The sequence below is a fragment of the Apium graveolens genome, chromosome 3 (assembly GCF_009905375.1).
Source record: "Apium graveolens cultivar Ventura chromosome 3, ASM990537v1, whole genome shotgun sequence".
Classification (NCBI taxonomy): domain Eukaryota; kingdom Viridiplantae; phylum Streptophyta; class Magnoliopsida; order Apiales; family Apiaceae; genus Apium; species Apium graveolens.
Window position 1 is genome coordinate 72,208,194 of NC_133649.1, and position 72,089 is coordinate 72,280,282.

The 72,089-nt window shown below is 34.8% G+C and overlaps 4 protein-coding genes and 1 non-coding gene across 5 annotated transcripts; 1 reads left to right on the forward strand and 4 right to left on the reverse strand.

Annotated features, from left to right (window-relative positions):
- Window positions 1-8,087: 8,087 nt before the first annotated feature.
- On the forward strand, window positions 8,088-12,684 carry LOC141712422 (uncharacterized). The gene is made up of 5 exons (XM_074515358.1): window positions 8,088-8,807; window positions 9,488-9,955; window positions 10,265-10,642; window positions 11,319-11,386; window positions 12,073-12,684. The coding sequence occupies exons 1-5, from the start codon at window positions 8,316-8,318 to the stop codon at window positions 12,278-12,280; spliced, it is 1,614 nt and encodes a 537-aa protein (XP_074371459.1). The 5' UTR covers window positions 8,088-8,315; the 3' UTR covers window positions 12,281-12,684.
- Window positions 12,685-13,283: 599 nt separating this feature from the next.
- Window positions 13,284-32,386, reverse strand: LOC141712423 (DEAD-box ATP-dependent RNA helicase FANCM-like). The gene is given in 24 exon segments (XM_074515359.1): window positions 13,284-14,180; window positions 15,070-15,113; window positions 15,116-15,215; window positions 15,368-15,419; window positions 15,643-16,104; window positions 16,184-16,831; window positions 17,803-17,869; window positions 17,978-18,310; window positions 18,397-18,524; window positions 18,698-18,863; window positions 18,931-18,980; window positions 19,538-19,608; window positions 19,729-19,789; window positions 20,687-20,817; window positions 21,726-21,922; window positions 22,652-22,765; window positions 22,849-22,970; window positions 23,056-23,110; window positions 24,908-24,999; window positions 29,264-29,378; window positions 29,474-29,556; window positions 30,917-31,060; window positions 31,870-32,140; window positions 32,237-32,386. Coding segments are annotated over 24 exon segments (4,125 nt in total). The 5' UTR covers window positions 32,279-32,386; the 3' UTR covers window positions 13,284-13,603.
- A 1,250-nt stretch (window positions 32,387-33,636) lies between these two features.
- LOC141712424 (uncharacterized) lies at window positions 33,637-36,358 on the reverse strand. Its single transcript, XM_074515360.1, has 2 exons — window positions 36,200-36,358; window positions 33,637-34,065 (listed from the first exon to the last, which is right to left on the reverse strand). Exons 1-2 carry the CDS (start codon window positions 36,273-36,275, stop codon window positions 33,854-33,856), a joined length of 288 nt encoding a protein of 95 aa, XP_074371461.1. The 5' UTR covers window positions 36,276-36,358; the 3' UTR covers window positions 33,637-33,853.
- Window positions 34,793-34,952, reverse strand: LOC141716111 (small nucleolar RNA snoR127). The gene has a single exon (XR_012572836.1). It is a non-coding gene; the product is annotated as a small nucleolar RNA snoR127 (small nucleolar RNA).
- A 15,065-nt stretch (window positions 36,359-51,423) lies between the features above and the next one.
- On the reverse strand, window positions 51,424-52,788 carry LOC141714329 (uncharacterized). Its single transcript, XM_074517854.1, has one exon. It carries the CDS (start codon window positions 52,786-52,788, stop codon window positions 51,424-51,426), a length of 1,365 nt encoding a protein of 454 aa, XP_074373955.1.
- Between the last annotated feature and the right edge of the window lie 19,301 nt (window positions 52,789-72,089).

The window sequence follows — 72,089 nt, forward strand, 5'->3', positions numbered from 1 at the left end:
ACTTGCAAATTATCTCATAAAGATTCAAGAGTAATTTAGCATACCTAACTCACTTACCAACCTTGAAAAGGTGGATTCATCCAGTGGCTTGGTAAATATATCTGCAAGCTGCTTTTCAATTGGAACAAAATGTAGTTCCAAAGTACCATTCATCACATGTTCCCTTATGAAGTAGTACTTGATGTCTATGTGCTTTGTTCTTGAATGTTGCACTGGATTTTCAGTGATGGCAATTGCACTTGTGTTATCTCAGAAAATGGGAATTCTTTCCACTTCCAGACCATAGTCTAGCAATTGGTTTTTCATCCACAAAATCAATGCACAGCAACTGCCAGTAACAATATATTCAGCTTCAGCTGTTGAGGTAGAAACTGAATTTTGCTTTTTACTGAACCAGGACACAAGCTTGTTTCCTAGAAATTGACAGGTTCCTGTTGTACTTTTTCTATCAATTCTACAACCTGCATAATCTGCATCTAAATAACCAGTTAGATCAAAACCAGAATCTCTAGGGTACCAAATCCTAAGTTTTGGTGTTCCCTTGAGATATCTGAAAATTCTCTTAATAGCTACTAAGTGAGATTCTCTAGGATCAGTCTGAAATCTAGCACACAAACATGTAGCAAACATTATATCTGGCCTACTAGCTATTAAGTACAGAAGTGAGCCAACCATGCCCCTATAACTTGAAATATCCACAGACGTTTCAGTAGTGTTTAATTCAAGCTTAGTTATAGTGGCCATGGGAGTTTATGCAGATGTGCAATCCATTAGATCAAACTTCTTTAAAAGATCATAAATATATTTAGTTTGACTAATGAATATTCTATCACTAACTTGCTTAACTTAAGAAAGTAAGTTAGTTCTCCTATCATACTCATTTCATACTTACTTTGCATCAATTTGGCAAACTTTTTGTAAAGTTTTTCATCTGTAGAGCCAAAAATAATGTCATCTACATAAATTTGAACAAGTATACTAGAGCCATTAACATTTCTAATTAAAAGAGTTTTGTCTACAGTACCTCTAGTGAAGTGATTCTCTAAAAGAAACTTTGACAAAGTGTCATACCAGTATCTAGGTGCTTGCTTCAGTCCATAAAGTGCTTTCAAAAGATAGTAAACATATTCTGGAAAATTTGGATCTTCAAAACCAGGAGGTTGACTGACATAGACTTCCTCCTCCAAATCTCCATTCAGAAAGGCACTTTTGACATCCATTTGATAGACCTTGAAATTGGCATAGGCTGCATAGGCTAAGAAGATTCTGATGGCTTCAAGTCTTGCAACAGGAGCAAATGTTTTATCAAAATCTATTCCTTCTTGTTGACAATAGCCCTTAGCAACCAATCTGGCTTTGTTCCTGACTACTATGCCATTTTCATCCATCTTGTTTCTAAATACCCATTTGGTGTCTATTGGATCCTTTCCTCTAGGTTTGGGCACCAGCTTCCATACCTTATTCCTCTCAAATTGGTTTAGCTCCTCCTGCATAGCTAAAATCCAATCAGGATCCAACAATGCTTCTTCTACCTTCTTTGATTCTTCCTTAGAAAGAAAGCTGATGTATAGACATTCTTCTTGAGTTGCTCTCCTTAGTTTGAACTCTAGAAGATACATCACCAATGATAAGCTCAAAGGGGTGATCCTTTGTCCATTTCCTTTGTTGAGGTAGATTAGCTCTAGATGAAGAGGCCTCATTGTTGTCTTGATGTGTGATTGAGTTTTGATTATTAGAAACTCCCCCTGAGTTAATGGATCTTTAATTTGAGAAAGGGGAGCTTTCTGTAAGTGATCTATTCTGACTCCCGGCTTATTTTTAAAATCCCAACGGATGGTGAATTTTGAGTACTGACGGATGAGGCTGGTTCTCTCCCGACGGATAAGGCAGATTGTCTCCCGACGGATGAAGCATTTTGCAACTCGACAGATGTTGAATTTTGTGCTTCATTGGTAGTGGATTTTTCTGCATTATCCTTTGATACTGTTTCTTGATCACTTTCATCATCACTGTCATCACTAACCATCTCCACATTGTCAAATTTGAGGCTCTCATGGTAATCTCCATCTTGCAGTCCTTCAATCTTTTTATCATCAAACACAACATGTATTGATTCCACAACAATGTTGGTTCTTTAGACATGTCATTTATGGAATCATTACACTCATCTTAAAAACAAATTGTTCCTCTCACATTATTCCTCTCACTTAAAAACAAATTGTTTCCTTTGATTTTAGCATTTTCCTTAGTAAGAGACTTAAGTGTAACACGCAAATGATATAATTCTGTAGACATGTCATTTATGGCATCATTACACTCAGCTTTAGATACATGTGCAAAATTGGTGGTGATTACCTGATTACTTGAAGAACTTGTCTCTGTTTCATCAGACTTGGTCATTAGGGCTAGATTGACATAGCTGACATCTTCATCTTCATCCAGACCATCTGTTGCCCAGTCATTTTCTTGTGTAATGAAAGCCCTTTCCTTTTGTTTGAGCAACTCAAAGTATTTCTGTTTATAATCCACAGGCTCAAACTTTTTCTTGCTGGAATCTGACTTTCTACACTCACTGGCAAAGTGCCCTGCCAAGCCACATTTGAAACATTTGAATTTTGATTAATCCACCATGTTTCTATTTGGCTTGGCTGCTCTAAAGTTTTTCTTAAACTTGAGCTTGGCAAATCTTCTGGAAAGAAATGCTAGATGTTCATCAATATCTTCCATGTCATTTTGTCTCAAAGAATCTTCATTTTCTGCTACCAGCCCCTTGCCCTTGTTTTCACAGACCTTTGAAGTTGACTCAACAGCTTCCATCTTCATCTCCTTCTCTTTCTCTAACTCAGCAAGTAGTGCAATGGATCCTCCTTTCTTCTTTCCTCTCTCCATCCTCTCATCTTGCTTTATTTCAAGCTCATAAGTTTTCAGGATGCCATACAGTCTCTCCAGAGTAAACTCCTTGTAATCTTGAGAGTTTCTCAATTAGACTGTCATTGGTTTCCATTCCTTTGGAAGAGATCAAAGGAACTTAAGATTGGAGTCTTTTGTCTGATAAACCCTTCCATACAACTTCAGAGCATTTAATAGTTTTTGAAACCTACTAAAGATGTCAGTGAGAGACTCACTTTCTTCACTATGAAAATGCTCATATTGCTGAATAAGTAGCCGCATCTTATTTTCCCTTACTTGCTCAGTGCCATCACAGATAATCTGTATAGTATCCCAAACTTCCTTGGCAGTTTTGCAATTGATGATGTTGTCAAACATGTCACCATCAACTCCATTAAACAAGATATTCATGGCCTTCTTATCTTTCCTGACTTGTTCAATATCAGGATCAGACCATTCATGCCTAGGCTTGGGGACAGATGGCTCATTTCCAGTTGCAGCTCTCATTGCTACATGAGGGCCTCTTTCTATGAAATCCACATAGGCCTCATCTTGAGAAAGTAAATGAAGATGCATCTTTACCTTCCAGTGATGGTAATTGTCTTTGTCCAGAAAAGGAATCTTGACTCCAACATCCTTCTTGTTCATCTTGTTGTTTTGTTGTGATCTTTAAACTCTTTGTTTATCAAGAGCTTGCTCTGATACCAATTGTTAGTCCCTAACAATGCAACAAGAATTACAGAAGGGGGTTGAATGGAATTCTTGAAACTTTTTCAAAAAGATATAAGATGTTCTATCTTAATAATATATAACTGTGTGAATTGATTTGAAAATATCTTGGAATGAATCAAGACACAAGTAATTAAAAACACAAGTCTTTAAAAACTTTCTGGTGGATTTGAATGTATCCACCAGAGATATATATTTTATCAAGAGAACTCTGTGTAGCAATTAGCTCGCAGCTGCTTACAAATTTGAACAACTAAGTTTACTAGAGAAATGCTAAAAATCCAGCTTACAAATGTTTCTCTAAGAATAATTATCTTGTTCAGTTGCTTGTTTTTCTATTTGCTACTTCTTGGTTTATATAACACCAATATTACAAAGTAATAAGACAAGATAATAAAATAAAAACTATCAAGTCTAATACTGTGCTACTTTATTACTCTATTCCAACATCTTTGAATATCTTCAAAATAGCATGGAAATGGCAATGCTTCTTTGTTCTCTAAAACCCAGTTGAATAGGCTTCCACATTCCATTTGCATACACTCGACGCATGTGACTGTGTTGTCACTGTCAACAGATATTTGAATTCTTTATCTGTCGGGTTCATGATCATTCGTCGGGTTGCCTTATTGATCATCCGTCGAGTGACATTGTTGTTTATCCGTCGGGTAGCTATCTGGCACTTGATTTCATTTCATTTATGCAGAATTACAAGACATCATCTATGTACAATTAATCAACCTATTCTGCATATCTAGTTAAAGTCAACATGACTTGAGTACTACTACATAATCTAAACAATGTGCTACAGACTTATTATTACACAAGCTATTCACTCGATGGATAATAATTCATCATCCGTCGGGACTATATTGAGTCATCCGTCGGGACTATAATCCTTATCCGTCGAGGGCTACATTTTTCACTAAGTAAAATCTACCAAGGTGTTTTATTAATGAAATCATCAAGTTCACAACATATCCACAACAACTTTCATATACACTCTCCAAATACATGTGAACTTGCTTGGACAAACGTCAACATATACCTCAATATAATTCGTAATGTCCTTGATGATCATTCATACATGAATCCAGCACACAAGTCATTATTTGTAATACCTATAATCTAGAGTATTCAAATTGATACATCTGGGAATATCACCTTATTTCATACAAGCTATTATCAGTACTTTCTTGTTAAAAGATTATGTGCTTTCGTTGATGACCCTTTTTATGTCTATTTCATGATAAAACTGGAATAATAATAGGTTGACATCCATTTCCTTGATGTAAATTCCATTCCCTGACGCCCATAATACTACTAAAGTCTGTTGCATAGATGGAAAATCCATCCACCACTTCTTCAAATATAAATCGACCAACGAAGCAGAATTTTGCATCGAACTCATTGAATAATTTTGTATTTTCAATTCCTTCAATCTCCTTTATTGCCAACCCTCCTTTATTCAATGTAATATTACTCGTCGCTTGAATTATGATGCTTCTTGAGCCAATGAACGAACTTGGCGCCTTGACAGAGTGACAACTTTTGAAAATACTGACTGACTTGAACAAACTTTGTTTCGTTTCTAGGTTTATGAGGGAGACTAACTCACAATATCAAAATACAAGACTTTTACTCTGGGTTCGTGGAAGATAGTTATTTATTAAATAGAAACTAGCTCTATAACCCATGCGAGGCACGGGCATGATCTAACATCAACTATTATAAAGTTGGTATACATACTTGTGGAATAATATATATTACATATTACATGGAATTATTTATGTACAGTAACATTTGATGCACGAATGAATTTCTCCAATCTTTGTATTTTAGAGCCGGTTCGAGATACAAACACTTTATAAACTCAAATGTTAAAGATGTGTACATTTTAAATAATTGAAAAATATGTTACAGTGTGAGATGCACTTTTTTAAATTTTGTATTGGACAACTAATAGATGATATTCGTAAAAGATGTACTTGAAATTGTTTAAAAATTTTAAATTTTATAATTGTTGCCTTATAGCCTGAAAATTCATTATTTGATAAGATCATATTGATCGATTACGAAGAAATTGAGTTCATTTGTATTAGTTGCCTTAGTTTCTTATATGTATGTATGTACGTACGAATGCAACTGTGGATCTATGTAGGGCCAGTGGGGACACGTGCCCCCCTAGAAAATAAAAACTACCAATTTTTTAATAAATTTGCATGGTATAAATATGTATATTCTATGAAGTGTCCCTACTAAGAAAATGTGTAAATGCCCCTATAATGTAATTAATTTTCATAATTTGACTTATATTTTATTTATATGTTAAATGAACCAAATATTATCTTTTTAGCATTTAAATATCAAAATTTAGAAAAGTCTTAGTGAAAATAAAAAAATATTGAATGTGTACCAACCACTCATGACATTCATTTAAATACGTAGTGCCCCATGGAAGCCACCCTCTCGATCCGCCATTGTATGTATGTATGCGTCATGTTGATCGATTACGAAGAAATTGAGTTCATTTATCTTAGTTGTATTACTTTCATGTATGCGTGTATGGGTATGTATGTATGTATGTATTTTAATGTTAAATATGCTAAAATATGTGATACAATTATTAATTTGATATAAATATATGTTGTGAATTTATAATCCAAGTGTATACATATATTAATAAATAAGAATACAATATTTATTTTTTGTTCCAATTTAAGTTTTTTATGATAATTAAAATGTGACATATGACGTATTAAATGTGATAATGATAGATTTATTAAATTATAATAAAGTTAGAATTTTAGTCCGTACTAACAAAATATAACTAAAAAACATGATGTAATTATAAGTTGTTAATATACAATAATGGAGTAGTAATAAATATAGAATTATTAATAATTAATGAGTTAGATGTAATTAATATATGTTATTAAATTTGATATTTATTAATGCATATTTATGTGGGGTAATTCAGTAATTTCAAATGATTAAATTGTCTCAAGGAACCCCCTAGTTGCTATATTATATATATAATAAATAATAAAGCAGCCAGGGGGTTTGTAAGATACTCTCACTATCCCATTTTAGTTTAAACACTAGTTTTATATAATTTCAAAAAACTAAAAATTATATATTAAAGTAGATTAAATCTACTTTCAGGTGATATTTTTTTTTTGTTCAATTATAAAATATTAATAAACTGTAAAGTCAAATGTGACAATTAAAATGAGATGGAGGGAGTAATTTATTCATATTAAAATTACTGATTTGCTCATCATAATTGTAGGTTAATAAATCATTTCATTTAATATGCATTATATATTAATTATATATAATTTAATATGCATGTATTAAGTACTTTAATTCATTATTACGTATATTTATCACTACTCCATTATTTAATACTAACAATTTATAACTATATACGGATAAATTAAATACATTTTTAAGAGAAAAAGAAGAAAACTGGTTTATGAAGATTGAAGCACCAATATTAGAAATTATTATTGATTCTAATAATACGGGGAACTATTATAAAAAAAGAATAACTTTCATAAAATGGTTAAAATTATAAGTAGACAAAGATTAGATTAAATTATTTAAAGTTATATGTTAGCAATCATGTACCACTACATACCTCACTTATATAATTTTGTATCATTAATATTATAACATATATAATTTTGTCAAGATCAGAAATCATGTACCTCATTTTTAGCATTAAAATACATTAGTTATTTAAAAATAATATTTATTTATATTTTAAAAATATTCGTACCTTGCATGGGGTAAGAATATCACTACATACCTCTATTTTTTTTTTTTTTTTTGACAAAATGCTTTTTATAAATTGCATCAACCAAAATTACAACTTAATTTCAATACGTTATACTAATGAACTTAAACAAATACGTTAATATTATCAATTCACCGAAAAATAGCATAAAAATATTTTCAACAATATTTAAGAAATATGTAATTTAAAACATTTTGGTTGCATAGTTGTTATACATAAACATGCAAATGGGTAAAGAGAGTAAAGTAGAATATCAAAAGTAATAATGTTTAAAGATTAGGTAATTTGAAATATATTTTTGTTTAAATATTTTTGCTATTATTTAAAAATTAAATATTAGAGTACGAGTTTTATTTTAACAACAAAATTCATATTCAGCTACGCTAAGTTAAATATACTATTTGACCATGAGACTTACTTCAATAAAAGCTCGAACCCCACAATAACAACCGAAAAATATTTCATGAAAAATCAATGAAATGATTCTGTTCATGTTGAATTCGATTTTATTTGATAATTTAGTTCGGGATCAAATAATTAATACTTACATGTAAATTAAAGTAAGTATAAATTTTGTTAATAATTTTTCTATTTAGGAAAAATGATTTGAGTTTAAAAATATATAAACAGAAAGCGGTATATAAAGAAAACAAACAGAGAAGAAGAAGACGACAAAGAAGCCAAATATCCGTTCTAATCACTCCTCTTCTCCATTAACCCTAAAACCCTATTTTCCCAAATTCATCTCTCTCTCTCTCTCTCTCTCTCTGCACTTAAACCCCTCTACCTCCCTTCCCGCCCCCCTCTCTCTGTTGCGCACATATAATTACAGATACTCTGACCCCCAAATGTGAAACAACAACAACAAGTTGTCTAATGCTAATACTACTCGACAATGACAATGCACAAACTTATGCGTATAAACCCTACTTCCACTACTTCTCTCTCTAAAACTACCAGCTTCCTCTCTCTAAACTTCATGTCCACCGCTCGCTCCTACCTTACTCAATCCTCGCCACTTCCACTCAAAACGACGTCGGTTAGCAACAATTGCAGAATTTGCAACTGTTCTATGAAGAGTACTAGTTTTTCAGTGGTGCCAATTAGGGCTTGGACCGGCTCCAAGTCGGCCTGGTATTGTACGGACGCGACCGAGAAGTTTTCGGTTGCGGCGAAGAGCGGGGAGAATGAGAGTGTGGTGAAGGAATTGGTTGAGAAGGCTAGTAGTAGGTTTAGTAGGAGGCAGAGAGGGAGTGGCGTGGCGGAGATGATTGCGGCTAGTCCTGATTTGTTGGCGATTCCCGGAGTTGGACCCAGGAATTTGAAGAAGCTTGTTCAGAAAGGGATTGGTGGCGTTGCCCAACTTAAACAGATTTATAAAGATAAGGTTGATCGTTGTTTCGTGTTTTCGAATTGTTTGTTTTTGCTGAATTTAATTATTGGATAATGTTTGCGTTTAATTAGGTTGTGTTTGAATATTTAGGAATTGAATTTGATTGATAATGTTTGAGTTAATAGCTGAGATGAGGCGGTGATGTCCCTCTTTGTCGAATTTATAAACATGAAGTTTGTGTGCGTGTTGGTAGGACTATGTGTTTGTTATTGCTTGAGTAATTGAATTTAAGAGGGGCCTGGAAGAATAGGCCTTAGATCGGACAGAGTTGGCTAATGGAATTAATTTTGACGACTGTTGTTGATTCTTGTGCTTTTGTAATGTATTGGAATACTTGTTTCTTGTTGAGTAATGTGGGAGTAGAATGTTACTTTAACAGAGATTGGGCAAAGACATGAACTGGAACAGAGTTTGCTGTACATGTTATAAGTTATTTTTCCTTTAGTTCTATGTTTTTTTGATGAAGATGGTATCATTTTTATATATAGATGTGTATTGTGTGCTCCGGATAGCTCATACTGCCTGTTCTGTTTTTTTCCTTTCTAGTGTAATATAGAAGCTTTAGGTATTTTGTCGTCAGATTGATGAATTCCGTTATGTAGTACAGTATCTTTGTAAGCATGGACAGTGGCTTATTATGATTTGTGATGGTTGATATTTGTATGCTTTTGCAGTTTTTTGGGAAATCCAGTGAGAAAATGGTTGAGTTCTTACGAGGTTCGGTCGGAATAATTCACAAGAACCATGCTGAGAGTATAACTACATACATAAAAGAAAGTGTGGATGAGGAATTAAAGGAGGAGACTTCCGATTTAATTGTAAAACCAAATCAAAAGAAGCGGCTTACCTTCTGTGTTGAAGGGAACATCAGTGTTGGGAAATCAACTTTCCTGCAGAGAATAGGTAATGATACACTCGAACTACAGGATATTGTTGAAATTGTTCCGGAGCCTGTCAGCAAGTGGCAAGATGTTGGACCAGATCACTTCAATATATTGGATGCTTTCTATGCTGATCCCGAAAGGTATGCATATACCTTCCAGAATTACGTGTTTGTCACAAGGCTAATGCAGGAGAAGGAGTCTTCTGGAGGAATAAAGCCCCTTAGGCTGATGGAGAGAAGTGTTTTTAGTGATAGAATGGTATGCATTACATTCTCTAAAATAATATATTTCTGTAAATCTAGAATTTCCCGCTTATGAACTTGTCTTGGAATTGGTAGGTATTTTAAATCTAATGCAACATAGGTTTTAATTAGAGAATTTGCATAACCAGGAGAATGGAATGATATTTCTTAGCATTCTTAATCATTTTTTTATATTTTAATAAATAGGCTCATTTGTAGTTGTGGGTCTTAGGGAGGAGGCCGAACTAAGCGATTAAATAATTGTTCTATGTGAGCATCTGAAAATATTAGAATTGTATGGCTGATTTATTTTCTTGTGCACAAGGTGTTTGTGCGAGCTGTTCATGAAGCGAAGTGGATGAATGAAATGGAAATCAGCATATATGACTCTTGGTTTGACCCAGTTGTGTCATCTTTGCCTGGACTCATTCCTGATGCCTTTATTTATCTTAGAGCTAGCCCTGATACATGCCACAAGAGAATGATGCATCGGAAGAGATCAGAGGAAGGGGGTGTAAGCATCGACTATCTGCGCGGTTTACATGAAAAACATGAAAGCTGGCTTCTTCCATCTACAAGTGGAAATCATGGTGTATTCTCTGTTAGTAAGCTACCCCTCCATGTCGACTACACTCTGCCTCCTGACATTAGAGACCGTGTGTTTTATCTAGAGGGTGAACATATGCATTTAAGCATTCAAAAGGTACCTTCTTATTTATGAGTAGTGCTATGTACCAAAATAACTCCCAAAAGACACATGGCATGTTTCAATTAGCAGGACTCGTATTAACACACTTGGGTTTCTTTACACTTATGAGAAAACAACCAATCAAAAACCAACACCTCATCTTTTGGGAAATTTTTGGGCAATATATTTGGGACCTCTAGATTCTAGAATTACTCCTTAATTATTTTATTACCTTTTGTACCTTGTCACTTTACAACATATGTTTTAACCATTGTTATCACGAAGACGACTAGTCGACGACTAGTCAGCGACTAGTCGATACGAAGGTACTCAGGCGCCAAAAGTCTCCAAGCCCGACTTGTCGTCGACTAGTTGACGTGAAGGTCACCCAAGAGTCTCGTAGCCCGACTTGGGGCTTCATAACCATAATTGTGATGTACCATGCTTATTTTGAACTAATTATTCTATTACTTTTGATCTAAATTATAAAATTAACGTGTTCAAAATATTATATATTAAATCTAGTAATTATACGTATAATGAACACTTTGTCGACTTTTTACGACTAGTCGGACGACTTGTCGACTAGTCTTCACGAAGGTACTCAGGCTTCGAGGGTCGACTTGGCGCCGTGATAACCTTGGTTTTAACTATTTGTTGTCTTCTGCTTTTAATTTTTTATCTGGATCAGGTTCCTGCCTTGGTTCTTGACTGCGAGCCAAACATTGATTTCAGCAAGGATATTGACGCAAAACGACAGTATAATTACTTTCCCTAATATGTGATAGAAACAATCCCTCGGTCCCAATTTTGTTGTCCAGCTTGACTCGTAATTTAAGGTGCATTGACCGCATAACTCCCTTAATTATTTTGTAAATTTTCTTTTTCTAAATAAAAATTTAAGATTTAAACTTTTCATTTACAAAAGATTTTTTTTTTTTAAAAATAATCAATTGAGCTATGCGGTCAATGTACCTTAAAATACATGTAAAAGTCAAAGTGGACAAGTTGGGATGAAGGGAGTATAATTTTGCTTAATTTGTCATAGGTTTGTAATGCCCTAGCTCACTACTTCAATGGAAGTGTTGATGTTGGTTGCAATATAATCCCCTGACATCTATCTGTGTACTTGAGATCTGCTGCTTAGGCGACAGAAGTGTAAAGCCATTTTATTATATTGCTTTCTGTTTAGTTACTTATGTTGCCGAAGCAATAATTGTCTTTCCTGCATCAACCAGGTGCATGTATTAAAGATTGGCTGATATCTTGAGTTAGTAATATCTATATTCTATGGATGATGTCTGCTCCACACGTTGTGTACTGCCCAGTCTTTTCTTTCTTGCATCTCCTCCACCATATGATATAGTTAGTATATAGTTTATTGTCATAGATGGTGTACATCTAGTTTTTACGATTTATTTATTTTTGTTCTCCCTGTTTTGAAGGTATGCTAGTCAAGTTGCAGATTTCTTCGAATTCGTAAAGAATAAGAAAGAAGCTACAGATGGTGAAGCAGCAGGAGCAAGGAAGTGTGGTCAACCACCTATACTGATGCCCAATCAGAGTGGACTCTGGATGCCGAATGGGAAGCACTTCACTGATCCAGCACTAAATTCCTTGGATTTCAGACGAACCATGTCGTGCATATCTTAATAGTAAACAATATTTACCTAGTTTCACCGAAACTTGAAGACTATCATTACCACACGGGTTTAGTTTCCCATGTTCCTGTAAGAGCGTGGATTTGACATTGAAATCCCTTGATGTCGGGACGAGCCATGTTATGCATGTATTTACCTCTTTACTGGAGTTTTACTGATCCTTGCATAGCATTATTGCGGAGCGGTTGTAGTTTCCTCTGTATATAATTGTTATTATCATAGACCTTAAACGTCTAGATTCTTAGGAAGTTGTGATAGCTGTGGATAGGCTTGTATGCTATTAAAATTTTAAGTAGATTAAATTTTATTTGGGAATTGTTCTGTTATTTTTAATCTAGAACGTTTTAAACAATGTGAACAATGCAATTCTAATTAAATTAGATTGTTATTACTTGATGATTTTCTGGATATGTGAATTTGGTAAAGTGTATGTATGCTAAAATAGTAAAAAAAAAAAAGGTAATTAGTGCGCATATGTGCCTGTTAAGATTCAAATATTTTAAACTTTTAAAAATCCTGTGATACGATTATTTTTACAGTAGTATTCGTTTAAATAAAAGATGTTGCAATATCAGTCAAATTGGAAGACATTTTTTTTTACCGCAATATCAGATGATGCGTAAATAGTTGCCATCAGAGTGATACATGTATTCATTCAACTGTAAAAAAAATAGAGTGATACATGTATTGATTTTTTTTCTTCTTTCATTATTTATTTTGGGAAAAAATTTAGCATAAATACTGAATACACAACAAGTTTCAAATCGCCATCCGTGTTTTCACCAAGTCTTATTACCGAGAGCATGAGGATGTTCGAATATTAACTTTTAGTTTAGTGAAATCTGGAGGTCCCGTGTGCAGATGCAAAATGTAAGTCCAGTGTCTGCAGGATCCCTTAAACTCTGCATCTGCACACACAATTCATGATTGGAATTTACACCGACGACAGATGACAAAACTGTTAAGAGGATGAAGGTAACAGCACAAAACCAAAGTAAACCAATGTTTTGGCAGGATTCATCTGGCTTTGTAACTAGGATCATATCAATCTGTGTCTGACAAGATTATATTGGAGAAACTGGTTACAGTATAAATCTTTATAATTTAATTTTGTAACTATCTACACAATCATTCCACTATCAGCAGAATAACCACGTTGATACCTATACAAACAAAACCCCCGGTTATAATGCTTTCTACATATACTTTAGGTGTTATATAACAAAACCCAGATTTCAATGGGTACCGCAGAAGACCATCAAGGCATAATTTGTTGATGGAACAACCTGTAACCTATGTCCTATACGGCCTGTCCTCAGATACCAAGATCAAATGAAGGCAAATCAGCATGATTTTGGGGCCCAGGATTCTTCATTTGATTCTGGGTCGATAAGTTAGATTTGCTTCTAAGGTATATAGTAGCCTGTTCCTCCAGTGCATCAAGATCAATACCATCATAAAACTGATCATCATCAAATTCAGTCGTTACTGGAATATCTCTGTTCACACAATCAGGATGAGACCGGTCCTTGTCTTGAGTTTCAGACTGAAGAAAGAATTTGCCTTCAAGATTTTGCACAGGCAGAGGTCCTACTTGGCAAGAACTCAACTTCCTTTTTCGACTTCCTACAAGGCTCTCATCTTCCTTTTGGGGATCATTGTTCTTGTAAAACATGGTCGCCGAATACTTTTCAGGGTTTAATGGAGAGGATGCCGGATTCCGACTGGAAGATTCAGAATATAAACCAGCCTGAGGTGTTCGGAGAGAATGACCTGTCCCTTCTGAACTGCCACTATAATTTATTTGGGTCCTATTAACTATGGAATCTGGAGTACCATCTATGAAAGAGATTGGCGGCCTCTCCACTGGTGATTGACTAAGTAAAGAACGCCTGCAAATGCAGCAGTAATTTAGTCAGAACACATGAATTCATGTGTGATTGAAGTACATCTCAGTTTTGAGTTCTAAGAGGCTATCGATTCCACCAATGTACATAATTGCGGCTTCAAATTATACCTTCTTTTGGAAACAATGTTTACCTAATTTACTCCTTCCGATTAAAGATCTATTAAGTAGCAGAGTTTACTATCCTATTCAGAACACATCCTCATGACCTCATCCACTAAGCAAAAGAAGTCTAAAATTTTCTTTTCAACAAATTTAAACAAATAAACTGATTAAAGCAATAAACTAGAAGACAAACTATATCTTTGATCTTTATAAATATATAATGAAACTAAATAACGAAAAGCTAATGGATTTGAGTAGCATGGGTCCCAAAACTTATTAAGAAAAATTCCTGGTCACGGTTGTAACGAGATATAAAGCAAATTACTTTCTTATCAGCACTAGGTATTATATCAGCATATAAAGTAACAGTCTTTTTCCATTTATATTACACGATTATCCCAATCACAAATCAACTGAGTGGGAATGAGTGCAACGCATCCTGCAGTATAACCAAGAGGTTGCTGTGATGCCGTCACAAGATGGAATGCTTAAGAATTCTTAACATTACTGTGTACAACAGATCTATTTGGGGTAATAAGGAAGAGCTAGTGCAAACTGCTTTTGCTTAATTCAGCCTATTTAGTGCACTCATATTTTTATTACAAGTAATTATGATTTTTTCAGCCAACTCTTGGATCATTACAAGTGTCTCCTATTCCAATTTTACACAATCAAAATCTCCAGGAATGTAGCAAGAAAGCACAGACGTTATAAAACAAGATACAATTATACAGAAAGAGTACAGATTGCAGTTAAAGCTCATCAAGAACCTGTAAATAGCCATCATATCTCTTCCACTATCTTCAGCTGAAGTACATTCTGTGTTGGGTAAATCCTGTCATCGATAAAACTATTGTTATATGAACTATTTTCCTCTTCATCTTCGTCCTCCGAAACTGGAATTTCTCCAGATACCCTGGCATAATACAGAACCAGAAAATCAGCATCTTATACACATGTCTAACTGCATTTATATTGTAATGTGCTTAATGGAGTTTTATGTCATATATTTTGCTTAACGGCTAATCAATCTAACTTTTAACAACCTTTAGGCCAGGAGATACTTACTCTGCTTGCTCTTCAATGAAGACTCTAACATCTTTTGCCATCCTCTTCTCACCTGAAGACGAAGAGGAAGTGAAGGATTATTAAACCATACACTTAATTCTTAGAATGATTGCAACTTGACGGAGTTCAAAAAGTGCAATGCTTATAGTAATTTCAAAAGAAATGCATAATTCTCAGAACATATTCACAAGTATGCTAAATCTGACAGCGCAAAACACTTATGCACAACGACAACATTAACACCTGAAATCACATTAAGAAGAAAAGTAGTGTACCTCTACCACGCTTATGTGCGTTGATGCAGGTAGATGTTCCCAATTCAGCTGCATCCATCACACTTTCATATTGATTAGTTTCCCTTGGACGCTTTTTTAGAATGTCTCCATACTTGCGCAACCTTTTGAACTTCTGTCCATTTTTAACACTATCTGCATTATCTCCAGAAGTAAATTGCCAATCTTCACTAGAACTATTGTGAAATGGATTTTCTGCTGGAGTTTTAGTTTCTTCGATAGCCGGAAAAACAGCACAATTAACAGCAGCCACTTTGTTCCCGTTACTTTCAGATGAACGAATCTCATCTTTAGCACATGAAGGTAGACCTTCATTAGCGTTAGTATCCCGGATAACTAAATCATTCCTTACTATAACTGGCGATATCGGTTCAATGTGCACTTTAGAAGTAGAATCACAATCTTGACTTGCTATCTCGTCTTTCCATTTACATCCTAAAGTTCCTATAAAATTGGAAAATGTTCAGCAAAAGGTGCCATGTATTCAAAACAATCAAACATAATACTTTGAAACAGCACAAACCAGTATCGTTAGTAGGAGACTCTGGGACAACTCCACTTTTAAGAAGGCTTGTTAGCCGAGGACCAAGTTCAGCATCTTCGAAATCATTTTCTGAGTCATCATCACTCAATATCAATGCTGTTCCATTTACCTTGACGGGTAAGCCCTCACTAATATCTTCTTTAACCAATTTTCTGCTGCAAACTGGGGTCTGGGAAACACTAAAATCCACATCTACCGACTTTCCTTGTTGGGTATCAGAGTCAAGAAACTCTATATCCACCATACCATTACCTTCCTGTACTGTTGGTGTAGCGTTAAAGTGATTTGCTTGCTTAATCTCTATCCTGCACTCTGCAAGTGAATCCCCAACCTGAGCAGCATCTTGCTTGTAACAGTTTTCCAAGTCAGCACTCCTTGCACTTTTACATTTAGAATGAACATCTTTTAAAGGAGGTAGTGGAACAGAAACAACAAGGACCCTGCCAAGAACATCAACAGATACAAAATCTGACCCAAACAAGTAGGAGTGGACATGAGTTGTTGCCCGTTGAGAACGAGTAAAACATTGTTTCTCCTCCACTTTATAATGGTTCAAAGGTGATACATGCGATTCTGATACTTCTCTTTGTGAGTTGTCTTTCTCTGGATCGTGGAAAGACTGCATTTCTGGAAAGAAAACTAAATCACGCATGGATGATTTTTTATATTTTAATTCTGTATAAAGTATAAACTGTCACCCTTAAACAAAATAAGAGAGAAGGAAAATGCAGAAGTAAAGAAGAGGGAATGACATTTACATAGCATTGAATATTTATGATTATTACTACATGTGATTCTGTTACTTGCAAAGTTCTTAACTTTTTTTTTGTAGGAGCAAAGTTCTTAACTTTAACTAAATAGTTGATAGACATTTAACTAAAACTGTACAAGTTGTAGGGATTAGGTTTCCCTTAGTGCACACACCTGACACCCCGAAATAACATTATTACCAAATAAAAGCAAACAATTTCATAGTGGCCACTTTATCTAATACAGTTACAAGGTGAAATTTATCCTAGTTTCCAGACTCACTAATCACTATGGTATTGCTTTCTCTACGAGATCCTCCCTTCATGCAGAAGCAATTGGAAAGATGAGGTGATAAGTTAGTATCAAGTATAAATTAGGCCAGTCCGTACAAGAACCTACTTATCAAACTATGAGAAGGCTAGTTAATCGATGAAGAACCGTGTCTAAACTCCAGTGAAGCTTCAAGAGCATACACCTAGAGTAAATCTTTTATATGCCTATGATAGACACTATTTGTGTGTCAGAAATCCCAGAGTGCCATTGCTATTTAAATAATGAAGATGCTAATATGTCAACAATCAACAACAAAAACAAAAGTAATGATAGTTTAGAAAAACCGCTCATAATACATTGATATGTACTAGTCTGAGATTTTTTATGCAAGTTTTGTAAGTATATATGGCGCTTATAGATTTATATATACTCATACACCATATAGCGTAATTGGTACAGATACAGTTTTAAACATCTTGCACATTAATAAGAACCTAACAATTCATAAACTAACAAGATATACATCGTAAAACTGTCTCGCAATATGCAATTTGAAACGTCAAGGATTGGTGTACCATTCATAAAGCTATCGTGTTGTTCAACAGTTTCAACACTGGCGCTCAGATCTGAATTGGCTTCAACCTGAACAATGGAAATAAGCATAATAATTTGAAGAATAAGGATAAACTAGCATGCAAACAATTAGCAGGAAAAATAACTGGAAATCAATCACATATATCAAGAGCGGACCTGGTCAAAGCAGGCTCTACTGTTCCTTAAATATGATGATCCTTGTAAATATTGCATTGCATTAATCAACAATTCTGATCGGAATGAATGCATGACATTGTGCACTCTGGAGGGGAATGCCTGAAAGTGGGGAAATGCAATAAGGGAAGGTCTCCATAAGTTATCTTTAGGCTGAAAATACTTGCTGAGTAATTCCATCTCCTTATTGTTCAGTTCAGCTTCAAATGTCGGCAATTGGACAGTGGGGTCATCTAAAGGCTTTTTACCACGAGGGATGAATTGTTTAATTGAAAGCTCAACATACTGAACTTCTGGTTTATAAATATGGGGTATCTGCAATAGACACACATTTAGACTTTTAAAGAACAGTATGTACAAGATAGTAATGATTACTGATAGAGTGCCCTTATCTTGATTACCATCCTTGGACTGGCACAAAAATTGAAACCAGTTCTTCCGCCATTTCGAAAGTGCTTGTATAAATTCTGGCAACTTTTTTGCTTTCGTAAGTAGCCATTATATTCCGGCCCTTCACAAGCCAAAACTAGTATAATTTGTTAAGGAATTTCTGTTGAAAAACAACTAAGATGCCAACAAGGATCTCACAACAATAACAGCTCGGGATCCTTGCAGTAAATGCTACACACGACCTTATGAAAAAATTCGGTAAATAGTCAGAAATATACCCCTAAGTGACTTTGTACAATTACAAAAGGATATCCACTCGGCCTGCATGATTTCTTCCTGTCCTCCCCATGCGCTGAACCATTCTCAAAGGCGAGACATTAGCGTCAAAACATAGGACAAGATCAACTTCCATAATATCTAGGCCTTCTTCCCCAATTGATGTTGCAACAATTACATTGTAACCACCAGCACGAAATTTCTGGACGTAAAAACCAGTAAGGCCACTGCCCATATGGAAGAATTAGATATTGGAATTAGATATTTACCTGCAGAACTTCCTGTTGAATTTTTTGGGACTGGCCCTTGGATGTTTTTCCTGTCAAAAAACTATAGCTAAAAATTTATTTTAACAAGAAAACGGTAACCAATACTCATATTGAAAATTATAAAAAAGTAAAGTCAACAAATAGTTGGAACATCAGGCAGGTATCTTGAGACAAGTCATGTTGTGTTCATCTATAAGCAGAATGATTGTGTAAAGAAGAAGAGAAATAACAATAAAAATAGCAAACAAGCGATGAGTATACTTTGTATACTTTAACTGAAAGAATATAGACCGAGTCTATGCTTCTTGTTAAAACTAAAGCGTTCAATTAGAAGATATACCAGTGCTGAAGATTATAGTCCATCCAATTTAAAGATCTATTTACATATCAGGCTTCAATTAAGTTACATACTCACAAGTCAAGAGAAATCTTCAGGCGTGATTTATTTATGTGCTCAAAGACGAATAAATGATTAGAGCTCGACCTAATTAACTGTGTCAACAGTAAACAAATTAAAGGCCACTAAAAAAAACAAAGGTATCACAGACAATATAAATGCAAAGAGAGTTTAAGGCACCGAAGAGAAGTCAATTAAAATTTAACTAACCTGAGCTCTGACCAATAAATTGGGTAGCCTTAACTACGTGCCCAATATTAGTTAGTGCCTCCATTATGGCCCTGAAATTCATAAAATTGCCACATGAAAAAATAATAATGAACTAATAGCAATTCTAGTTATGCCATGAGCTACAATCCAGTTAACCGCAATAAATAGACTTAGAATATTATTAATTGCACCTGACACTTCCCCTATAATTTGAGAAAATAATGACTCTCGAGTTCAGGGGATCACTTGTTTCTGCACCAGACAGCAGAATTAGAAGTTACATGTGGGTGCGGGCGTGTGTGTAATTAAAATGTATGTGTAGGTAAACATGTGGCAGATCATATCGTAACTAACCGATATAACTCATAAAAAACAATCAATTAAGGAAAAATGTTTGTATGCAAGAATTAAAATTGCTGGATTATATATAGCTTGTACTTATTTTATCATATACTTTAGTCTTCAGAATAATTTAATGAAAATGAACTAGAAGTGATTTAAATTAGTCCATAGCCAAGGGATAACTGAAGGGATGAAATAGAGAAGTTAGACAAATATTAAGTTGACACAAATAGTCCTGGAATAACAATCACATGAAACAATTATTAAGACTTTTATATTATAGTGGATTATTTGCATTGCTGTTTAAATTACACCCACAGGCCACAACTAAGAGCATAACAGTAACATGGAGAACAAAGGGAGAATAAAATGGAAATCAGAAGCACTTACCAAGCTATCTTACACTCTATTTGGATGAAAAGAATGGAATGAGATGATAATGTAATAAAATTTTAACCATTTTGTTGTATAATATGCATAATCTCACTCCCTCCACTCCACATTTGTTGAACTAGAAATTTATTTCTTCCAGATACAAAATAATTGATCATTCCTAACTCTCATTCATTACTCAGCCAATAATACCAATGAAACTTTACATTGGTACATTTTTCACTCTCACTCCTCCATTCTTTTCTACGACTTCTAATTTCTTTCACGTTATTAATTTATTTCCTGCCTCATTTCTAGTCTAGCGACACACAACTTAATCTTTATGATTAAATACCACCAATGATTGATTCACAGGAAGAATTGAATCACTGAATATATGAAAACCTTGGAGAGGCTATAATTTTAGAAACATACTGAAATGATCAATCAGTACTTCCAACATTTTTGACAATTTAGGACTAGATGCACCAGTACACGAGCTCTGCTGCATTAAAATTTTAAATTTCTGAAAAGCTTCACTTCTATTTAGACGGTTTAGGAGGTTCCTGCAAGAATTAATCACAAAATATTATTAAGGAAAATAGTAAATCTTACACATGTCTGTAAATCCTCTGTAGCCAAGGCACAAGAAAATCATAAATATATATATAGCAAAATTATTTACACAGATCTTCACTTTCAAAAAAAAGAGAGAGGTATGTCTCTTATGCACAAAGATATCTTCACAGTATGGCATGTCCAAGAAAAGATGAACCATGTATCTTCTGTCCTCATAAAAGGAAAACCAAGTACTTTCTCAAATCCATAAAAAAAATCAAAATGGAAGTATGTAAACAGAAAAATGAGAGAGGTGTCCAACAAAAAAATCAAGGTAAAAATGGGATTCTTTAATGGGAAAACGAGCCAATATGCAACCTAAAATGAGGCACTATGCTAGACAGATGCCAGTTTAACCTGCATACGCTTGCCTCTGCTCTTGGAGATATATTATACTGAATTTATTCACACTGTAACTGACCTAGCAAACAGCATATTAATCCTTGCATCCTGAAGCATGGTTTTCATAAAGATACTCTGAATCATAGAACAGGCTAATCCCTAGATAAGGTAAAATATGTGCTAATACTTCAACATATGGTATATAGTGACTTTTACAATTGATAATTTAGTTTAGCTGTAAACATATATTTAAGTGTAGATAGTAAGAAAGAAAAAGCAAATACAGGATTGATGCATGGTTCAAGTACAAAGCTTAAAATAAATATGTAATCCTTTTACTTGGTATGCATTTTGCAAGTGCTACACCTATTACATGGACAAATATACCAGATTCCATAACTAAGAAATCAATCTATGCTTTAGTGAAGTGGTCCATAAGCATGTTAGGATGCCAACAAACGGATTTATATTGCAACTGAAACAAGCATTAATATTGCAACTGAAACATACATACCCTTTTTCTTTTAGATTATCTTCAAGCATCTCCAATGCCGGCCCCATTCCATAGTTTGTGAGTAACTTTCGCATATGGACAAGTTTTAAGAGCAGAAAAAAATCTCCTGATATCTCACCATGTCTTGTCTGAGGCACGTTTCCTGGTGGGGCTTCAAGAAATTTTTCCTTTGCAGTTAACAATTCGACCGGGCTTAACTGTTAATCATTAAATACAAGTGTTTAGAAAGAAAATCACATAAACACACACACACACAATTAATTATACTTAAAGTAGAGTACAAGCAAATTAGAATTTCAAGCTTCAAAGTTTTAAAACAAACATAATTACAAACTGTTGCTAAATACTAGTTTTTCTTGAAATCTTCCATCTGCAATTCGTAGCCAAACACACGCAAAACTAAATGGCTAAAGCACTTACCTACTGACCACTCATCACATCATTTATACATATATTGACCTTCATATTCTAGTCATACAATTGTTGGAAAATGTCAAGGCAAGCTCACTTAAACTGCAGTTTTCCCATTAGATGACCTTGAAATTCAAATGGAGAATATGATGGAATTTGGTGCTCAGTGACAAACTAGAAATAACATAATAACAAGTAGTGGGAAGGTGGAAAACCTCCAGCAGCTAATGTTAATAAATGCTGACCATTCCTGTAAAATGCATTTTCACTTGGTTTAGGGTATAAATGTGAGTTCTGCCCCCCTATTTTGACCTTGCTTGTTTACATGGTATACTTGTTTCCATAGTCTCAACAGATAAACAAGTTGCTTAATAATCAGCAAAAAAACTGAATCAATTTTGACAATATTCAAAGCACCAAATTGAAGATTAATAACAACAATAGAATGAACAGATAAGGGTTAATATATCTACTACAATGGATAATAAATTAAATGCTATAGTCAAGGAACAAACTGTCTGGGAGTCTCTAATCCGAAGAACTCCTAATGAAGAAAGCTTCTTGCAAATATGAGAAATTACTTCTGAGAGAAGATTATCAACATCAACAACATCTTGACCCATAGCAACCTAGCATCATGGTGTTGATAATCAGATATATCAAAATAACAGTGCGAGTACTTTAACGTTATATATTTCTAAACCATAAGTACCTTTATTAATTCTATTTTTTTCTCGTGCACATATGGGAGCACATCATGATCACTTTCATTTCGGTATTCTAGTGTAGATATTTGTAAATTGTCAATAATTTTCTGAATATTCGTCTGTTTAGCTGCAGGAAAGCATTTGTAAGAATCCAAATAATGACAACTAAAACTTAATTTAGTAAAGGTCAGACATGCCGATTGGAGACTTACATCCTGGTGTCGCACTCAGAGCTAATATTCGGAGCTGCACATTATCAGCCATCAACTACAATATAGAGCAGAAAGTCACAAGATTTAGGAACAGAACATAGGAATCTTCGAATAAAGACGGTGCAATTTTGTTTCATAGCACTGTGCTGTGATTGCTCCAAGGAAGCTACATTCTATTTAAAGAATATAGGGTCCTACCAAGGGTAGTTCATTAATTACATTACTAAACTATGCATACACATATATAACTACATTATACATTCTAACAGTTAGTTTACTGAAATGGCAGTGGCACAAATCTAGGATAATTGAGCTCAACCTCTCTAATTAAAATCCACATTCCAATTGGAAATACTGTGTGAGCTAGTTAACATATAGTAGACTTTCTTGTAAAAGTATTTAGAGCACACTTTTTTTACATAATACTCCAACACATTTTTACATATTCTAACTTGGTTAATATCACTATCATACAATGTTATATTAAAATTTCGAAAGATCATAAAGAATCACAATATAAATTTAAACAATGAAGTCAATGTGTGAAATTATACATTCTAAAACATGTCATCGACTATATCCATACATAAAACGAAAACAAAGAAAACAAATTTTGAGAAGGCCAAAAGGGAGGAAGAATATGTTGGAGCTTCAAGTTATCCATCGAAAAATATTATGTCCTTCAGATTCTACTAGTTACAATGAATTTATAAACTCCGATGTATACTTATCCGATAAGATTGGTGATATTCAATAAAACAATTAATTCTGATGCTAGAAAACCAAACGAATGTGTGGTGTGATGCAGGACAATAATGGGAAAGAAGGATAATGGAATAAACATAATTAAGAGATTGATATGGTGATTAGCCGCAAAAACCTACCAACCCTAAGGTGATCCAACCGCAGAAGAAGCACCAACCCTACCATGGTTGTCATGTCGGACGACTAGTCGCGATTAGTCGGCGACTAGTCGACTAAGCAATGATTGGAGGTCGACTCAACATGTCGACTAGCTGAATGTCGATATTTCGGTCGCCTGGTCAATTATTTGGTCAACTAGTCGACTAAGCGGTCGACTAGTCGACCTGCTCAGTGTATATATTTTTTCTGCATAATTTTTTTTACATGCTGCACTACCACATCACATCACAGTTGTATCAGACAATTGTTATTGAATAATTGTTACATATTTCACATGATTGCAAGTACTTTTCTTTGTTGTACTAAATTGTTAGATGATTGCAATTACTTTTCTTTGTTATCATTTGTTAGATCTTCTAGCTTTTTCATCATTTTCTCCAAGTGTTGGATTCTAAATTCCTTACAATTCTGAAATAAAACATTGTGGAATGAGTTGGAACTTAAAACCTAGAACTTCGAAATCTAAAATACATAATATATATACATTTGTGTGTGTTATATATATGTATATTGTATTTTTAATTTATAAATAATATATTATTTTTTTGTCGACTAGTCTACGACTAGTCCACGACTAAACGACTAGCGGGAGGTCCGTCGACTCGCCTCGACTCATCGACGTGACAACCATGAACCCTACAATTTCTCAACCGCAAAAAGGAGGAATATGTGTTTACCGCAACCCATAAAAAGAGAGAATAATCTCAATTCAATAAACAATAAGAATCCTATAATAATATATTACAACTCCTTATATAACCACCGGGTAAAATCCTAATACTAATAAAGAAAACAAATCATTTTCTACCTCTGTACTTGATTAAAGTAATCTCAATGAACTACTTATATAATATAAATAAACTCTACATTCAATTACAATTTAATCAAATCTAGGGGGTGATTGACCTGAAAAATAGTGAACGCGTACCTTGCGGACTACTACACAATATGCATAATTCCCGGTGGCTCGGTGAGCCTCATCAATCACCAAACAGACTATGCGCTCTACCAAACATTTACCTGCATTACACTACGTCATTAAACAGACCAGGAATAGATGGTATCACTACGATTAATGGATATAGTACTTTACATATACATGTCAAAGTAGATATAAACTTAAATACATCAATAAACATACAATACAAACATAAAGTAATGCTAATATGATATTTTTCGATATAGTAAATTACATATACAGGCCAAAGTAGATACAAACTTAAAACCATCATGTGATTTTTTGACCAAATAATCTATACATACTTCTTCCGGATTTCCTTGCGTGCAATTTAACTTGTGTTTTACTAATGCTTTACTTGTGTGCGATTTAACCCGTGTTTTACTAATTCACAATTTTCTAGACTTCAATTTTACCTTGGGTAACAATATTCTCTTTGTACCCGTCTTAGTCGATCCACTTTCAAATCACATATCATTCCATTTCCAGAGAGTATTTTAGGATAACATTAATAAATACATCGGCAATGAGAGTTGTTAAACAGATTATAAAGGAAATTAAGGCTCAATATGACATGGATGAAGTAAACAACAAATTTCCAAGCACAAACCCACTCTGAATTATTGCTTTCCATATATAATTATATCATTACCTTTGTATCATCATATTATTGGTTCTTGATGGTTTTAAGTTGGAACATTAAGAAGATAGGCAAATACAACGATCAACATAGAATTTTTAAATATTTAAATATGGTCAATAATCATCTTGTGAGTAATATCAAACTAGCGAGTTCTGACCTAGTTTTGTTGCTATTTTTGGTGTTTTTTTGAGTTTATAAGTAAAATAACAGCTAGATAATAGAAAATTAGAGAAGAATTCAGCAGGAATGGAGATGAGAAGCAGAGTCCTGATAGATCAGAGAAGAGAAAGGTGAGAAAGAAGATAGCTTTTAGAGACAGAGAGTTGGTGGCAAATGCCATTTTCATATATTCATTCATAACAAACACAGAACAATTACAAGCATTTATAGACCTTGATTTTATCAGCAATGTAACTAACACGATATGGAAATGACTACACCGCCCTTAAGCACTACTATACTGATTCCACTGTACTGACTATACTCCACTCATATTATCTTAGTATATATACTCAGCTATCCTGACACGCATGGTAAATTATAACCCGTAATCAAATATGTATTTTGAATAAATAAATTATTTAATACAAGTTATTATTACATAAAGAACAAATTTAAAATTTTAATTTTATGTGATCAAAACTCCTCGATATATGTGTCAAAACATCAAATGACTATTAAAATGAATAGAGGAAGTAATGAATTCTATGTACATAAGTTTAATGAACTAATTTGACCTATATGTTAAACCTGATGGTTTTAATATTGCTTCAATGAATTTTAATGGTTGGATTATTGCTTAATGGGTTTCTACAGCATAGGTGATGCAGAACAAGGAATAAATAAAATAATTCGTGTATATTTTACATTATTGTTTAGATTTAAAAGTAATTATAATTTATATTAAGTATATTTATTAGGAAGATTCTAGAAGAATAATAGAAGGATTTAAACTAAACCAAACCAAACATACCCAGTATATCCCGCTTAATGCAGGGTTTGGGGAGGGTATGATGTACGCAGCCTTCCTCTCATTCCTAAAAATGAAGAGGTTTTTTCCCGAAAGACCCCCGGCTTGTGTGTGCGCGTCAAAATATGTAAAAAGTGAAAATAACAATTTAACATATACGAATTTGTTTCCTTAAATTAATTATGATAGTAGATATTTATAGGGATTAGTTTAATTCGGAAATTACTTGGCTCCCAAGTAATTAATTAGCTATATAAACACTTGTAATCCTTCTTTATTGAATAGAGTTGAATTATGAACTAAAATATACGGATTTTTGTGTATTTTTCTGATTCTCTGCGAAGATAGGCCTTTATCCCCTCCTTTTACCCCTTCCTTAATCCTGTACTACATCAAGTGGTATCAGAGTCACCGTTCCTTCGCCTAAACCTTTTATCAAACGCCCTGCCTACAAAAAAAAACCCAAAAACTAGCCACCAACAGTCACTAACACCCACCAGCAGCCTCCAACGGTCATCAACAACCACCACCAGCCTCCAATAGATACCACCAGCCACCCAACAGCCGCCGACAGCCACCGGCAGCCCCCATCAGCCGCTGCAGCCTCTGCCCAGAATTTTGAATTTTGAGGTGCTTCCAAAACCCTTTATTATTTAAAACAACCCCACCACTTTGAAAATTGTCTTATATAGATCCTCAAGTACTATACGTTCAAGTTTCACAACTTGATGGATTACTTCGTGGAATTGAAGGCATCATTGAACGGTCATATTCACGTGATTCTGACTATTGGGCAACCGTTGATAGGTACGAAGAACTAAGGATTGAACGTGAACAATTGTATGACGAGTATGAAGAATCTTTGAGTAATCAAATGAAGCTCTTTGAAGAATTACACATCAAGTTGACAAAGCCTACAAAACCTTGTTTTATGGAGCAACTGAGTGTCTTCAAGTATTATTATAGATGAGATCAATTTAGGCGATTCAGATGTGCAAGATGTACAAGTTTATGATGAAAAAATTGTTCATAATCAAATTAATGTTCTAATACAAGAGACTGATGTTGATGAAATGAAGATCATAAACAATGATATCAACGATAATTCACTCCTTCAAAATGTCAAAGAGAGTTTTCGGATTGCTCATATTGACTTTATTATTCTTCATTTGGTTTAACGAAGTCAAACATGTATATGACATTTCTGAATAGCTTCCAAAGGTTTATGATCAACACGTATGGAGTCCTATTCGAGGATTATGGATTCTTCTTCATTATAAAACTCGTGGTCGAGTTTTTTTAAAGGAGAGGAGAATGATACAAAACAAGGAATAACTAAATTAGTTTATGTCTATTTTACATTATTGTTTAGATTTAAAAGAAATTAAAATTGATTAGGTTGTTAATTTATATTAAGTATATTTATTAGGAAGATTCTAGAAGAATAATAGAAGGATTTGTTTCTTTCAATTAGTTATGATAATAGCTATGTATAGGGCTTAGTTTTATTCGGAAATTACTTGGCTCCCAAGTAATTAATTAGCTATATAAACACTTGTAATCATTCTTTATTGAATATAGTTGAATTATGAATTAAAATATGCCGATTTTTGTGTGGGTTGCTGATTCTCTGCGGAGATAGGCCTTTATCCCCTCTTTTTACCACTTCCCTAACCCTGTCCTACATCAATTGGAAAATAACAAGAATTGTATATTGGATAAAATATATGGCTACACTTACACAACTTGAAGATTAGAAGCTTGCACGGAATCCTAGGGAAAATAAGTTGGGGCGGGGGAGAAAAAAGTAAGCATGGATCACATTCTGCTTATGCAATACATGTACCTAAAAAACTCATTTCAAATGTGTTGCCACACACTATATTAAGTTCAAACAAGCTTTATAGGTCACTTAAGCCAACTAAAATGTTGGCCAAACACCCAAATTATAAACACATGGCGATTTTCTTTACACTTGCCTTGCCTTGATGAAGCTTGCGCTTCACATTGGGCTCAAGTTAAAGGAGACTCTTTGAGTTTCATTCCGTTGTTCGCTATAAAGAACTGTGGTTAATTATATTCTTACAGTGATCGTCATCCTAATCCCATACATGGTTTTGGAGATTTCACATGTCAGGTTTTGGATTGTGTTGGTAAATTTATAATTTTGTCGTTAAAATTTGCCAAGTAAAAAACTTAATAAAAGCCTAAAGAAATATAATTTTAATGAAAGAGGTATTTCGGGTTAATCGAATCGTATAGTGTCATTTTTGGGTTTGGTCTCTAGAATTTTGTCGATAATCTAGTCAGATTCTGGGACATGTTAGACTTTTCCACCCCTTACCCACTAATACATATGCAAAATGTATAAACATTATATGCATGTCAAATGAATGTAAGGAAAAAGTCTTTGCATTTTACCCCACAGCCTCACCTATTAGGCTATTACCATTGTAAATCGATAAATAATGTGTATAAATATATAAGAAATAATTGGTTAGAGACATAAGCTTTGATATATTCTTTACCTAAAAGTTAAACTTACATTGATGAATAAGTAAATAACTTAAAGTTAGGGTAAGTTAAACAGCTATGCTAAATGACAAACGATAAAATAAATTTAATATGGAAAATCTGACTAGAATAACCAATAATGCTTAAGATCCACCCCTTTAAATAAGAATTATATAATAGATCATTTTAACAGATTCACCGGATTCAATGTCTTTCTCCAGCACTTGGGGGGTGACAAAGAAAACTCTTTTAGCTTCCCAAAAGGAGACTCGTTTAATTGGACTCATCTCACCAGTCAAGTCAATTGTCCATTCCTGCAATCAGATTGAAATCGGATCTCCAAATTTATGTGAATGTATGTGGGAAAGCAAGTTCAACAAGACATAAAATGCTCAAAAATGCGGCTTACTTGTGGTATTCCTACAATATTGTGACAAGCTTCTATTTGCTGCATCACAAGTGGCTTGGAAGGTGCCGTAAAAACAATCTTTCCTGTCATGGAGACAACAAACAAGAAGATCAAACAAATATTAATTATAGAAAAAATGGAAAAAAATTACAAGGAAATTAGTTTTTCCTGTTACATTTAGTTATAATCGTTTATAAATAAAGTTAAGTGTCAAATTTATATTCACCACTAAACATTAATACTATTTTACTTCATTTCAAATTTTCGAGCTGCACACTCGTGTCAGAATTCATTGATATTGTTTACTCTCCACGGAGTCATTTTGATTCTTTCACTAAAAGAAACCAATAATAGATATAAGAATTGTGTACTGGAGTATACAAGAACTTTAACTTGTATAGTTTAGCAGTCGTCCTCATACTATTTTCAAGCTAAGTTGATTAGATTCCGGGTCATTGACTTGCAAAATCATTGAGCAAGGTTTTTGCTAGACTTAAGTGACTAACCTTTCTTTCTATTTACTTTTGTTTTGTTCAATTTGTTAACATATGCTAGAGTACATGGAAAAGATTGTGTTCAAAACAGCTGCATCTAAGAATTGACGAACATGGTGAAAAGCTTGAGCACAATTAAAAAGATTACTTCAAGATAGAAAAATTCTAATCATCATTGTTATGCAAGTACTGGGTATTCCGAGAAACATAATCTCCAACTCTGTTACAACATAAACACCGGCCGTCTGGGCAGTGTAAAGTTCAAGAGTAACAAAGAATACATAAACTGTAAGAACTTGTATCGAGTAAGGTTAAGAATCTAGAGGTCATTACTATATAAAGGATTAGATTGAAGTCAACATGCTATATTTGCTCATGAATGATGGATTATACACGATACCGTTGCAGCTAGCATTTAATGGTTGAAATTTCCTTGAATTTTGAAATGATTTGAAATTTAACATATCTTCTATCCCGTTTTTCCCACTTCCAATCGTAATTGTTAAATTGCAGTGATAGAGCAGGACTATATACATAAAGGTGAAGTCCTTATGAGTGTATACAAACATTCAGAGGCCAACAACCAGGTATAAGGGAGCTCAATTAGACATGTTAAAACAATTTATTTACCCAAAAAAAAAATTAATAACCAAATATAATAGCATTTACATGCATGTTGGAAATGCAATTTTACTATATAAATATTAGAAAATGATATTGATTACGATATGGGCTGCGCACAAGCAGTTAAAAGTGTCATCATGCATAATACTAAATACTTGCAAGCTTATTTATGCTTGCTCCAAAAAACAACACTTTGCAGGGCTAAAAATTAAATAAATATGAGTCACTTGCAACTAAGATGTGGTATCTGAAGGAGCATATCATAATCCTCAAGAGCTGCATTGGTATAACTTTAAAAATATATCACGTCATAAAAATTAAGTACCTTCTGGAAACCAACGGAAGTAATTATACATAACCACAGCAGCAATAAGGGTTTTACCAAGTCCTGTTGGCAATGTGACCAAAGTATTTGAGAATAAAGACGTCTTAGTAATAGCAAACTGATAATCACGAAGTGGGACATTCACTGCAGAAAAAAATGTGTATACCTATTAGAATTCCATTAGTAATAAATTGTTATCAAATCAACTGCTGCACATAAGCAAATACAGCCATGACAGGTTGTAACGTTTTACTTTATATACAAATTTATGGATTCACATACAGAAACTTACAACAATTTAGACTATAAACTATATCCAGCAACAACTACTATCTATAGAGTACAATAATATATATTTCAAATTTTCAATTTTCAATGGCTTCTGTCTGCAATTACCAAGACACGTTTGCAGCAATCTTGTGCAAAAGCAATTTACTCACAATTAAATGTATTGTAAAATAGTAAATACTATGTGTACCTCTTACATTAATACATATTAGATAGGAGTCCCGTCGTAGACCCCCAAAAGAAACACAGTTCAAATTTTTATTTTCTAAAATTCTACTAACAATTTTGCCTGGACAAAGTTACGTTTCTTGCACTTTGTCAGTATGTCAAGGACTAGTGAAACGTTCCTGTTGCAATACCTTTTTGCAAAACTTTCCAAAAAATTAAAAATTAAATCTTTAAATGTTCAAATATTTCCATGTTTTTCTTCCTTTTTTTTGCAAAAGTCGGAGCTCTTCACGGAAACTGTCTATGCTTTTTCTAGTTAGGGATAAGATCTGTGTGCATCTCACCCACTAAACACGTAACAAAACATCCTAAATCCTAATAGTAACTTTAATATCCCGAAATGCCGAAATAAACAATCAAATGTAGATATCTACAAATATAAAAACCAGTAACAAATTTAAAAGTCCTATAACAGCAGGGTGCTAAGCAAATAAGACCTGGGTAAATCCAAGTTTTTGCAGCTTCGGGATCAATCCTGATGCGATTATTATCCGATTCTTCAACTACTGAACAACGATAACTCGAATAACTCACATTACTAAAATCATCGAGTTGGGGTTTCGGGGTTCGAATCCCGATAAACTTATCAAGAGTGGATTGCTTAGTACTAATAGGGGGTTTATGAACTGCATTGTTATTGGAACTAGGGTTTGAAGTTGTCTGACACGCCACATCAATTGCTTCAACTGCTGCATCCCAATCAAAATCCTGAAACATATACGTACATACATATATAAACTAAATTAAAATATTATGCTTATCAGAAATGTGTGTGTGTGTGTGTGAGAGAGAGAGAGAGCTTACATCGTCGTCGTCAATGATTTGGATGGTGGAAAATGAAGCCATCAGAGATGTGATGATACTGATAAATTAAATAGTATAAGCCCTAATTTCAATTGAATTGTATTTGTATCTGTATCCAAAGAGGGGCGAGGCGCCAAACTTCAAATTGTATCTTCCGCCTTGATGAACGAGAAAATTTTAATAACTCTAATTTTGGAGTTTTTTTTTACTTAGCTAAAGAAATTAACAAAATAATTTTATTTATTTATATTTTTTCAGAAAAATGATTTTAAAAATTGTTAAACGAAAAAACAAAACAAGAGATACGCATGTATGAAATGCGTATCAGGTTTGTTTAAAGTTGTGATACACATCGCAGGAATGCTTATTTAAATTTATTTTTTATTTCATTTTTCAAAAACTTTTTATACAAGATAATTATTTATAAAATGCGTATTAGTAATACTCCACTTAAAAATTCATATTATGCCTGTATTTTTAGCCAAAATTTTTAAAAAATTGTATTTTTTTCACAAATTTTAAAAATAAATGTATTTTTTATCCCCTTTTCAAATAAAATTATGTAAGTATCCTATTAAACCCCTTTTACGACACTTTGGTAGACAAATATTTTTATTATCTATGCTAATAATACACGTAATTGCGTAAATGAAATATCACTTTAAAATGTAAAATTTAAGCAAGTCATGTCACTTCTTTACTTCATTTTAAAATGTAAATTTTAAACAAGTCACTTGTTCACTTCATTATTTCATTAAAAGTATTATAACTCTAATAATATTTACTCCTTCCCAACATATTATTAACACTCGTTAACAAATCTTAAAATTGAGCATATTTATCTTCACTATTTGAGCATATTATAACTCTCTGTTTTCTTTACCTTTCTTAATATTTATTTATGCGCCACCCAAATGTTGACAATTGATCAAGTATTTTATAGTATTTTTTTCTGGATACGTTGCATGTTAACAACTTAACATTTCAATTTCTTGTTCTCTCGTGGAGAATCTGGTGAAGGTGGTTTAATTAGAAATAGCAAATTCTAGTGGAAATTGTTGCAGAATGGTTAATTAATTTTATAATTATTTTCCTGGATGCTAACCTTGCAAATTGCAACCCATCCAATATAAACATTAGTAGCATTCTGTGACACTTCTTCACATGTTCAAATGAATTTGTACTACGATCACCAATCATTGTTACCTAATTACCTTGCAAACTTTGATGATCATATTGCGCCCACCCTAATCAGTAGGTTCATTGTACTTGCTAAAACTAACCATGAATTGGTCCATATCTTACAGCCGACGGTATGCCAATTTTCTTCATATCAACAATACAGGACTCACACCTCATTTCCCCAAAAAAGTTACCAGGATATTCGTGTAAACAAATAATTACTCACAAGAAGTCGGAAGATATTATTAAGAAAAAGTAACATAAACTTCTTTTCTGAGTTGGATAGCAGAAAGAAACACAAAGCATGAGTTACTTACGTAAAGCAGCAAATACATACTGGAAACTTAATAAAAACCAATAATATCAAGCCTATTTTCCACCGGAAGCTTTCAAAAATGCATGTTATTAAAGCTGAAGCCAAGGTGATATGAAGAGTTAACCAGAGGCTTTCTTCTGCTGGAAGATAACAGCGTAAATTGGGACTCCAACACCAATGCTGAAGGCAGTGAACACACCAAGACTCATCTTCAATGCTTGAAATTTCATCAAGTCCAAGTTATACATGTGCTTTGAATGCATGTAGAATGGTTCATCATGTCCATGTCCTCCCATTCTCTTTACACTTGTTGCATGGAAGCTCCTCTTCACTGTGACAACAAAGAATAGACCACCATTTTATAGTTGCATAGTACTCCTTTTAAAGAAGTTGTTCTAATCCAACATCTTAAACTTCAATAATAATGTAATTCCATTAGTTTAGTAAATAAGTATCTGAAATCCTTTCATTTGAAACACCTCATAGAAAGCTTAGATATTAATGCGTTGAAGTTTTACTTAATTTATATCTCTAGAAACTTCTAGATTTCTCAATTTATCTCCAGATAAAATTAGCAACAAGGGATCCAAGTGGAGGAGGGACTAACTGAACAACTAGCAAAAGAGACATAGTCCATGTAAAGCTATAGGACAATGAATTTAGGATTTTAAATTTCGCGACACTGTGTCATTGATATGCATCAACTGAAAGTTACTATGGTTTATAAAGCAATTTACAAATGGGACTTCCTTTTGTCAAATATGAACATATCTCAACTAATTACGGTTCATCATAATAGCTCTTCTCAATACTAATTCTCTAGTTTCATCCTACCATTTCACACTAAATTGACACACTTGAACATTTGAACTAAAATCATAACCTAAATTTAAATGTAATGATAAATTAAATACATCAGATGTATCCTATTGCCTAGACCTATATTTTAAACTACAAGTGAACTAGAAAAGGGTGACAATAAAGCACTTTGAGATAGAATAGCAAGAACTGCAGGGTTTACATTCATTTACGTATTGTCAATTAATATTTTGAAAAACTCTGGTCAGCTTGCTACCATTCCTCTATTTTATCATCACATTGATGCGCTTCTACAGAAGGTGTCAACTAGCATATATATGGGTTTTAAAACAAAACACATATATATGCATATCTCTGGAGCACATCAATGTCTGATTTGGCTAAGAATCATCACTCCAGAGTACATCTATTTACTATACTAAAAACAGAGGTATAATAGCTACATCTCTATTCTCTTAGTAGATCAAACCTGTCCCTCGAAGTGCGTGTGAGGGGTGTGTATGTGTGTGTCTGTCTCTATGTGTGTGTGTGTAAGAGAGAGAGAGAGATTAACAACCGTAAAATTTTTCTAGCAAAATCAACCCTGAATTATATTATTCAAAAAACGGATGTCATTAATAATTGTGTTCATAATTACCACAGAGATTACATGAGCATAACTTTTTCTCTTAAGCGCCCTTATAATTTCAAAGTCATTATTAAAAAAAATGCCATCAAAAAAATCACAAACTACCATGAAATATTGATAATAGTATCAGCTTAATATATTGATAACAATAATAACAGCTTAATATAAATCCATGCTACCATAACATTCACAAGGTAACAAAATAAACAAAAACATAACATACAATAAATTACATCAATAAAACATTCACAATGTAGTAAAGAGAGGAAAAAAAAAGGATCCGGTGCTGCCATATAATTGCATAGGAGCAACAGAGAATCCATGAAAATCAAAATGTATGTATAAACACTACCTGACAAACCAGAAAATTCTCCAATCTACTAAGGTGTTTCAAGCTTTTAGTTTTTACATAAATTACTTTATAAACCCATCTAAAACCTGCAATGAACTTTTAAACCATAAAATTCCAGATTCAACCAAGAAAAGTCCACATTATGTGATTGTGCACATGATAAAAACCTTTAAACTTACAAACACATTTGCTAACAGAAAATATTTGATAATCATATATGTAGCACATATTAAAGTTGAATCTATATTCTATATCTACAAAAAAGTAAAACTCGCATATTAGATTCAAAATAGGTAAAATTTATACAAAACTTTGGGCTACATCTTCCACAAAATGGCACAATATCAACATATACAACCTGGAAGATACATATGCTTATACATATAACCATATACACACAATAATCAAAGTAGCCAAACAAAACCCCAAATTATTTCACAAGTCAAACCATTAAAAAACCCTAGATGTGTCAAATCAATTTGCTCAAATACAAATAAATCCATAAATAAATAACAAAAACGTAAAAAAACATCAATTCTGTAGCTAAGAATCATCAAAATCAAAACTTGATTAATACCCAATTCATTTCACAACCCGAATCACAAAACCCTAGATTTATTTACAAATCTGCATCAAAATAAAGATAAATTGAGAAGATAAATTGACCTGGTTTGGGGAGAATTGAAGACGAGGTTGATGAGATGAGCTTAGAAGCAGATCGAAGTCCGTTGTTAAGGGCCATCAGCTCTTGTTTTTGTTATCGCTGCTGAAAAAAATAAAATGAACTGTTTGCACCCTCTATTGTTTTGTATATATACGTATGAACTATAGCCTATAGGTGTATATGGAGTATGTTTCTATCTGGGCTTTGGATAGGCCCTTTAATGGCCTGATGTTATGACTCAAGTTTAGAGCCCAAATGAGTTTTTTCATTTTATTTTCCATAAAGACAAATGATGTTTGTAATTTTTTTTATTTTTTTTGCTAAATGAAGTTTATTATTAAATTTCGGACATGTATTTGTGGTGATTTGATAATAATATTTAGATAAATTATCAAAAGTACTAATTTTTCTATTTTTTTGCGATTTTACTATTTTTGGATTATTTTTTTTTGCAAAAATACGGAATCAACCAAAATAAAGCAGATATGTTAAATCGAGTTTTTTTGGTTGCATTTGAGGTTGCATGTAGTCGCGGAAACTCGTCGAATGTTGCATCTAGTTGATTCTAGTTACAAAAAACCGTATTTTTGCAAAAAAAAATTGAAATATAATATTTTTGCCAATAAAAAAATATTTTTACAATTTTTTTAAAAATTAATAGTATAATTGAAAAAATATGTTTAGACTTTTTTTTATCAAAAGGAACTTCATTAAATCATCAAATCATCCGATAAAAGGTCTCCAACAATAGAGATGGATGAGACGAGAAAACAATAAAGTCATTAAGCTCACAAGGAAATCTAGCTAGACTATGAGCTACCTTGTTCGCCTGCTTTTTAACATGACTAAGAGATAATCTACGATAACTCCTTAGTAACTCTCCACACTGCTGCACTAGATCACCCAACTCTAGAAGGTTACTTTAATTTTGATTAACTGTATTAACACTAAGCAGCGAATCGCTTTCGATCGTGATAGTGCCTTCTACCGCTTCTTGAGACCACAATAAAGCTTCTAAAATGCCTATTGACTCAGCTTCCGTTACTGAAACATGGCCTGCAAACCTCATCGTCTTCCCCACGATGAACTAAACACGGTGATCTCTAAGGATCATGCCCACTACAAACGAGTATTGACCCCCACAACTGAAGCATCAATATTGATTTTGAACGCACCCTCAGTTGGCATCTTCCACTAGCAATCGGTTCTTTCTCTAGTTTCTCCATCTACATGAGTACTCGTGGAGGAAGCTATGTTAGCTAGCTGCCAATCAACAATCCGTTTCATACTCCAGGACTTAGCTATAGCTGGTGGCATATTTTTGTTTTCAAAGATGCACTTGTTGCGAGCATACCAAATCCCCCAGAGAACAACCGACACCGTTATTAGATACTTAGATGAACCAGAAGCCAGGGTAGAAAGTAGCCAATCTGAGACGTACTCCATCTCCTGCATCTTAAAATTCAGCCCCGCCAATTGTCAACACTCTTTAGCGAAACTACATTCAAAGAAGAGATGTCTTAAGTGTTCTACTTCGCCTACACACATAGGACAACTAATAGTGACCGGCACCCCCTTCCCTCGAAGTCTATTTCTCACATGAATCGTGTTTCGATAGAGTCTCCAAAGAAAAACTCGAATCTTATGCGGGATTGTCAATTTCCATAATTTTTTCCACCCTACTGAATTTGAAATTTCCTCACCAGTATTTTGAGACTTGCACCATTGGAAGTACGCTGATTTCACTGTGTACTGACCATTACTAGTATGGATCCAAGAGATCCTATCTCTAGTACACCCTTATGGAATACGAGTATTTACAATAGCTGCAACATCCTCACTACTGAAGTGGAGATTCACTTGATTTACATCCCAGGCTTTCCTGTTTTCCAGAAAAAAATCACACACTTTCGATTGCTTGGCTTGGTTGCTGGTTGTAGTAGTATTGACACAAAAATCCTCATTTGCCTTCAACCATTTATCTATGCTAATGTTAATTGATTTTCCATCACCCAACACCCATCTCAAGCTTTTCTTCATTTTTTCTTTCGCTTCCCAAATATCAGACCACATATAACTCACACCTTCGACCTACGAGCTTGAAGTAAATGGCACGATGGATAATACCTTGCTTTCAATACCCATGTCACCAGGGCATTAGGTCTCTTAATTAGACTCCAGCATTGCTTTCCTAAGAGAGCCAGATTAAAGCCGTATATATCTCTGAAACCTAAGCCACCATTGTTTTTCGTCATGCACATCCTATCCCAGGCTAACCATCGAATCCCTTTGCTATTTACTGAATTTGTTTGCCACCAAAATGTGTTCATGATCTTTTGAATTTCTTGACCCAGCGATTTAGGAAGTAAGAAACAGGACATAGCATAAGCCGGAATCGATTGCACCACATTCTTTAACAACACTAATTTGCTAGCACGAGATAACAACTTCGAGCTCCACCTTTTGATTCTCTAAATTACCCTGTCCTTCAAATATTTAAAGACTGCTTTCTTTGATCGGCCAATTAACGAAGGTAAACCCAGTACTTACTAGCTCCTATATCTTTAAAGACCCCAAACACCTGTTTGATTTCTTGCTGCTTATCCATTCTAACATTTGAACTGAAAAAATGGTAGATTTCTGGTAATTAACTGCTTGACTCGACCATGTCTCATACTCATCTAGTAACGTTTTTACTGTCGAGGCTTCACTTGCATTGGCTTTGAAGAACAAAAAACTATCGTCGGCAAATAATAAATGAGTTACTGAGGGAGCAGACGTGCAAATACGACATCCTCTCATCTGACCATTTGCAGCTGCTAATTTTAGCGCCTTTGATAATCCTTCTACATATAGCAGAATAAGTAAGGAAATAGAGGATCTCCTTGACGGAGACCTCATGTTGGAGTTATAGGATCTATCAGATAGCCTTGAAATGATATTGAATACGACACCATTGTTACACAGAGCATCGCCCACTTGATCCACTTCTTCGAGAACCCCATACCAATCATTCTACTTCTCAAGTAATTCCAGTTCACTTGATCATATGCTTTGCTAATATTAAGTTTCAAAGCAACCTCTCTATTAGGTCACACACACTATAGAAGGGGGTTGAATACAGTGTTTAGCACAATCAAATCGAATATAAGAACTCAAGTAACAGAAAATAGATTTTATTCAACACAATAAACTATGTTACAATATGGAACTGTCCTCTCTCAGTGATGAACAAATTATCACGAGAGCTGCTAGAGTTACAAAGAATAATAACTTCGATAATCGTAACACTTATAGTGTAAACTCTATGTCTGTGTTTATATACTACACAGTTACAAGATAATCTTCTAATTGATATGGAATATAATTCTGCTTCCTAAAATATATCAACTAGTTATCTTTTCTTCCAAGTATTCTATTCTTCATAGAATTCCTTCTTCATGCACAATTCTTTCTGTCTTAGTCTCGATCTTCTTTCCTTTCAATCAGCCGCCTGCCTTATCTGAAAGTCATCTTAAGTCCTGATATTATCTCCTGATAAATATCTTCTGAACCTTAAGTTCTGATAACTTAAGTTTTGATATCTTAAGTTCTATCTTCAGTATAAGTGATGATTTCCAGTTAAGTACTGATTTATCCTGTTCTGTAAGATCTGAAAACTAAACACAAATCATATTACACATGACATTATCAAATATATCTAACAATCTCCCCCAACTTGTAAATTAGCATAATATACAAGTTCAACAGATATTTGATGATGTCAAAAACATTAAGTACAAATGCATGAGAATTTGACTAGATAACTACAACTTACAGTCCTTTCAGCTTTACCAACTTTAACTTTTGATAACCGCTTCAGTCTGTATAAACTTCAGAATTTAAGTAGTTGTAGATCTTTGACTTGGCTTCAACTTTCAATTTCTTCTGATCTCTTTGATATCAGGAGTTGTCCTGAGATAGTTCTTCAACAAACATCTCTCTGCATATTCAAGTTCATTGACCATCCTCCTTTTAGCATTTATCAATTCAGCTGTATCTTCTCCAGTTTGAAAAATAGCTGCTCTGAGATCATTTATCTTATCTTTTCTTATCTCCTGATCTAGTCTAATCAGATATGCCTTGTCAGACTCTAGATTGAATTCCACATCCTTATAACCCAGAAAAGTAGTTATAATCCTAGCAGAGTTAGGCTTCATATTGACAATATTACCCTTGTGATCTTTGTACTTGGGACAGTATGTGCTGTCAGACTTTACAGAATAAAGCTTCTTCTGTCTTTGAATTTGAGACTTTAAATATCCTGCAGCACTATCTGGTTAATCTGTCTTTCACTTGAAGTAGGAATATAACATGTTCCAGTTCTTCAAAATACTTCAGTGGTATAGCATTTTTCTTAATCTGGTATACCCTTCCATCTGTCATAAAATATAATAAGATATGTTCTTTCAAGAAGGTATGGTAAACCATTTGTACAGATTCAAGTCGATTCAATCTTTCAGGAGTTGCTCCAAAACCTGGTTCACTTAAGGAAGTTGGATCATTGGTAGTGTTATGTACTCTTCTTTCATCATAACTACCCAACCCAGATTTATCTCTTGCTTCCTCACCTATAACAACTCTTGCTTCAAAACCACTTATTGCAGTCTTCAAAGATTGAGTCTGTTTAGCTTTGGTGAATCCTGGTAGGAGTATCTTTGAAAGTTTAACATGAGCAATATCAGAGGTTTCCTTTTCCTTATCTTCTGATATCAAGCCAACTTGAGCTACGTCAAAGGTTGCTTGTTTCACTGTCATATCAGAACTTACTAAATCTTGACTCTGAACAACATGAGTCATGTCAGAGGTTGTTTGAAAAATCTTCTAATGCATCAGAGTAAGATTAACATCTGCTTCATCATCAATTATTTCTTCATCCATGACTGGCATATAAACCTTTACAGGTTCATCAACTTTTTCTTTACCCTTGGATCAATTTCCATTTGTGATTTGGCCTTGATTGCCTCAGAACTTGTTCTTTCCTTTATCACAATACCCTTAGGATTTGGAAATTTCTTTTCAACAACAGAAGCTTCAAATTTTATCTTGACACCTTCTGCTTTGAGTCTAGCTTCTTCTTCCTTTAGACTCTCAAAGTCCATTCCTGGATTTTCTTTAAGAAATCACTGCTTTGAAATTTCTTCATCAAGTTATAGATATCCACCAAAACTTATCCTTTTACCAGTATCATAACTTGTTCCTTGACTTGTAATATTAGCTTTACTTGACGAAAGTCCTTTGCCTTGACCTTGACCCCTACCCTTATTAGAGTTTCCCTGGTCATCATTTCCATCATCCTTTCCTTTCAGTGTCTGAATAGATTTACATTTGGACTTAATCACTTTCTCCCCCTTTTTGGCATCAGCAGGTAATAGAAGAGAGACAAGCAATTCCACTGAGGATTGGATCTCATTGAGTTGACTTTGGTGAGAAACTTGATTCTTCAAAATTTCTTCAATTTGAGCTTGTTACTTCTCCTGAGTTTTCTCAATGAAGGCAATGCTGTCAAAGGCTGGCTTGAAAATCTGTTCTTTTTAAGTTTCACATTCATATCTTGCTGGATTAGAGCTTCCTAAATTTTGTTCACCTTGTCATGAGTTATTGAGTGTTGACCTTGAAGGTGCCTTGTACTCAATGCAGTAACTCTTAGCTGTGCCTTGAAATCATCATTTATCAGCATTTCATAAGCTTTTGCAAGATGCTCAACAAGAATCATTTCAGAAGGAACAAAACTAACTTAGTTCCATTCTTTAGTCCACTCCTTTCCTCTAGGAGTTTCACTCTAAGGTACTGGTGCTTCCCTTGTAACAAACTTCTTGACTAACTCAGCTTTATGAACATTTTGTTGAGGTGCATGTTCTGATGGACCAGCTGTATCAGCATCTAAATTACCAGCAGCTTCACCAGTAGTTTCTTCATTAGCAGCATCAGAACTTGTAGATCCTGCAGTATCAGCATCCTCTGATAAAATAGCAGTATGTGAGGCTATAGAGGCTTCAACATTTTCCTCTAAATTCTGATCTGCAGCCAGGTTCTGATCAACATTCAAAAGTGATGTTGTTGGTGGAGTGAGTTGAATTGGCGGAGCTTCCAAGTACAAAACCTCAGGCACAATCAGGTTATGAATATCATTTTCAGCACTTATTCCTGGTTCTTCAGTATGTACTGGATCAACTATAGGTGACATAGAAGATGTAGGTATTTTAGCTTGAGCAGTTTCATGTTGTGCAGAAGGAAGTAATTTAATAACAACTAGTTCTGTTGAGATCAGAGATTCCTGATCCCCTTCCTTAGTTGCTTCCACTACATCTGAATCTAACTCAACTATGTCCCTATGAGCTTTCTGTTTCTTGAATTTCCTCAAAGGTGAAGACACTGTAGGAGCTTTATCATCAGAATTTATTTTTCTAAGCCTTTTGTGGGGCCTAGAAATCCCAGTGACAGTATCTTTCTGAGAAGAAACCTTCTCAGCTTCTACAATAACAGGTTCTGATATTGGAACCTGTTCCTCAGTTATTTTCTCAAATCAACAGAATTTAATCAAAACATTCATCACAATATAAAATTAAAAGTCGATGAAGTAAAGATTAATAAATTTCAATTAAACATGCACAGTCATATAATTTGAGAAACAAAGAACAAATCTTTCAATTTAAAGAAAATTTCATTAATATATCAGATGATTACATTCGATGAAATTTATCAATTACATGCAAAAATTACAAGATTGTCCTATTCTACGATTCCTAACATCAACAACCTTAGTCCTAAGCTAAGAAACCTGACAAAGCTGACGGTGAAGAGAAACGGATGGATAACAATTAATTCTTCTTCCTACTTTCAACAAAGAGAACAGCGAGACGAATGATTTGCTCCTGCTGTTTAAGAATATGAAGATGAGCTTCTCTTTGGAAAGACAACAGATCATTTTTAATGTTCTCTGGAAGTTGAATCCAGATGACAAATGGAATGTTGTTGATAGGATATGAAGTCAGGAATTCCATTTCGAAAAATGGTCACAGTTTCTGTGCCATAAGAGTAAAACCAACTGAAATGTGCCATTGTTTGAGAGAAATGACCATATGTGGTTTTACTGATGAATGATCAGTCATTTAAATAGGCAATGGAATACTAAGGGACGCGAGGACTGGTTAAACATTAAAATAATGATCCCTCGACTCCCTAGACTGAAGTGTAATAATAACAGTCAGTAAAAGATCTAAATCCAGAGTTAATGGGCACGGGATATAATAATAATTACTGTGCGCATGCATTTTTTCAAGACATACACGCTAACCACTAACCCATAATGATTATGACTGTTTTATCTCACATTAACCAATATTCAGTAAAAAAATTATCGTTCAAGTAATGACAAAAAATAAACCAAGTAAATAAATACTGTCACATCAGCATCAAAACTTGATTATTATCAGGATTTAAAAGTCATCAAAATATGGCTCCTTAACTTGAAAAGTGAATGTGTATTCCTGTAATTCTTCATATAAATACTGATATGGTTTCATCAGAACTTAATCATCAGAATTTCCATCAGAACTTGTCCTCAGAATTTATGTAATCTGACACATAAACTGTTCATCTAAAATAATATTGATCACCACAGTAATTTTCATTATTCATATGGAGTGTAAGTGTGTGCATTAAGCTAAATATCAGACAAAGAGTAAAGTCTTATTCACTTCAGTACATCTTAGAAATAAGGCATAACTAAGAACTTTACTTAAAATCTGTCATTATTATGAAGTCTACTTTAGAAAGAGTTCATGCATGAGTCCACCTCAACTATTTTGTGCTCATTTTATGCATCTTTTGAAATTCTATTTTACAGTGGCTTCCCAGTGTAAGTAAGTCACGACTGCTTATCAGAATTTATGCTGTTATCAGAGTATTTTTCCAGTAATCATAGAGTGTGAAAAGTCACCAAGCAAATTTTATTTTACTTTTCTAATGCATATTACTTAATACCAGTAATACACTGTGTCTTCCCTTCCACATTTTTACTCTAGATCTCGAAGGAGTACCTGATTTTTATTTCTTTTCTTTTCTTTTTCTTTTGATAAGTGAGGCTTATCAGCACTTAGTACATTCACCAGATTTACTAACATCAGAACTTAACAAATAAGAAGCACTATTCTAGTTTTTGACTTAGTAATAAGATACACAAAGTAAACTTAACTAAGCTCAATATCAGAATTTGCTTGTGTAAAAAGATTTCCACATAAATAATTACTTCAATCATGGGATCTTTAGTATATTAAAGATTACTAGGTCAGCATCTAGCACAATTATCCTCATTGGATTGAATAGTCACAGAAATATTCATATCACTATCAGAGTTTAGAAATTCACATCAGACAACAATCAGCACTCAAGTAATTTTCAATTTAGGCACATAATACACAAAGATAGTAATATATGTAAATATTGATCATAAAGTCTGATGTATCAGAACATAAACTAAGCAGATTTAGAGAAAGAACCTGAAACCATTCCAAGTTCATTTACCAATCTTGTAAAAGTAGCTTCACATAGTGGTTTTATGAAGATATCTACTAGTTGTTGATCTGTGGGAACAAAATGCAAGTCCACTGTACCTTCATCCACATGTTCCCTTATGAAGTGGTACCTAATGCTGATGTGCTTTGTCATTGAGTGCTGAACTGGATTACCTGTCATAGCAATAGCACTTTGATTATCACAGTAAATAGGGATTTTAGAAAATTCTAACCCATAATCCAGTAACTGATTCTTCATCCAAAGAATCTGTGCACAACAGCTTCCTGCAGCAATGTATTCTGCTTCTGCAGTTGATGTGGAAATTGACTTCTGTTTCTTGCTAAACCAAGAAACTAATCTGCCTCCAAGAAATTGGCAGCTTTCACTTGTGCTTTTCCTGTCAATTTTGCATCCTGCAAAATCTGCATCTGAGTAACCTATTAGCTTAAAGTCCGATTTAAAGTCCGATTCTCTAGGATACCACAATCCCAGATCAGCTATACCCTTAAGGTACTTAAAAATTCTTTTCACAGCTGTTAAGTGAGGTTCTCTTGGATCTGCTTGAAATCTTGCACAAAGACAGGTAGCATACATGATATCAGGTTTACTTGCAGTTAGATAGAGTAGAGAGCCAATCATACCTCTGTAATCAGTAATATCTACTGATTTTCCAGTATCCTTATCCAACTTAGTAGCAGTGGCCATAGGAGTGGATGCACTTGAACAATCCTGCATTCCAAATTTCTTCAACAAATTTCTGGTGTACTTAGATTGACAAATAAAAGTTCTTTCTTCATTCTGCTTGACTTGAAGGCCCAGAAAATAGTTAAGTTCTCTCATCATACTCATTTGATATCTTGACTACATCAGTTTGGCAAACTTCTTACAAAGTCTGTCATTTGTAGAAACAAAAATAATATCATCAACATATATTTGCACCAAAAGTAAGTCCTTTCCATGGTTGAGGTATAACAGTGTTTTGTCAATAGTTCCTCTATTAAATCCACTTTCTAGAAGAAACTGAGCTAATGTCTCATACCATGCTCTTGGAGCTTGCTTAAGGCCATAAAGTGCTTTATCAAGCATGTAGACATGATTGGGAAATTTGGGATCTACAAAGCCTGGAGGTTGTTTAACATATACTTCCTCTTCCAATTCTTCATTAAGAAAAGCACTTTTCACATCCATTTGAAAGACTTTAAACTTCTTGTGAGCAGCATAAGCCAAAAATATTCTTATGGCTTCCAGTCTAGCAACTGGTACAAATGTTTCATCATAATCAATTCCCTCCTGTTGAGAGTATCCTTTTGCAACCAACCTTGCTTTGTTCCTTGTAATTATGCCATCACTGTCAGTTTTATTTCTGAACACCCATTTTGTACCAACAACTGATCTGTTTCCTTGGTCTTGGCACTAGGGTCCAGACTTTATTTCTTTCAAATTCATTTAACTCTTCTTGCATTGCTTGCACCCAATCAGCATCTTGAAGAGATTCTTCCACTTTCTTTGGTTAAGTCTGAGAAAGAAAAGAATGATAAAGACATTCATTTGATGTAGCTGTTCTAGTTCTGACACCTGCATCAGGATTTCCAATAATTAAGTCAGATGTATGTGCTTTAGTCCACTTCCTTGTAGATGGAATTTTTTCTCTAGAACTGGATGCTCCCCCATGATCCATGCTATCTTCATCAACATTTTCTGATGCTCCCCCTTAAAATTATGCTCTCTGAGTTGGATCCTTCATTATTTGAGTTTCCAGAAATATAAGAACATGAGTTTCCAGAATTATTAGAACTTGGCCCATCAGAACTTGAAGAGCCTGTTGTAGGTTCTGATGCTTCTTGAGATGTGGTTGGATCTTCAGTATGCTCCCCCTGCACAGGTGCATTTTCCTTAGGCGTAGTCACCACAGTTTCAATAACATTAGAGTTTAATCCATCAGAGTTTGCAGTATTAGGATTTGCAGAATCAGAATTTAAAACTTCATTCTCGAATCTCAGCTGGTCATGATCATTGAAATCTTCAAGTCCAGTAATCATCTTATCATCAAAAGAGACATTGATAGATTCCATGACAACCCTTGTTCTTAAATTGTAGACTCTGAAGGCTTTTGTAGAAAGTGGATATCCAACAAAAATTCCTTCATCAGCTTTTAGATCAAATTTGGATAGCTGTTCGGGATGAGACTTAAGAACAAAACACGTGCATCCAAATACATGAAAATACTTCAGATTTGACTTCTTTTTCTTCACCATCTCATATGGTGTTTTTCCATGCTTGTTAATGAGTGTGCATTCTGAGTAAAACAAGCAGTCTACACAGCTTTAGCCCAAAAGTAGGTTGGCAACTTTGCTTCATCAATCATAGTTCGTGCAGCTTCAATAAGAGTTCTATTCTTTCTTTCAACAACTCCATTTTGTTGTGGAGTTCTAGGATCAGAAAATTCCTGCTTTATTCCATGGTCTTCGCAGAACTCTTCCATAATCAGATTCTTGAACTCAGTGCCATTATCACTCCTTATTATCTTCACAGAATCTTTGCCCAATTTATCCAGTTGTTTGACATGATCAATCAAGATAGATGCAGTTTCACTTTTTGTGTGCAAGAAATACACCCATGTGTATCTGGTGAACTCATCCACTATGACCATAGCATATTTCTTTTTTGCAATAGACATGACATTAACTGGACCAAATAGATCAACATGTAGTAGGTGATAAGGCTCAAGAATTGATGATTCGGTCTTGCTCTTGAATGAAGATTTTCTTTATTTTGCCTTCTGACATGAATCACAAAGGCCATCAGGAGCAAATACTGATTTTGGCAATCCTCTCACAAGATCTTTCTTGACTAGTTCATTTATATTGTTAAAATTTAAATGAGAGAGTTTCTTGTGCCAATCCCAGCTTTCTTCAATTGATGCTCTACTCAACAGACAGATTGCAGAACCATCAGTACTTGTTGAAAGCTTGGCTTCATAAATGTTACCATGCATGTATCCTTTCAGAACAACTTTTCCAGTAGATTTGCTTACAACTTCACAGTGTTCTTCAAAGAAATCCACATGATAACCTCTGTCACAGATTTGACTCACACTCAGCAGATTGTGTTTAAGTCCTGAGACCAGAGCTACTTTTTCATTGATGACATTCCCAAGATTGATATTGCCATATCCCAGAGTTTTTCCAATGTTGCCATCTCCATAAGAAACACCCGGGCCAGCTTTCTCCATAAAGTCTGATAGCAGGGCTTTATTTCCAGTCATATGTCCTGAACATCCACTGTCCAGAACTAGGATGTTCTTCCAGTTGCCCTGCAATCACAAAGACCACTAATGATTAGTTTTAAGGACCCAGACTTGCTTGGATTCTTTGGCCTTTTTAAGTTTGTTAACATTTGTAGCGGATTTAGCATCAGAGTTTATGTTAACAGTTTTCTTATCAGAATTTGCAATATCAGACTTTGCATCAGAACTTACACTAGAAGGAATAATGCTAACTTTCTTTACATAAGGTTTTATTTGATAATAATCATAGTACAAACTATGATATTCCTTACAAGTATAAATAGAATGCCATAAACTACCGTAATGAAAACAAGGATTTTGTGGCTTATATCTAACAGACTGACTCTTAACTCCTGATTTTGAAGATAAGGAGTTTATATTCTTATTCTTCCTGCAAAAAGAAGCCAGATGGTTAGAATTTCCACAGTTATGACATGTTTTTCTAGGAGCATTAGGAACAGACTTATAATTGTTACTTTTGTTCACACCTTCCTTTCCATTCCTATTTTTCCTAGGTGGCTTTACCTTGTTCACATTCTTAACATCTTTCAGCTTATGCTTAAGCTGCTTCTTAGTCATTAAGCATATGTTAACTTCGGTTGGCTTATCCTGTTTAGGTTTGTTAGAAGTTACTTTCTCCTTAACTTCTGATTTATCAATATCAGACTTTACAGTTACAAACTTAGCAGGATTTACCTTTGGTTTTTGTTTATCAACTATAGGCTCAGTTTCTACAGTTCCCTTACTGTTCTTATCATCTCCATAACCTAAGCCCTCTTTCCAGTTTCCACTACTAAGAACATTCTGAGTTGCTTTACTAGAGTTAGTCCAAGTCCTGATAATCTCTCTTTCCTTTTCTAACTCAGTTTGTAGAGATTCATTCATTTTTAACACTTCATTCCTAACATAAAAGGCATCATCTCTATCTTTCCGAGTTTGATGGAACATGACTAACTCTGTTTTTAAATAATCATTCCTCTTTTTTTAAGCAAGATTTTCAGAAGTTAATCTTTCACATGTTAAAGTTTGATCTTTATAACTAATGAACATGGTTTTAAGATATCTTCTCAACTCATTAATATCATCAGTATGAAAGGCATAAGTAGTTTGAGGTACCTTTAAGTCAGCAGTATCAGAACTGCTATCAACATTTGCCATCAAGGCATAGTTTTCCTCATCCTCAGAATCTGAAGCATCTGACCAGCTTTTCTTCTTTGTGACAAGAGCCTTTCCTTTGTCACTTTTCCCTTTTCTGCAATCTGGAGATATATGGCCCTTCTCACCACAGTTGTAGCATTTAACATTTGAATAATCTCCTCTGCAGACTTTCCTCCTTTGCCTTCAGATTTTCTGAAACCTTTCTTTTCAGAACTTGCACCTTTCCTGGAAAACTTCTTTCCTCTCCTGAATTTTTTGTACATAATCTTTGTGATCCCTTTCACCATAAGAGCACACAACTTCATTATCTCCTCATCATGGTCCATCTCAGGTATACTTTCAGTTTCTGAGTCATCATCACTATCAAAATTTGATGACTCGGTATCAGACTTTGTGATGAGAGCTTTTTCCTTGCCTTTTCTTGAGGCAGCTACTTTGGGACTTTCCTCCTCAGCCACAAAGGCAACTGTTCTTGACTTTCTTCCAATCCTCTTGCTTCTTTGTTCCATCTCAAGTTCATGAGTCTTGAGCATCCCATAAATTTCATCAAGAGTTGTTTCATCAAGATTATAGTTGTCTCTTATTATTGTGGCCTTCAAATCCCATCTTTCAGGAAGAGCTAACAGGAACTTAAGATTTGAATCTTCAATATCATACTCTTTGTCAACTAGTGACAAATCATTCAAGAGTTTGACAAATCTGTCATATAAATCAGTCAATGACTCATCAGGCTTTGAGTCAAAGTGCTCATACTATTGAGTGAGTATTGTCTTCCTGTTCTTTTTGATTGAATCAGTTCCCTGACACCTTGTTTCCAAAGCATCCCATATCTCTTTTGCAGTCTTGCAGTTAATTACCCTGTTTGACATGACATTATCTATGGCACTATACAGTAAGTGTCTTACCTTTGCATCCTTTGCATTTGATGAGATATCTTCAGCAGTGTAATCACTTTTCTCCTTTGGTACAGACTTTGCTGGCTGACCTGCAACTTCCACAGAGAGTTTGGTTGGCATATGTGGTCCTTCATAAATCATGTAGAGATATTCTGGATCTGTAGCTTCCAGAAACATAGCCATCTTCACTTTCCATATGGAATACTCAGAAGGTTTCAACATGGGAACTCTTATAGTCTCATATCGACTATGAGTTACAGTATTTGGAGGTTCTTCAGTTTTGGTGGGATTGGTTGGAGTTTCTTCTTCAGACATGATTGATTTTAGATCTTAAACTGTTTGTGTGTTAACAGAAGGCTCTGATACCACTTGTTAGGTCACACACACTGTAGAAGGGGGTTGAATACAGTGTTTAGCACAATCAAATCGAATATAAGAACTCAAGTAACAGAAAATAGATTTTATTCAACACAATAAACTCTGTTACAATATGGAACTGTCCTCTCTCAGTGATGAACAAATTATCACGAGAGCTGCTAGAGTTACAAAGAATAATAACTTCGATAATCGTAACACTTATAGTGTAAACTCTATGCCAGTGTTTATATACTACACAGTTACAAGATAATCTTCTAATTGATATGGAATATAATTCTGCTTCCTAAAATATATCAACTAGTTATCTTTTCTTCCAAGTATTCTATTCTTCATAGAATTCCTTCTTCATGCACAATTCTTTTTGTCTTAGTCTCGATCTTCTTTCCTTTCAATCAGCCACCTGCCTTATCTGAAAGTCATCTTAAGTCCTGATATTATCTCCTAATAAATATCTTCTAAACCTTAAGTTCTGATAACTTAAGTTTTGATATCTTAAGTTCTGTCTTCAGTTTAAGTGCTGATTTCCAGTTAAGTACTGATTTGTCCTGTTCTGTAAGATCTGAAAACTAAATACAAATCATATTACACATGACATTATCAAATATATCTAACACTCTCCTTCTACCCCAATGTTCTTATGTTTCATGTAGTGTAGGGGTTCAAAAGCTACTAGAACATTGTCTGTGATATTGCGGTCTGGAACAAACGCAGATTGCTCTTCAGAAATAATTTCTGGGAGAATCTTCTGAAGTCGGTTTTCCAAAACTTTAGCCAGAATTTTGTAGAGAACATTACATAGCGCTATTGGCCCAAGGTCTTTGGGATCATCAACATTGTCCTTTTTAGGAATCAGTACCAAAGTGGTGTCATTTGCCTCAGCTGAGAAAGTACCCTCTGCTCACCATTGATTACATCATTTGAAAACCTCTTCCCTGAGCAAGCCCCAGAAGTGCTAGAAGAATGCTGGATTTAAGTCATCCGGGCCACTCGCTTTATCTGGGTGCATGCTTTTCACAGCTTGAGTAAATTCTGAGAATGACAGATCCTCTGTAAGTTTCGAGTTTTGGCTACCCGAAACCATAAGCACAAAGTCACAACTTGTACTAACAGGTCCCCCGCCATCTTCAGAGAACACCTTGGTAAAATAGTTTTTCAGCAGATTGCACATACCGTCGTGATTTGTGATTAAGGACCCATCTTCATCTTTAAGGCCTGTCAGATAATTAAGCTTCTTTCTACTCGAGGCTGCTGCATGGAAGAGTTTAGAATTTGTATCACCATCTTTGAGCCAAAATATTTTAGCACTTTGCTTCCAATACGCTTCTTCATGACTTAACAACTCATCTAGCTTATTCTTCTCATCAAAATACATTTGCACTCCATCATCATCTTCCTTGCCCTTCAGAGAATCAATTATTTCTTTCTGCGTGATAACTTTTTTTCTAAATTTATGAAAGAAGCCCATCCCCCACTTCGCAATATACTTTGACACTTCTATCAGCTTGGGCAGAAGATGCATAGACGAAAGATTTTTCCAGAAGCTTGGCACCTCTGAATGAAAACTACTCTCCTTTATCCATGTATTCTCGAATCTAAACCAAAATTGAGTCTTAGGAATTTTAGTGTTGACCAACTCTAGCTTTATTGGTTCGTGATCAGAAACTATTGTATGAAAAACCGTCAGAGTGTATAACGGGAACTTACTCCACCATTCACTATTAGCAAAGCACATATCCAACTTTTCTCGCACCCAATTTTCCGTCCCTTTGCTTTTTTCCCAAGTGAAATCTCCTCCTTTAAGGTCAACTTCTATAAGAGAGCAATCCTCAATAGTATTCCTGAAACCATCCAACAAGTTTTGCGGATGTTTATCTCTGCCTTTCTTCTCATCATCATGCATTAGATCATTAAAGTCACCCAACACGCACCACGATAATGTTGAAACTGAGGCCAATGTGCGAAAAAAACTCCAGGACTCCTGTCTTCTCTCTCTCTCAGGATACCCGTAGAACCCCATTAAACGCCACTCACCACCATTTCTTTTTTTAACAATGAGGTCAATGTGGTTGGTAGAAGAATCGAACACATTGCACACTAAGTTATGCTTCCAAAACATCGCTAAACCTCCCCCATTACCTTGTTTGTCTACTGAGAAATAATTAACAAAACCTAACTTCGAAGCAAGAGCTTCAATCTTATTACTAACAATTAAAGTTTCTGATAAAAACAAGAGATCAGGCCTATGAGATGTGATAATCTCCTTCAAAATGCGAATTGTCCAAGATGAGCCCACACCTCGATAGTTCCATCCTATCATATTCATAATGGATGGATGGCTTGCCTAGCAAGCTCAGCCGGAAATATTTATGTGGAAACTGACAAATCCTCATTGGAAATAACAGTTTCTTCATGCTTCTGACCTGTTTGAATACCACTTGGGTTTTGGCCCAACTCAATCTCCATATCACCCGACCCAGTACTAAGACCCCTCCTTCTTTTACGGTCTTCCAGTTGGATAATAACACTATCCTCCTCATTTAGTTTGTACAAAATATTTGATGTAGTAGAAAATCCCTTGAAAATAGGTTCCTTCTGTTTTACTATCTCTTTGCCCTTATCTTGTGATTCTGTTCCAACCTCCTGCCTATAATTACTCGCCACCTTTATCTCCTTACCTTTTTTTGAAAAAAATTCCCCCGCAAAAGCCTCCCCTCCAATCCTGGACTCCCACGTGTCGTCATTCTCTTCCCTCAACCATTTGCTTTGCACCTGCCCTGCCACCCTACACGGCGGCGCTCGAAGCCAGCTCCCCCATTCTTTGACACCCTCAGCTTCTCCATTTCCTACAGACTTCCTACAGAATCTGTCCGTATGACTAACCATGCCATATGTAAAGAAAAATTCCCCCAGACGCTCATACTTACAAAGAACTGTGAATTTCTGTTCATCCTTCTTGACTATTTTCTTCTTTCTCTTGATCGGTTTCTGTACATCAAGTCTGATAGGAACCCTCATGCAATCACGCCATACAGAAGTACTATTCTTAGCGCCGTATTCCAAGAATTCTCCAAAGAAATTCCCAAGCTGATTTCCCACCGTTTCCAGCATGTAGCCCACTGGAAGATTATGCAATTGAATCCAAATACTCAGAAAATATGGCTTGACATCCACTTGGTTCTGGCCTGCCTTTACTTCTTCTAAAGCCAACATTGCATTATCAAAGGACCATGGACCTCTATTTTGGACCCACTACTTATTCTCCTTTCTGTAAAATTGAAATAAGAACATAAATTGACTTATTTCCTTAATCGTTAAACCCATCGCTGGCCTCCACACGTCTGCAACCTTTGATTTCATGGCCCATATATTGATGCTTTTTTCAGTAAGTAAACGACCTACCAAACAAAGTTCATACTTATTAACCCCTTCATCAATGTTTATTAGGAATATGTTGTGTACTTGATGATAACTTGAACAAAACACTTAGTAGATTTTATTTAAGTGAAATTGTAGCTTTCAACGGATGATCATTTCAACATCCGTTGAAAGAGTAGCTTATGTAATAATAAGTTTAGTGGCACATTCCTGCATATCAAAATGGCTTAGTGAAATAGATGTCGTGGAATGTATAGGTCATGTTAACTACTAGATTGGTATGCAAGATAGGATGGTTAACTGTAAATATTAGATGCCTTGTGATATTGTATAAATGAAATAGAGTTAACTGCCAAAAAGGCAGTCTCAACGGATGATCAACTTAAGTCTCGACGGACGATTAATCTGAGTTTCAACGGATGATCAGATTCAAAAGAGCAGTTGATAGTGACTTGACAGTCACATGTGTTGGTTGTATGCAAATGGAATGTGGCAGCCTAATTCAGGTTTTAGAGAACAAAGAAGCATTTCCATTTCCATGCTAAATTGAAGATATTCAAAGATGCCGGAAAGAGAAGTGAAGAAGCATGAAGTTAGACTAGAAATAATTTGTCTTATTTGTTTGTCTTCTTATCATGTAACTTGGTGATATATAAACCAAGAGTAGCAAGTTAAATAGTATCCAAGTTAGCAAGTAATTTACCAGAGAAATAGATAAGGCAAAATTTGTAAAGAATTTCTCTGGATTTTGTAGATTCAACTTGTAAGCAACTATGTACAATTCTGTAACACAGAGTTTTCTACTAAATATATATCTCTAGTGAAAAAGTTCGATCCACCAGAAAGTTTTTAAGTACTTGTATTTAAATACTTTGTGTTTTGATTTCTATACTTCTTTTATTTCGCACCATTTCTAAATCCAACATAGCTATATATATTTATTGAAGAACTGTTCTTAAAGATTGAAAAGAAGCCAGAATTATATTCAACTCCCCTTCTGTAATTCTTGTTTAGATTGTTTGGGAATAATAGTTGGTATCAGAGCAAGCTCTTGAAGAACAAAGAGTTTAAAGATCAGAATAACTAACAAGATGAGCAAAAAGGATGTTGGAGTAAAAATTCCATTTCTCGACAAAGACAACTATCACCATTGGAAGGTGAAGATGCACTTGCATCTCCTATCTCAAGATGAAGCATATGTGGACTGCATTGAGAAAGGTCTATGATAGCTGCTTCAGGAAATGAATCATCTGTCCCAAAGCCTAGAGCAGAATGGTCTGATCCAGACATTGAACAAGTTCGAAAGGATAAAAAGGCCATGAACATTTTGTTTAATGGTGTTGATGGTGACATGTTTGACACATTATAAACTGCAAGACTGCTAAGGATGTCTAGGACACAATTCAAGTTATATGTGATGGAACTGAGCAAGTAAGGGAGAACGAGATGCAACTCTTGATTCAGCAATATGAGCATTTTCATAGTGAAGAAAGTGAGTCACTCACTGACATATTTAGTAGATTTCAAAAGCTACTAAATGCTCTAAAACTGCATGGAAGAGTTTATCAAACAAAGGACTCAAATCTCAAATTTCTTAGATCTCTACCAAAGGATTGGAAACCTATGACAGTCTCACTAAGAAACTCTCAAGACTACAAGGAATTTACCTTGGACAGACTATATTGGATTCTACAAACATATGAGCTCGAAATAAAGCAAGATGAGAAGCTGGAGAAAGGAAGAAAGAAGGGAGGATCCATTGCATTGGTTGCTGAGCAAGAAAAGGAGAAGGAGACAAAGGTTGAAGCTGTTGAATCTGCACCAAACCATAGAGTTTGTGAAGGCAAGGGAAATATGCTAGTAGCTGAACACTGAAGACAATATTAGTCAAGATGACATGGATGACATAGATGAGCATCTTGCTTTTCTATCAAGGAGATTTGCCAAGATCAAATTCAAGAAGAATTTTGGAGCAACCAAGTCAAACAGAAATATGGTTGATAAGTCTAAATTCAAATGTTTCAAGTGTGGCTTGGCAGGTCATTTTGCTAGTGAATGGAGAAAGTCTGATTCTGGTAAAAAGAAGTTTGAGTCTGTTGATTACAAAAAGAAATACTTTGAGTTGCTCAAACAAAAGAAAAGGGATTTTATCACTCAAGAAAATGACTGGGCTGCAGATGGATTAGATGAGGATGAAGATACAAGCTATGTCAATCTAGCACTTATGGCCAAATTAGATGAAACAGAGGTCAGTTTATCAAGTAATCAGGTAATCAACACTAACCCTAGCACATTTATCTAAAGCTGAGTGTAATGATGCCATAAATGTCATGTATACTGAATTATATCATCTGCGAGTTACACTCAAGTCTCTTACTAAAGAAAACACTAAACTTAAAGAGAACAATATGGTTTTAAGTGAAAGAAATACTGTGTTAGAAACTCAATTCGTTGAGTTTAAAAATTGAAGATAGAATGCAAGATTGCTAAATATGAACTAACTGAATTCTTAAAGAAAGAGGAGATTCTAAGAAAGCAACTTGAACGAGAACAGGAAGTAATTAAGGCATGGAAATCATCTAGAGATGTCCATGCTCAAATTACCAAAGTTCAAGGTATAAAATCCTTCTATGATGAAGCCTGGAAAAAGAGCAAGAAGAAACTAGATTCTAATTTGGTAGAAGGACATTCTACGGATGTGGATTCGATGGATGATGAATGTCATCCGTCGAAAGACCTAAAGGATCATCCGTCAAAAGACAAGGAATTACATCCGTTGAGTGAGAAAAAGCCAATTAGCAAAGCTAAACTAGCTAAGCTAACTGAGAAATATGGATCAATTTCTAAGAACTTTGTTCCAGGAGGAAAGTCAAGTAAACAAGAACAAGAGAGTCAATGTAGGGCATATGTCTATCAAACAATTGAATGACAGATTGGAGAAAATTGAAGTGAGAGCAGAATCTAAAAAGAAAAATAATAGAAAAATAACAACTACACACCTGATAAATATGCACCAAGAAAAATATGTGTTAAGTGTGGTAGTGTTAATCAATTATATGTTAATTGCAAACTTGCTATGCCTGCTCCCATGTCTGTACCACCTTCATTTCCCAGCATGCCTACAATGTCTATAAATGTTATGCCTACACATAATTTGAATGCACGGTTTGCTAATATGCCATTTGCTCAAAATCCTTACTATGCTGCATTTAGTATGCCACAAATGTCATTTAGCATGCCATACTGGAATAACATGTTTGCACAGAAATATGCCTATCCATGTTAATCAGCCTGTGCATGATAATTACAATGATGAATGGTTTTAAGGACTCTACTCAACTGACTAAGGATGAACTTAAAATGCCTAAGTCAAATGAGGACAAGCCTAAGAAACCTAAGAAAAAGGCTAACAAAACATGACCCAAGGAAACTTGGGTACCAAAATCAACTTGATTTCATTTTATTGTGTGTAGGGAAACATAAAGAATCTTTGGTATTTGGATAGTGGGTGCTCAAGGCACATGACTGGAGATTCTACCCTGCTGGCCCAAGTATCACTTTTGGAGATGAAAGCAAGGGTTATACTGTGGGATATGGCTTGATTTTAAAGGATAATGTTATCATTGAGGAAGTTGCCCTAGTAGATGGACTCAAGCACAATTTGTTGAGTATCAGCCAGCTTTGTGATAAGGGCAACTCAGTAACATTTAATTCTGAAGCCTAGTGTTGTGACAAACAAGAGAAGCAACAAAGTGGTTCTCACTGGAGTGAGAAAAGGGAATGTGTATTTAGCTGACTTCAACTCCTCAAATGCAGAATTTGTCACTTGTCTATTTAGGCAAGGCAAGTCAAGATGAAAGTTGGTAATGGCACAAGAAGCTGTCTCACCTTAACTTCAAGACTATGAATGCGCTAGTTAGGAAAGATTTGGTAAGAGGTATTCCTCAAGTGGAATTCTCAAAGGATGGACTGTGTGATGCATGTCAGAAAGGAAAACAAATAAAGGCATTATTCAGAAAGAAGCTTGATTTAACAATTGAAGAACCTTTGCAATTATTGCACATGGATTTATTTGGACCAGTCAATATATTGTCCATCTTAAGAAAAAGATATTGGCTAGTAATTGTGGATGATTTCTCAAAGTTCTCTTGGACATATTTTCTAAAATTCAAAGATGAAGCTAGTGAAATCATCATCAATCACATAAGGCAAGTCAACAATCATCCTGATTTCAAAGTAAGAAGAATAAGGAGTAACAGTGGAACTGAGTTCAAGAATTCTGTGATAAGAACATTGTATGAAGAGAGTGGGATCATGCATAAGTTTTCAGCAACAAGAACCCCACAACAAAATGGTGTGGTGGAAAGAAAAAACAGATCTCTTATTGAAGCTGCAAGAACAATGCTAGAAGAATCAAAGTTACCAACATATTTTTGGGCTGAAGCTGTAAATACTGTATGCTATGTTATTCCCTAACAATACAACAAGAATTACAGAAGGGGGGTTGAATATAATTCTGGCTACTTTTTCAAGATTTTAAAATAGTTCTAACTTGATAAATATAACAATGTTTGATTAGCAATGTTGCGGAATAAAAGAGTGATAGAAAGCAAAACACTAAGTAATAAAACCATAAGCTTTTAAAACTTTCTAGTGGATTTCGAAGTATCCACCATATATATATATATATATCAAATTGAGAACTCCGTGAAGCTTTGAATAGCTCACAGCTGCTTACAAGTTTGAACAACTAAACTTCAGAGAAATACTTACAGAATACAGTTTGATATGTTTCTATGGAAAAATGTATTTGCTTAGTTCGTTATTTTACTTGTTTCACTTGGTTTATATATCACCAAGTTTACATTAAATGAGACAAGATAATAAAACAAAACATATCTAGTCTAACTCCATACTACTTCACTACTCTATTCCAGCATCTTTGAATATCCTCACAATTGCATGGAAATGGTAATGCTTCTTTGTTCTCAAAATCCTGCTTAACAGACTGCCATATTCCTTTTACAAACACCCAACGCATGTGACTGTGTTGTCACTGTCAACAGCTATTTGAATTTGATCATCTGTGAGGACTATGTTTGTCATCCTTCGGGAGTCTTGTAGATCATCCGTCGGGAGTCTTGTAGACATCCGTCGGGAGTCTATCTGCCACTTGACTTTATTTCACTTATACAGAATTATAAGACATCTCATATTTACAATTAATCAACCTATTCTGCATATCAATCTAGTAGTCAACATGACTTAGAAAACCATTCGCAATCTACTTGACTAATACATGTTGTTTGCAGAAATGTGCTGCAATACTTATTTGTTACATAAGCTGCTCACTCGATAGATGTCAATTTGTCATACATCGGGACTATAAGGTTCATCCTTCGGGACTATATTAGATCATCCGTTGAGTGCTATAAATTTCACTAAGTTAAATCTACTAAGGTGTTTTGTTTAACTTATCATCAAGTTCACAACATATTCCTAACAGTCTCCCCCAATTTATGTCTACTGGAATTGTAGCCATAAATTAAGAGAAACTTGATGATAACAAAACACCCTAAAAATACAGATTAAAAAGTAGTAGATAAAACTGATAAGTGCTACAAAATTTATTGAAAATTGAACTAAGCAAAGTGTACAAAGAGTTTTCACAATCATTTTCAAGGTGCTCCTCTAGTCTGAGCAGATAATTCTATTTCCTTGATTGTCTGGATTTCTTTCCAAGCTTCCTGTTATTTCCTCTATTTGATTCTGGAGTTGTCTGTGGAATTCAAGTTCATCAGCTTCAGATAGATCCAGCATTTCTTGTATTTCCAATAGAGACTCATTGCTAGAGATACTCAATTGGTCATCCAGTCTGAAGAATCTTCTAACTCCCTTATCATATATGAATTCCATCATCCAATAAGGCCTCAAATGCACTCTCTTACCTGTGAAGGGAATAGATAGAGTTTTTGGAAGTGCATCTTTGGCTTAATTACTCTTTAGCTCTTCAATCTTCTTTAAAACCAATCTCCTTGCAGTCACATTAAATCCAAAGTTCTTCTTGAAGGATGATAGTACAGGACAACTTTCTTCAAGAATCCTATGAAGAGGCCATGTGATTTCTCTCTATGCCTTGTACTTAAACACCAATCTTTCAGGAAGATGTCTGTGAACATCAATTCCTCTTACTTCTTCCAGTTCATCCAAGTAGAGGTTTAAATCTGAAAACTCCTTTATATCACAATTATATAAAAGATCTCCCTTGTTGACTGTGGGTTTAGATTTGGCTAAGGTCTTGGTTTTGAGAGTTACATGCTTCATTTTCTTGGTTGTTTTAATTTTCTTCTTCTTTGGCTTGTTGAAGATAGGTAAGTTGAATTCAGGAATTGGTAGAATTTCCCAGTCAATTGGCTCATCCTCGGGAATAATAGGCTCACCATGAAAGTTCTTTGTTGGATCCACCTTGAATTTCTCATGCACCACTGAGGGCTTGGATGTTTGAGTTGAAGTTGTAGACTATTTGGCAATGTAGTCTTCCATTTTCTCATCACTGAAATCCAATTTTCTTTTAGAATGTAGCTTGTATCTAAATCTTCTTTTCTGTGGAGGTTCATTTTTCATTTGTTGATTCTGAGCTTTAGTTATCACAGGTGGTTTTTCAGAAATCTCAGTTGTAGATTTGACAGCTTGAAGTTTGGCCAAGATAGCATGTTGCTCCTTCTTTTGTTTGAGCTTCTTAGCATCTAGAGCAGCCTGCTTCTTTTCTTGCTTGATCCTTTGTTTTTCTTCCTTCTTAGCTTCTACAAACAGAGGGCGTCCAACCACCACACAGATCTCTTTTCCATTCCTGTAGATCTTGGAAATTCTCTTCTTTTGAACTGAATCATATGGATCTTTGTAAAATGCAATTGACCTTTCCAGCATCTTCTTTTCATCTGGCCTAGGTGTCTAAAACAAAAGATCCACATGGTTTTTGTCTGAGAACTTTGAGTACTTTCTTTTACGCTTCAAAATCAGATTAGCTTTTGAAGATTTGATACATGAAGTTTGGCCTTTTTCCAAGTTGCCTAGACTCATTTTATGCACTGAGATATGTTTGACTTCAGAATGGTGATGAAAAGTCTTTTCTGGCTTCTGTAGCTGACCAAATTTCTTATGAATATCTGCATCAATCTTCTCCCATTTTTCATCTAGTTTCTTCTCAGCTGCTGCTACATCAATCTTTGTCAGTTTGTCATTTGATTCCAGTTTTTCTGCTACTAGATTGATGAGATCAATGCTATCCATAGCTGGTGGCTTAGTGAAAGCAATTGCTGGCACAATTACTTTGCTTACTTGAATGTTGAGCTGTTTCTCCCCCTCAATTGATAAACCTTTCTCCCCCTTTGTGTTAGCATCAAGTTGTTGAGAAGAAGGGAGTTGTGCAGCTACCAACTGTTGGAGCAGAGCCGTCTGAACTTCCTGATTAACAAGTATTTTGGCCATTGACTTCTCCATATCAGATAACGTAGAGTCAATGGCCTCAACTTTTCTATATAAATCAGCTTCTTTCCTCAATTTCTGAGTTATCTCAGTCATGGTGGTTCCAGGAAGTCTAGCATCCAACCTTGCTATGAAACCTGTTTTATCTCAGAAATTTCTTGCTTCATTTCATCTACACTTTGACTGTGTTGGAGAGCTTAAATCTTGTGCAGCTGTAGAGCTTCAAGATGTGCTAAAAGCAACCTTTTTGTGCTGGCACTTGTGGATGCTTGAATGGCTGTTTGGGTGTCATGAATGAGCTTGAATAATGTGGATTGGAGATGTGAGTATGAACACTATTTGGTTAGCATCCAGGAAAGAATGTCTGCATCTCCCCCTATGCTCATGTTGTCTTGCTCATCATCCCTACCAGTAGTCCCAAAAGAGTCTTCAGCCAGTTCAAAATCACTGCCAGTTGTTAATGGCATAACAGTGATTGCATCATTTGCCCTTTGTAGATAAGCAGTTGTATGCACTAGGTTAAGCATCTTTTCAGCCTCCTCACTGCCCTGCCCAGCTAAAGTTTGATAAGCTGGAACAAGATGAGTAAATGTCTCAGCATCCAGGGAGATAGAATCTATGACAACTTGATATTCTTGCTGAAATAGTATCTTCCTTTCTGCATCACTGACATTCATTGACTCACTAGCAATGGTGTCCACCCTTATAGCTCTTGTACCTGCATTTCTCTCATGATCTCTCTTTTGTTGCATCAAGGGCTCTCCTTGGCTCACCACTCTTACACCCTCACCTTCATCTTCTAAGGTGGAACTCCCATCACTCACTTTTTCCAGACCTGAAGAAATGGTCTGCATTGGTTCACTCCTTTCCTCTCCTTTTGCCTGGGAGCAACCCAGCCTCTCACTCAATTCACTCCCTGCCCTCAGTCCTAAGAGTGATTGTAATACTACTAGATCATCTGCACTTGATAATTGTTGGGATTTGAAGTTGTGTAGAGAGTACCGACGGATGAGGAACATCCATAGGGATAGTAGTTAGGCAAGTCGACAGATGACTGTTGTTAGGCACATCCGTCGAGATACAATCACTACTCGACGGATGACTAATATCCATCGGGATAGAATAAATGAATGAGTTTGGAGTGGAGACTATTGTAGACTCTATGCAGATTGATGAAAATTTGGGCACAGATGTCTCAATAGACTCAGAAAAAATTGGCAAGTGAGCCAACAAATCATCTAAAAGATGATGCTCACTTGCTTGGATTTTTGGCTTCTCCAATAAATTTAAAGATGGAGAATTTGGAAGTGATGTCTGAATCATGTCTACATCTAGTGAGTGTGTGGGTGAATTTGGTGTTTCAGGTGCTTCAATTATTAATGATTTTGGTTGTGACTCCACATTTATTGGAGCCACATCAAGCTGACTTTGAGATGGTGCAGTAACCGAGTCTTTAGCTCCATTTTGCACTATGTGTGTTCCCTGTGCATCCCTAAGGGTTTTAGATCTTTTCTTTCTAGCATAAATCTGTGGTGAACTTGTGTCCCTAACTATTCTAAGAGACATACATGTATTTTAACAAGACTAAGATAATTTGTCAACCCTAAGTAAGTTGTATTGTTATCTTAATTTGTATTTTGTACTTGTAACAATTAAAGTCTGTAAAAATACAAAGGAGCAGACTGGAGTCTTTTTCCTAAAACAGTATCAAGCCTAAGGATTCTATCTGGAAGAAGATCAAGAAGATCGTGCCTCAGAAGAATTTTGAAGAAGCTTGGAGTTGAATAAATCTGTTTGGAGAAAAATATTCTAATTCAAGATCTCTACAAGTCACAGATTTAATGTTATAGAGAAGTCATTCGAGAACTCCAGAGAGTACCGATGGATAAGCAATATCTACTCGATGGATGAGCAATATCTACTCGACGGATGAGCAATATCTACTCGATGGATAAGCAATATCTACTCAATGGATGGACAATATTTACTCAATGGATGACCTATATATCTACTCGACGGATGAGCAATATCCACCGGGAGTGGAGAAGTCAGGAAAGCTACTCGAGAACTCAAGAAGATATCGACAAACCAATTTAAAGAACTGAAGATTGGAGATATCGACAAGTCATTCCTTTACTTGAGAACTCAGAGTTATCGATAAGTCAAAGTGAAGATATGAAGACTAGAGATCTCGACAAGCTGAAGACCTCTACAAGTCAAACTCAATATGGAGTGCTAGAGATCTCGATAAGCCTATGTACTTATCGAGATGTCAAATGTTCTATTAATTCATACTGGAGATCTCAAAGTACAGTCTCAAAGTACAGAATTGCAGACCAGTTCAATATCCAAGATAAACAATCAACAAACAATCCAACAGCTGAATTGACAAGTCTTCAAAAAGCAGCTTGAAGAGTGTGCAAGATCAATGGCAAAGATTAACTGACAAAGGAAGATTAAAGTAAACACGGGATGCTAAAGATATGCTAAGCAAGAATTGGAAGATTTGCTTTTCTATAAATAGGAAATGACAAGTGACAGTTTAGAAAAGCTAATAGCATGTTTATTATCCACTGTGTAAACCAGCAGTTAACTGAGTTATAAAGTTAACACTGGTCCTCTAGTTAGAAGTAACAGTTTAGATCAAATCTCTTGTATCACTCTCAAGAAGAAGCTGAGCTCTTTAACATCAAAGAGCTTAGAAATTTTGTAGCAAATTGTCTTAATTTTTAATATAAAAATTAAGTGAGTTTTGAAGATTTGTGTTCTTTATTTTCTGCAAGTTTAAATTATGCATGAACACTTTTCTATACAAGATTTAATTTACTTTGTTCAACCATTAGCTTTCAAGAAAAGCCTAAAATTAGAAAAACACATTCACCCCCCCTCTGTGTGTGATTCATTACCTTACACTAACCCTCTTGTCCTGTGCTCCTAGTTGGGAGCTTATTTTAATAGTAACATCCTTTTGGGAGGATGAAACTAGAATTGAGCTGATTTCCTTATTAACAACCACAGTTTGTTGGGAAATTGTGGTGTGGCTAGGGTTGGGTACACTAATCTCACCAGCCTTATCCTTAGGGTTTCTTTGATTTCCACCCTGTCCCTCACATAACTCACTCTCCTTCACACTCCCCTCTTTGTGTTTGGTAGTTTTTGCAACTGGTTTCTTTTGAGAGAAACCGGAGGGGGCTTTCTTAGCTTTGATTTTGCAATTGTTGTTTTGGTAGCTTGGGTAGGCATTTGTTGGGTCATTAACACAGATGACATAGCTACACTTTAAGGCAAAGAAATTTGTCAGGTTCAAAGAGCAGAGATAGTAGTGCTTACCTCACTTACCTGAGATCCCCCCATGATTGGAAAGTAGAAGAGGGGTACCTCTTTGTGGTGTTGAGACCTGCAATGATTCTCCTTTTTTGAACCCAATAATTCAGTTTGTTGGCTGGGTTCTCAACAACAATATTCTCAATAAGATGGTTAGCAAACATCATAAATAATCTAGCATAGTAGACACTTTTACCTCTCTTATTAAGTTGTTAGATATATTTGATAATGTCATGGCTAATATGTTTTATGTTTAGATTTCAGATCTTATTTGAACAGAACAAATCAGTACTTAACTGATCAGTACTTATACTGGAAGTCAGAACTTAAGGGATATCAGTACTTATGTTATCAGGAGATAAGCATCAGGAGATAGATATCGGAACTTAAGTGCTGAAGGACGATCAGATAAGGACAGTAGCTGATTAAAGTTAAGAAGATCAAGATAAACATAAGAAGAGATATGCATGAAGAAGGAATTCCGTGAAGAATGGAATACTTGGAATAGAAGATATCTGATTGATATATTTTAGGAAGCAGAATTATATTCTATATCAATTAGCGATTATCTTGTAACTGTGTAGTATATAAACACAGACATAGGGTTTACACTATAAGTGTTATTATTATCGAGAATATTATTTACTATAACCCTAGCAGCTCTCGTGATATTTTGTTCATCACTGAGAGATAACAGTTCCAGATTGTAACAGAGTTTATTGTTTCAATAAAGTTTGTTTTCTGTTACATAAGTTCTTGAAGTTTGATTTGATTGTAATAAACACTGTATTCACCCCCTCTACAGTGAAAGTGTGACCTAACAAGTGGTATCAGAGCCTTCTGTTAACACACATACAGTTAAAGATCCAAACACAATCATGTCTGACACAGAAACTCCAACTAAGCCTACCAAAACTGAGGAATCATCAAAGACATCAACTCAGAGTCGATATGAGACTATCAGAGTTCCCATATTGAGACCATCTGAATATCCCATATGGAAGGTAAGGATGACCATGTTTCTGGAAGCAACAGATGTAACATCTGGGAAATATCGTATAATTATTTATATCAATATATGATTATTATGTGAATATTATATGAATTTTTGGTGAATTATCTGGTGTTTGATAATAATATTTGGATGTTTGTATGTAATAAAATGTGAGTATGTTAATTTTAATATGTCCAGAATAAAATATAGATAATTAAGGTATTTTTCTGGTAATTTTTGGAGTATTAGATGATTTTATAATAATTTATGAAATTATTAATTATTTTCTGAATAATTACAAAATTATTTTATAAAGCCGGGAATCGTCCGACTTCAATCGTTTTTTACGTTTTTACAACCCGAAACTCTTCCGAAAACTCCTTCCTAACCTAATCTGATAATTCTGAACACTTTCCGTGTTTTGACTTTTTCAATCCGGAGTACAGTTTGACCTGTACGAGTCCCGGTGTGAAATTTTCGATATGCAAACCATTTTATATATCGATAGGAACCCATATTCTCAAAAGGCGAGATATTATTACCTTAATATCGTATAAATTATTTTATAGGAAGCTCTGTTTTGATAATTATCCAAATTTGGTATTAAAATCGTATCGTCTTTTCAGTTACTTAGCGGCTAAGTAACCTATTTTCGGATCTGGTCTGTAAAGGTAATTATCGAATTACTGAATAAATAAAATGTGTGATGGGTCTGTCGGCTATGTGTTGCTGTATTATTAATTGTTTGTGATTTGTTGGACACGAAGATTAATTTTATAATTAATTTTCGAGCTATATGTATTTAGTTCATTTTAAAGTGATTTTATTGAACATTTATTTCAAAAGAATTATTTTTGTGTTCTATAAATTCATTTATTATTTTAGGGGTTTATAAAATTTAGAAATCAATATTTTATTTATTATTTAAATTTAAATAAATTTCTGATCTCATTTAATTATAAAATCAGTATTTAATTCCAGAATTTTTGAAAATTTTATTTTATTGACTTTCAAATATTTCGAGCATTTCAAAAATTATTCCGGCAATTTTATGACTTTTATTCACCCGCACATTTATTCGTTAAATCGATAAATACAGGTACGTTACGCATCATTAAAAATATTGTAAAGAATTATGAAAATTTTATTTATTTAAATTTTAATTACTTCGATAAATTTTAAATGTTATTTTTGGGAAAATTTCGGAATTATGATACTCGTAATTACTCGTCAGATATTCTAAATTTTGAGTATCGTGTTGTTCGTTAATTCAACAAGTAATAAAACGAAATAAAGAAGGGGGGGCCGATTATTAATCGGGTTCAACCCGTCTATTCTCTTCAACCCTCAATCAATCTCTCTCTTCAATCCTCTCTTCCTCTCTCTCAACATCAATCTCTCCAACCCCTCTGTTCTTTTCCCCGTTTTCTGGTTGAGCCGCCTCTGTTTCCGGCCATCTGTTTCACGGCTTCCCGCCGCTGTTTTTTTTTTTTTTGTTTGTTTCCGTTGCCGGCGGTAGTCCGGTGATTCTGCCGCCTTGGTATCGGATTAATTATTGGTTCAGATGCATATACACGCACATGCGAGTGTATATATCTCTGTGGGAGTATTGTTGTTGTGCCGTTATTGTGTCTGTGTCTGTGTGTTGTTGGTTTTGCTGTGCTCTGTATTTTCCGGTTGGCGCGTAGGCGCGTGTCTATGGATGTTAACTGTAGGTTCAGTTATGTCCTGTATAAATATTTTATTAATTTATCTTATGTTCTGCAGGATATATTTGATTAAGGTTTCGTGAAATACAATTTATTGTGCGGGAATAATTATTAATTTAATCGATGAAATTTATGTAGGAAACCCGAAATTAATCGGGTACCCGTAAATTTTATCGCCGTCGGCGATGAGCCTCGGCGAGCCGACGGTGGGCGATGATGATTTTTATCTGAGTCCTACATTTATTAATTAAATAAATTAGTTTGTGATAGTAATTATGAAACGAAAACGAATAAAATTAGTTTGTAAAATTTCAAAATGAATAAAAGTAATAATTGAATTGTATTGGTGATTGGGATTGGCGTATGGATTGTGAATTGGATGATTGGTTGTTGTTATGTTGTGATTGACGTCGATTTGATCTCGACGGGTAGGCCGATAAACAAAGGAGACGCTGCCCGATTTTCAGGAAATTAATTCCGAAATATCGGAAACGTAACCTATAATTATCGGAAACGTCGAATAATCATATACAATTATATTATATGAACTGGACTGCGATTTAGACAAGATAATTTATAAATAATCGATTACCCTGTTTTTGAAAACGACGAGTATACGTATTTTCTGAAAATAAATACCGAACCGAATTTCGAAGATGTGAACCATAACTGCTATGTGTATTTCGATAATACATATAAATATGAATTCAGTTATGAAATCGTATGGGTAGAATAGGATGACAATTTGATGTAAGCTTAAGCGATTATCTAAATTAGGGTATTTCAACCCTGTAGGTTTTAGACGGAAGACCCGAGACGTGACATCGGACTAGGAACAATCTAGTGATTAGACGTCGAGATCAACAAAGTTCCAACCAAAAGGTCTGAATGTTGGGATTGTATCGAGAATAGGATAGTAGGTTGACGATAAAGCCAAATGATCAAAGTCGAACCAAAGTCAACTAGTAATAGCGGTTAAAGCTTATTGAGGCAAGTATCTCTATCATCACTTATTGTTCAAGTGATATTTATTTTAAATTTTACCATGCAAGTATTGCTTTCCCTATTCTCAGTTTAGAATCGATAAACATATCGCTGAATTAAATAATTCTGTTTATGCAAGTATTCCCGAACTTTCTTTTAAATACTGCAAGTATTCCTAACCTTTCTCCTTAAATACTGCAATTATTTATTCTCTCCTATTCTAGGTTCAGAATAGTTAACTGTTTTATATTTCGCTGCAATTATTCTTATTATGCCAGTTCTTTTAAATTCTTGTTCCTATAATTCGATTGCTCTCTTGAGCAAATACCCATTCGTTCGGGTTATTTGCGAACCCTAATTTGGGATGTTTTGAAATCAGAATGATTTGATATCAAAATACTCTACGGGCTGGATGATTATTATGAGGACCAGTGATGAGCTGGATCCTATGGGCCGGAGATGGACCGGACCCTTTAGGCCATAGTTGCCTGGGTGCCCCATATGTTGGTTGGGTCTATGCAGTTGGGTATAGATCCGCACTATCTCCTGACTGATCAGCAGGTTATAGTGCATATGTTGGTTTCTAGTGTTCAGTCCAATTTATTGTTAATCGCCATTAACGGCATTCCCTCTTGAAGTAAAATGTGATTATGGGTTAAAGTTATTCTTTCTTAGCCCTCAGTTTCGGAAAATTACAGTGTTTATAAATGAATTCGAGGTTCAGAGTGTTGCTGCAGCATTTGTTGCTCAGTAATATTTAGAATCTTGAATGAATTGGGATTTTCTTAATTATTCAACCCGTCCTTATCAGGCTGGTTTAGCAGGCTAAGTCTATGGAAACTTAGTCGATAATGATGGATACTGAATAGTTAGGAATTTCTTGAACGTCGTTTTATGAATAGTTAGTGCATCCATTGCTCAATTATGAGATGATACCAGAAGCTATTTTGAAAACACGCGATCTCTAAAATCTCTGACAAAAATGTCATTATGTCCTTTGTGATTTATAGCAATACAAATCAAATTGATTTAAGCTGATAAAGTATATCCTTTAAATGATTTCGTGTTTCGCTCTTCAAAATATTTCAGAGATTTTGTCTGGAAGTTTTCTTTAAAATTAATATTTGAAACTCAAATTATATGCTTGCTGGGCATTTTTGGCTCACTCTTGCTTTGTCAATTCTTATTCTGCCAGAAACAGATAAGGTCTAAAGTGAATAGCTTTGATAGACAGCAGAAGTTAGAGAAGTTTCCGTTGCGAGAGGTTGAAGGTGTTAGAAGAATGTGACAAGAGCATTAGTTCAAAGGTATATATACTTGTATTATAATTGAAGTGAGTTGTAGAAGGTTAGATTCTTGTTTCATACCATGACCTGTAAAAGATCCGGACTCAAGGGGTTATTTATTTATTTCTTTACTTTATGTAATAATGGTTTAGTAACACCAAATCTTGACCCCGGATTTGGGGCGTTACAGTTTGGTATCAGAGCTGCAGGTTATTGGTCACTGAAATAAGAATAGGTGAGAGTAGGATAGAAATGATAGGTCGTACAAGATAGGAAAGTCCCTAGGCATATTCAGGACAAATTGAGTTGAGTGCGAATTAGGGTTAGCAGATCCGAGAAGGAGTTGGTAAGATAGGATTGATGAGAAAGTGTAAGGCGAATATCACAACATCATAGGTATATTGAAACCTCAGATCATACAATAATGAGAAATCGACTGATCGACGGAGACTGGGTATGTTACCCTACTTTTCATGTGGTTTTGAAGAAAATGCGATTGATTTTGTGAGCACTTGTGAAAGAGATGCTAAGTGAGCTTTAGTACGGGTTGACTTAGGTATTAGGACGAGTTACACGTCGAAGGCAACCAGTGGATGGAAGCTGATAAAGAACTAACGTTGCGCGTTTCGAAGGAACCACCGTTGCGAGAAGATTCTTATCACCTATCGGGAGCTGCATGAGGAATAATATTTACCTTCCTAGATATAGGTAAGATTAGCAAGAAGATGCGACCCTATTCACATACAGAACGTCGAATTGCGTGCGTGGTTGTAAGCATAACGTCGAGGACGATGACATGAATATGAAAGACAATGGCAGACGTTAGCGTTGAGTCCAAGTTAGAAATAAAATGGCATATAACGGTGAATGAAGTTTTGTCGGCTAATAAGTGCATGTATAATCCAAGGAAAAGTGGAAGAAGTACCAAAGTAGAGAGACCTTATATGGATATTCTTTTAATTAGACATTTTATTGGTAAATCAGGAAGATAGCAAGTAATTTATATAGTAATGACGACCAAATATTTAATCTTTAAAACTTTAAAATCAGATTTCGGAAAAGATTTTCTTTATCAACTTTCAGAAGATTTTTGCATGAAATGAGTTTTACAAATGATTTGTCAAACTACTACTTATGTTCTTGTTATTATAAAGAGAAAATGATCCAAAAAGAAAAACGAAATTAGACTCAGTGTTGTTATTCAAAGGGCCAAGTAGACCCATCAGCAGGAAGAAGGTTTAAGGTTGCTGTGAAGAATGAAAGTAAACGTTGTTTAATAAAACCAATAATTGAATCAACGTATTAAAATATTATTTCCCCACTTTATAAGATTAATAAAGTTTAACAAGATTCGTGAATCGAACGAATGAAGGATGATTGAAGGAAAGGGCAGAATCTTCTAGATGGTGGAAGAGGAATCATTTCTATCAATGGAATAGAGGCATTACGTGATCAATGGGTATTTTACACGACATAGATGAAATCTGAAGCTGTGATTTTAACTTCGGAATGACGCGATTAAGATTAAATTATTGAAGCATTTGGTGTGAGGGCATTTCCAGGAAGCATTTCAAAGCAATGATGTGACTTGAATCGTGAACCTGTATCCGCACGATCCTGAAGGCATACGTAAGTGAAGCGTGGAAGGTGATCGGCATTGATATTCTTTCTTCTAATATGATAGCATATATTCTTCTCGTGTTTGAATATGTATGAGCTTCTTCTGTTAATAAATCATATGAGGCGGAAACGAAAGAACATTCTTGTATCCCTTCTGAATTGTTTCTCTTCTCAAACAATTGATTCCTGATTGAGACCACAGTGTTATGATATGACGCTTTGTCGAAATGACAAAGAGTCGGGTGGGACGCCACCTAATCATGTGCTGTATGCCATATAGTATGAAAGACTGGCCATCTTGAGTATGAATATGGTTGTCTCATCCTTCACTCATTTTTCTTCCTTCAATCAGTTGTTGCATTGTTATTCCTTATTCCGTTTTTCAATCAAAATCATGTTTACAACCTCTCCTCTTGCATCGAGTCTGTTCTTTGACGATTCCAAAAGAAATAGAATAGTCAGTGCGACAGGTAGAATTACGTGTCAAAGGAGAATATGATTGTAAGTTGATAAATAATGCACTTCAAACTAGAGGATTTCGACGTGAAATGAATGGTTAGTGAATCGTACATTTATTACAAAATAAGGAAGCAGAGTTGTGTGTGTTAGACGAAGGAAACGAGTATCGGGACGATGATCAAAGATCAAGGAAATTCTGAACGATGACTCAGACAGGCGGTTAATACACGAGGCATCCCTTCGTCATGAAAAGATATTAGTCGTCAAATAAAAAAAAAAAAAAAAAAAAAAAAAAAAAAAAAAATCGAATTTCGAACGTGTTCTTCAAGAAGTTGTGAAGATCCCTAACTTAGACAATTGATTGTGAATGCAATGCTCCTAC

Excerpts from the sequence above, each read along its gene's own strand:
- LOC141712422 (XM_074515358.1), top strand. The coding sequence starts at position 8,316 with ATGACAATGCACAAACTTATGCGTATAAACCCTACTTCCACTACTTCT. Across the intron at positions 8,808-9,487 it reads AACAGATTTATAAAGATAAG|TTTTTTGGGAAATCCAGTGA; the intron begins GTTGATCGTTGT and ends ATGCTTTTGCAG. Across the intron at positions 11,387-12,072 it reads GATATTGACGCAAAACGACA|GTATGCTAGTCAAGTTGCAG; the intron begins GTATAATTACTT and ends CCTGTTTTGAAG.
- LOC141712424 (XM_074515360.1), bottom strand. The coding sequence starts at position 36,275 with ATGGCCCTTAACAACGGACTTCGATCTGCTTCTAAGCTCATCTCATCA. Across the intron at positions 34,066-36,199 it reads TTCAATTCTCCCCAAACCAG|TGAAGAGGAGCTTCCATGCA; the intron begins GTCAATTTATCT and ends TTGTTGTCACAG.
- LOC141714329 (XM_074517854.1), bottom strand. The coding sequence starts at position 52,788 with ATGATAGGATGGAACTATCGAGGTGTGGGCTCATCTTGGACAATTCGC.